Source organism: Aquarana catesbeiana, linkage group LG04 (assembly GCF_042186555.1).
Source record: "Aquarana catesbeiana isolate 2022-GZ linkage group LG04, ASM4218655v1, whole genome shotgun sequence".
NCBI classification, from domain to species: Eukaryota; Metazoa; Chordata; class Amphibia; order Anura; family Ranidae; genus Aquarana; species Aquarana catesbeiana.
The window spans coordinates 157,887,282-157,959,370 of NC_133327.1; the positions used below are offsets into that span (position 1 = coordinate 157,887,282).

Genomic DNA, 72,089 nt, shown 5'->3' on the forward strand with positions numbered 1-72,089 from the left:
TGTGATAGGACCTTGTTGTCGGAAATTCCGACCGTGAGTAGGCTCCATCACACATTTTCCATCGGATTTTCCGACACACAAAGTTTGAGAGCAGGCTATAAAATTTTCCGACAACAAAATCCGTTGTCGGAAATTCTGATCGTGTATACACAAATCCGACGGACAAAGTGCCACGCATGCTCAGAATAAATAAAGAGATGAAAGCTATTGGCCACTGCCCCGTTTATAGTCCCGACGTACGTGTTTTACGTCACCGTGTTCAGAACGATCGGATTTTCCGACAACTTTGTGTGAGCGTGTGTATGAAAGACAAGTTTGAGCCAACATCCGTCGGAATAAATCCTAGGATTTTGTTGTCGGAATGTCCGAACAAAGTCCGACCGTGTGTACGGGGCATTAGAAAGCTATTAGAGGAGCAGGTAGGGAAGGGCTGTCTGGGAAGTAGAAGATGGTAATCATTGGAAGGAAGTGACAAAGAAGTTTGCCTTTGCTTTACTTAACCACTTGCCGACCGCCTCACGCATATATACGTGAGCAGAGCAGCACGGGCAGGCAAAATCACGTACCTGGTACGTGATTGCCTTCCCGCGGGCGGGGGGTCCGATCGGACCCCCCCCCGGTGCCATCGGCGGTCGGCGTTTGGCTGGGAGAGTTGAGAGACGAGGGGGAGACCATCCGATCGTGGCCCCCCCCTCGCGATCGCTCCCAGCCAATGAGAAACATCCCCTGCCTCTGTATAGTACACAGAGGCAGAGGATGTGATGTCATCTCTCCTCGGCTGGCCAGTTTCCGTTCCAGCACCGAGGAGAGAAGACATGTAAGTGCACCAACACACACACAACACAGTAGAACATGCCAGGCACACTAAACACCCCCGATCCCCCCCCGATCGCCCCCCGATCCCCCCCCAATCACCCCCCCCCAGTCACAAACTGACACCAAGCAGGTTTTTTTGTTTTGTTTTGTTTTTTTCCTGATTACTGCATGGTGTCAGTTTGTGACAGTTAGCAGTGGTAGGACAGTTAGTATTAGCCCCCTGTAGGTCTAGGGTACCCCCCTAACCCCCCCTAATAAAGTTTTAACCCCTTGATCACCCCCTGTCACCAGTGTCGCTAAGCGATCATTTTTCTGATCGCTGTATTAGTGTCGCTGGTGACGCTAGTTAGGAACGTAAATATTTAGGTTCGCTGTCAGCGTTTTATAGCGACAGGGAGCCCCATATACTACCTAATAAATGTTTTAACCCCTTGATTGCCCCCTAGTTAACCCTTTCACCACTGATCACCGTATAACTGTTACGGGTGACGCTGGTTAGTTCGTTTATTTTTTTTAGTGTCAGGGCACCCGCCGTTTATTACCGAATAAAGGTTTAGCCCCCTGATCGCCCGGCGGTGATATGCGTCGCCCCAGGCAGCGTCAGATTAGCGCCAGTACCGCGAACACCCACGCACGCACCGTACACGCACCGTACACCTCCCTTAGTGGTATAGTATCTGAACACATCAATATCTGATCCGATCAGATCTATACTAGCGTCCCCAGCAGTTTAGGGTTCCCAAAAACGCAGTGTTAGCGGGATCAGCCCAGATACCTGCTAGCACCTGCGTTTTGCCCCTCCGCCCAGCCCACCCAAGTGCAGTATCGATCGATCACTGTCACTTACAAAACACTAAACGCATAACTGCAGCGTTCGCAGAGTCAGGCCTGATCCCTGCGATCGCTAACAGTTTTTTTGGTAGCATTTTGGTGAACTGGCAAGCACCAGCCCCAGGCAGCGTCAGGTTAGCGCCAGTACCACTAACACCCACGCACGCAGCATACACCTCCCTTAGTGGTATAGTATCTGATTGGATCAATATCTGATCCGATCAGATCTATACTAGCGTCCCCAGCAGTTTAGGGTTCCCAAAAACGCAGTGTTAGTGGGATCAGCCCAGATACCTGCTAGCACCTGCGTTTTGCCCCTCCGCCCGGCCCAGCCCAGCCCACCCAAGTGCAGTATCGATCGATCACTGTCACTTTTTTTTGTAGCGTTTTGGTGAACTGGCAAGCGCCAGCGGCCTAGTACACCCCAGTCGTAGTCATACCAGCACTGCAGTAACACTTGGTGACGTGGCGAGTCCCATAAGTGCAGTTCAAGCTGGCGAGGTGGCAAGCACAAGTAGTGTCCCGCTGCCACCAAGAAGACAAACACAGGCCCGTCGTGCCCATAATGCCCTTCCTGCTGCATTCGCCAATCCTAATTGGGAACCCACCACTTCTGCAGCGCCCGTATTTCCCCCATTCACATCCCCAACCAAATGCAGTCGGCTGCATGAGAGGCATTTATATGTCCTCCCGAGTACCCCTACCCAACGAACCCCCCCAAAAAAGATGTGTCTGCAGCAAGCGCGTATATAGACGTGACACCCGCTATTATTGTCCCTCCTGTCCTGATAATCCTGGTCTTTGCATTGGTGAATGTTTTGAACGCTACCATACACTAGTTGAGTATTAGCGTAGGGTACAGCATTGCACAGACTAGGCACACTTTCACAGGGTCTCCCAAGATGCCATCGCATTTTGAGAGACCCGAACCTGGAACCGGTTACAGTTATAAAAGTTACAGTTACAAAAAAAAAGTGTAAAAAAAAAAAAAAAAAACACAAACAAAAATAAAAAAAAATAGTTGTCGTTTTATTGTTCTCTCTCTCTCTATTCTCTCTCTGGTGTTCTGCTCTTTTTTACTGTATTCTATTCTGCAATGTTTTATTGTTATTATGTTTTATCATGTTTGCTTTTCAGGTATGCAATTTTTTATACTTTACCGTTTACTGTGCTTTATTGTTAACCATTTTTTTGTCTTCAGGTACGCCATTCACGACTTTGAGTGGTTATACCAGAATGATGCCTGCAGGTTTAGGTATCATCTTGGTATCATTCTTTTCAGCCAGCGGTCGGCTTTCATGTAAAAGCAATCCTAGTGGCTAATTAGCCTCTAGACTGCTTTTACAAGCAGTGGGAGGGAATGCCCCCCCCCCCCCACCGTCTTCCGTGTTTTTCTCTGGCTCTCCTGTCTCAACAGGGAACCTGAGAATGCAGCCGGTGATTCAGCCAGCTGACCATAGAGCTGATCAGAGACCAGAGTGGCTCCAAACATCTCTATGGCCTAAGAAACCGGAAGCTACAAGCATTTTAGGACTTAGATTTCGCCGGATGTAAACAGCGCCATTGGGAAATTGGGAAAGCATTTTATCACACCGATCTTGGTGTGGTCAGATGCTTTGAGGGCAGAGGAGAAATCTAGGGTCTAATAGACCCCAATTTTTTCAAAAAAGAGTACCTGTCACTACCTATTGCTATCATAGGGGATATTTACATTCCCTGAGATAACAATAAAAATGATTTAAAAAAAAATATGAAAGGAACAGTTTAAAAATAAGATAAAAAAGCAAAAAAATAATAAAGAAAAAAAAAAAAAAAAAAAAAAAGCACCCCTGTCCCCCCTGCTCTCGCGCTAAGGCGAACGCAAGCGTCGGTCTGGCGTCAAATGTAAACAGCAATTGCACCATGCATGTGAGGTATCACCGCGAAGGTCAGATCGAGGGCAGTAATTTTAGCAGTAGACCTCCTCTGTAAATCTAAAGTGGTAACCTGTAAAGGCTTTTAAAGGCTTTTAAAAATGTATTAATTTTGTTGCCACTGTACGTTTGTGCGCAATTGTAAAGCATGTCATGTTTGGTATCCATGTACTCGGCCTAAGATCATCTTTTTTATTTCATCAAACATTTGGGCAATATAGTGTGTTTTAGTGCATTAAAATTTAAAAAAGTGTGTTTTTTCCACAAAAAATGCGTTTGAAAAATCGCTGCGCAATTACTGTGTGAAAAAAAAAAATGAAACACCCACCATTTTAATCTGTAGGGCATTTGCTTTAAAATAATATATAATGTTTGGGGGTTCAAAGTAATTTTCTTGCAAAAAAAAATAATTTTTTCATGTAATCAAAAAGTGTCAGAAAGGGCTTTGTCTTCAAGTGGTTAGAAGAGTGGGTGATGTGTGACGTAAGCTTCTAAATGTTGTGCATAAAATGCCAGGACAGTTCAAACCCCCCCAAATGACCCCATTTTGGAAAGTAGACACCCCAAGCTATTTGCTGAGAGGCATGTCGAGTCCATGGAATATTTTATATTGTGACACAAGTTGCGGGAAAGAGACAAATTTTTTTTTTTTTTTTTTTTTTTTGCACAAAGTTGTCACTAAATGTTATATTGCTCAAACATGCCATGGGGATTTGTGAAATTACACCCCAAAATAAATTCTGTTGCTTCTCCTGAGTACGGGGATACCACATGTGTGGGACTTTTTGGGAGCCTAGCCGCGTACGGGACCCCGAAAACCAAGAACCGCCTTCAGGCTTTCTAAGGCCGTAAATTTTTGATTTCACTCTTCACTGCCTATCACAGTTTCGGAGGCCATGGAAAGCCCAGGTGGCACAAAACCCCCCCAAATGACCCCATTTTGGAAAGTAGACACCCCAAGCTATTTGCTGAGAGGTATAGTGAGTATTTTGCAGACCTCACTTTTTGTCACAAGGTTTTGAAAATTGAAAAAAGAAAAAAAAAAAATTTTTTTTCTGGTCTTTCTTCATTTTCAAAAACAAATGAGAGCTGCAAAATACTCACCATGCCTCTCAGCAAATAGCTTGGGGTGTCTACTTTCCAAAATGGGGTCATTTGGGGGGGGGTTGTGCCATCTTGGCATTTTATGGCCTTCAAACCTGTGATAGGTAGTGAGGAGTGAAATCAAAAATGTATGCCCTTAGAAATCCTGAAGGTGGTGCTGGGTTTTCGGGGCCCCGTACGCGGCTAGGCTCCCAAAAAGTCCCACACATGTGGTATCCCCATACTCAGGAGAAGCAGCTGAATGTATTTTGGGGTGCAATTCCACATATGCCCATGGCCTATGTGAGCAATATATCATTTAGTGACAACTTTTTGTAAATTTTTTTTTTTTATTTTTTTTTTGTCATTATTCAATCACTTGGGACAAAAAAAATAAATATTCAATGGGCTCAACATGCCTCTCAGCAATTTCCTTGGGGTGTCTACTTTCCAAAATGGGGTCATTTGGGGGGGGTTTGTACTGCCCTGCCATTTTAGCACCTCAAGAAATGACATAGGCAGTCATAAACTAAAAGCTGTGTAAATTCCAGAAAATGTACCCTAGTTTGTAGACGCTATAACTTTTGCGCAAACCAATAAATATACGCTTATTGACATTTTTTTTACCAAAGACATGTGGCCGAATACATTTTGGCCTAAATGTATGACTAAAATTTAGTTTATTGGATTTTTTTTATAACAAAAAGTAGAAAATATCATTTTTTTTCAAAATTTTCAGTCTTTTTCCGTTTATAGCGCAAAAAATAAAAACGGCAGAGGTGATCAAATACCATCAAAAGAAAGCTCTATTTGTGGGAAGAAAAGGACGCAAATTTCGTTTGGGTAGAGCATTGCATGACCGCGCAATTAGCAGTTAAAGCGACACAGTGCCGAATTGTAAAAAGTGCTCTGGTCAGGAAGGGGGTAAATCCTTCCGGGGCTGAAGTGGTTAATATTAACAACCCAAGGAAATTGTTCTGTAATTTTATAAGGCCAACTCCGAGCAAAAAAAAAAAAAAAGAAAAATTGTTCCTTTCAGTGGGACTGAAAGCTGGGCTTTAACTTCATAACTTCAGAAAAAATTGTTTTTTTACTTTTGAATGACATATGGAAAAGTTAAAACTTGTATTGGATTTTTATTTCACTGTGACCCGATTAGGGAAATTGATGATCAACATCGGGACAGCAAAGCAAGGGCAGCAAAGTAAACATTGGGAGTGATTTACTAAGAACACCCCCATTGTCAGAAATTCTAACTCTTCTTTCACTCAGTCCTCACATTTTTGTTTTTATCCAAGTTGCTAAAGTCATATTCAAAACTTTTGGTTGGAATTGAGCTTTAACCACGTTGAGGAAGCCTTAAATCCATAAAAACAATCAAACAGATCAAGATGACCTGACCTACCACCTACAGTTTTTGTTATTTTACAGCTACTATCCATAGTTGCATTGAAATTGATAGAAAATAGCTGTGTGTTTTGCCAGTATAAGTTGGGAACATTGGGATCTTCTCTGCATGTGCAATGACATTAAAGTGGCTAGGTTGCTGACATCCATATGTTATAATTAAAAAAAGCAAGCCTAGTTTTTTTCCCCAGAAAAATGGCTAATCTTAATAGCAATGTGTATTTTACATTAACTCTTCAAAGCTGTCTTTGCTTGTATTATAAATGTACAGCTTCACAATAATTACCTACTAAAACACACATTTCTCTGCAATGCTCCAACTGTAATGGTGAAGAAAACAGATCACATGGACATCATTTTAAACCAATTACCAAATGAATGGCAAGCTTTACTGTTTACACTATTTTTTTTTCTTAGTACAAAGCCCTTTTTGTTTGGGGTCTGGTTTATTAGTTTAGGTAAAATGAATCAGATATTGTCTGCAATGCTGACTTTTTTTTAAAATTAAATCAATAAGAGGCTTTTTGTGTTTTACCTTGTCATACATTGGCTGTTAATCACAGACACATTAAAACTCTCACTTTGTTTGCTGACTTTGGTTTTGTGTGAGGCCTTTAGGACTGACCTCCCTGCCAGTTTCTGTGTACGTGAGGAATTTTGTATAGGGGTTAACAATGTGTGCTCTAGCAAGTCATGAATAGATGAGCGTTACTAGGATACAAGGCCTACATTGTACAGTTCAGTCTCCCTGCATACACTAGAGCACTACTTGTGAACTATATGGTAGACAAGTCACAGTAACAGTCATTTAACTGGGAAGGCTGCCAAAGCCCTGCACAGTGATGTCTTGTATCCCCCAACTCAATCCACACAAGTTTAGGGAGGTTACTGGTATAGATCATTAAAGTGAAAAAGAACAGCTGGATTTAGCCAAACACAACTTCCTCTCTATCGCATCCTATAAAAATGTAAGACATGTGTATTATACGCCTATATACAAATGGTGTTAGACGTACAAATACGATAAATTATTGATAATTATGCAAACATATCAGGGGTTAACTTTGTATACTCTCTGCATACAGTTGAAAAATGTATTTTTTGTTATAGCAATGTTAAAATGAATATATACTTTGCTATAAATTTTGAAAAATAAATACATTCTGCACTACTTGATTGGTTTATAGTCAAATGTACTGTTGCCCTTCGACCTGTGTTATACCATAATTCTTTGATAGGAATAATGAAAAAAACAGTAATAGAGTTATGCACATTTAGAAAAAATATTGAGCTTATAGAAATACACAATAACAAGTGTTTTTGCTGCTAGACAGTTCAGCCAGATCCTTGAGTTTCACTGCAGCACCAGCCCACCAGGTCTAGAATGGGATAGGCAACCTCGGAACTCCAGTTGTTGGGGAACTACAAGTCCGAAGAGGCACTGCAAGACTGACAGCCACAAGCATGACTCCCAAGAGAAGGGGGATGATGGTACTTGTAGTTTTAACACAGCTGGAGTTCCAAGGTTGCCTACCTCTGATCTAAAACATACCCTCTACCATCATAGCAGCTGACTAGGAGTCATTTGCATCATCGCACGGGTTGCCATGCCAGAGAGTCACCATTTATCATGATTGATGAGGGATCTATATCAATGGACAGCGTGATTGACACTGGATTTACATTGTGGGGTATTGTTTATTACATTTCTTTTTTTTAAATAACAACTTGGGACATGCAAGGTGTGGTGTTTTTATTTATGTATTTATATTTTGTGAAAGAGTAACACGGGACACTATATACCCATTACTCATTCATTTAGGGGGATGGCTGGATATCTGAGGGCCTCTTAGGTTAAAGGAAACTTCCAGTTTCCAATAAGTCCCTCACCTGCAGACCCCCACCTCAACATATTCAGGGATGTGGGAATGAGGTCAATTAACATGGGGACAAGGCGACAAGTTGCCTTGCCATTGACTTTGGTCCCTCCTGCAAGGTACCGTCCCAATATTGAGGTTATGTGGCTTGGTATGGTACAGGAGGTAGCACATGCTCACTGTGTCTCCCTTTCTTTGCTAGCCGGGCTGCATGCATGGATAGGTGTCTTGGATGGATTTTAAGGGAGGACACTACACCTTTTTTTTTTTGTGCCTGGGATCCCTCTCAAAATCCATACCAGACCCTTGTCTCATAGGATAAGGGGGAACTGCCATTTAGCAGACATAGTTTATAAATGTAATTTTTGCATGTTTTGTCATGTTACAACTAAAAACGTAAATGTATTTTATTGGGATTTTATGTGATAGACCAACACAAAGTGGCACAGAATTGTGAAGTGGAAGGAAAATGATAAATGTTTTATCAATTTTTTTTACAAATAAATATCTGAAAAGTGTGGCATGCATTTGTATTCAGCCCCCCTGAGTCAATACTTTGTAAAAGCCCCCTTTACTCTGATACCCCTAACTAAACTCTAGTGGAACCAGTTGCTTTCAGAAGTCACCTAATTAGTAAATAGAGTCCACCAGTGTGTAATTCAATCTCAGTATAAATACAGCTGTTCTGTGAAGCCCTCAGGGGTTAGTTAGAGAACCTTAGTGAAAAAATAGCATCATAAAGACCAATGAACACACCATACAGGTCAGGGATAAAGCTGTGAAGAAGTTTAAAGCACTGTTAGGTTTTAAAAAATATCCCAGGCTTTGAACATCTCACGGAACACTGTTCAATCCATCATCCGAACATGGAAAGAGTAAAGCACAACTGCAAACCTACCAAGACATGGCTGTCCACCTAAACTGACAGGCAAGGAGCATTCATCAGAGAAGCAGCCAAGAGGCCCATGGTAACTATGTAGGAGCTGCAGATATTCACAGCTCAGGTAGGGGAATCTGTCCACAGGACAACTATTAGTCGTGCACTCCACAAATCTGGCCTTTGTGTAAGAGTGGCAAGAAGAAAGCCATTGTTGAAATAAAGCCATAAGAAATCCAGTTTGCAGTTTGCGAGAAGCCATGTGGGGGACACAGCAAACATGTGGAAGAAGGTGCTCTGGTCAGATGAGACCAAAATTGAACTTTTTGGCCTAAAAACAAAACGCTATATGTGGAGGAAAAGTAACACCGCACATCACCCTGAACACACCATCCCCACCATGAAACATGGTAGTGGCAGCATCATGTTGTAGGGATGCTTTTCTTCAGCAGGGACAGGGAAGCTGGTCAGAGTTGATGGGAAGATTGATGAAGACAAATACAGGGCAATCAATAAAACCTTTAATGCCCTGTACACAGGAGCGGAATTTGCCTCAGAAAAAGCTTGGATGGTTTTTCCAACGGAATTCAGCTCAAGCTTGCCTTGCATAAACACGGTCACACAAAGGTTCTCTGAACCTTCGACCGCCAAGAACGTGGTGATGTACAACACTACAACAACAGAGAAAATGAAGTTCAATGCTTTCGAGCATGCGTCGAATTGTTTCCGAGCATGCGTGATTTTTTGCATGTCCGAATTGCATACAGACAATCGCATTTTCAGATAGGAACTTTTTCCGACCGAAAAATAGAGGACCTGTTCTCAATATTTTGCTGTCTGGAATTCTGCCAGCAAAAGTCCGATGGAGCATACACATGGTCGCATTTTCCGACCAAAAGCTCACATCGGTCTTTTGCCGGCAGCATTTCCGATGGTGTGTACGTGGCATTAGAGGCTGCAAAAGACTTGAGACTGAGGCGGAGGTTCACTTTCCAGCAGGACAACAACCCTAAACAAACAGCCAGAGCTACAATGGAATGGTTTAGGCCAAAGCATATTCATGTGTTAGAATGGCCCAGTCAAAGTCCAGACCTAAATCCAATTGAGAATCTGTGGCAAGACTTGAAAATTGCTGTTCACAGACACTCTCCATCCAATCTGACAGAGCTTGAGCTAGTTTTCAAAGAAGAATGGGCAAAAATGTCACTCTCTAGAACTGGTAAAGACATACCCAAAAAGACTTGCAGCTGTAATTGCAGTGATAGGTGCTTCTACAAAGTATTGACTTATGGGAGCTGAATACAAATGCATGCCATACTTTTCAGATATTTATTTGTAAAAAGAATTGAAAAGCATTTATCATTTCCCCTTTGACTTCACAATTATGTGCCACTTTGTGTTGGTCTATCACATAAAATCCCAATAAAATACATTTACGTTTTTGGTTGTAACATTACAAAAGGTGGAAAATTTCAAGGGGTGTGAATACTTTTTCAAGGCACTGTATCTACATACAGATAGCCACTGGAACAAATTCTGCAAACTGTACAGAAAATTACTTTGAGAATTTTTTAAACAGGCATGTACAGATTACATAAGAAATACTTTTAGCTGACCTTTACAATATATACTTATAAATGTAATGACTATAAATTCTCTCTAGATAGTAGATTCCCTTAAACACAGGATTGAATATATGTTTGTTATAGAGCACTGCCCCCTGCTGGATCCACTTATAAAGTTACAGTACCTTACCATATAGTAGAGCACTACAAATCCAAGTTTTGCAAGCTCCACAGCATTGACCTGGGCATTTATTTCTTTGCGGATGAAGGTTTTTAATGCACATAACATGGGTTTTTACATTAAACCGTGTTTATTCTGGTGTCTTACTTTTTGCTGTTTTGGTAATCTATTATAAACCTGATCAAGTTGATCTGAATTAGCTTTCACAGGTACTGGATACAGAACATCTTGCATTGTACATTGGGTCATGTTCTGCCTGCGTTTAAAATATATGCCTGGCATAGAGTCCACTTGGGCGAAGCTATGTTTATCAACGGCTAGCTGTGGTCCAAATGAGTTATTAAGAAGCAACACAAGTAATTTTGCATTAAGCTGCAAATGGAATTGTGCATTAAGTTGCTTGGTATGTCAGACCCTGTTTTTGGGGAATCCTTACAGCAGATCCTGCTCCAACATATGGGCAGTGGGATATGCTGTGCGCTCATTTTACAGAACTCCCTTTGACACTGTTCTGTTTGTGTGATGTGAGTTCTTTCTCTAATCAGGATGCAGACTCACAGAAATTGGCAGCCTGTGTCCATGACCACACTGCAAGCTACAGACAAAAAAAACATCCATAACCATAGACTCGGGTTGCAATTTCATAGAAGCCTGCTTTCAGATTTTGAAGCAGGCCTTACTGAATCAGCTTTTTCCCTGTTAGGTCAGAGCAGGTGACTGCACATTAATATAGGCAGCTGTTCTATAAGAGAACCAGTCTGGCATGTGCTCTTCTAACGGCTGGGCCCCAGAGGATACAACCCTCTCTACCTCTGCTCAAACCTCCCAAATTTCTGATATGATAAAGAGAGGCACCTTTTAGCACACTTTATGTAAGCAAAAGACATTTCCCGTTTACACTGACCACAAGACCTAACATGCAGAAAATGACTGGCTAAACCACACCACAATCATAGCTCCCAACCGTCCCTGATTTCGAGGGACTGTCCCTCATTTGGAACAAAGCCTCTCTGTCCCTCCTTCCTCCTCATTTGCTTCTCATTTTGGTCTGATCTATATAGTTGTATATAAAATGCACCACTTATCTATCAAAAAGTGTTTCCCAATGCTAAACCTTTCATCCAAATTCTAAATTGCTGCATTTGCAAGTTTCAAAAGCCAATATAAAGGAATAGTAGTTATAAAAAAAAACACTTGTGGGTCTAACCGATCATTTTTTTTATAATTCTCCTTTAAGAAAGGCGTGGCAGGGGGTGTGTCCCATGCCTACTGTCAGACTTGCACGTACCTGACTGACGAACCCGATATAGCAGGGGAAGGCCTCCCGTACGTATCTGGTTCCCGGCCCCTGGTAGTGTAAACAGAAGGCACAGGAGCGCAGAGTGGTAAGAGAGCCTGGCGGGTGACTTGCGGAGGTAAGGCCCAGGATCCTGATGCGAATGGTCTGGAAGTCCTTAGAAGGCAGGGGCCTAGGCAGCCGGTGCAGAGCAGGAGCAGAGAGGGCAGGTCCGGTCACAGGCAGAGTTGGCAACAAACGGTCAGCAAGGTACAGAGGAACAGGCAGGCTCAAAGTCCGGGTCACAGGCAGGGTTGGCAACAGGCAGGCAACGTGGTACAAAGGAGCAGGCAGATTCGTGGTCAAGGGAAGCCGGGGTCAGGTGCAGGCAGATGACAGAGAGGAGTTCAAAGACAGGCCGGGATCACAAGGAGATCAGACAAGCAAACAGGAAACAAACAGGAAACAGGAACTCAGGATTTGGGAGCTGCAGATCGGACAGCACTGAGCAGAAGGTTCCAGCAAGCTAAATAGGGCGATTGGCGCCAGAGTGCCCAATAGCAGATCCCTTCCGAGACTTTCTCTGACAGTGCCCCCTCCTAAAGGGCAGCCTCCGGATGCCCATCTGGGCCATTCTATCAGCATGGGTACTCCAGAAATCTCTTAAAAGTTCCTTAGTGTGCAGATTGCTTTCTGGTTCCCAGGAATTATCTTCTGGTTCATACCCCCTCCATTTGATCAAGTATTGGACTTGATTGTGTCTCTTCCTGCAGTCCAGGATTGCTTCCACCTCAAATTCTGTCTCGTTGTCCACAATTACAGGTTCAGGTGGGCCGGTATTACGACCCGAAAAGGAATTGGGAATAACGGGTTTCAGCAAGGATACGTGGAAGACTGGGTGAACCTTTAATGTATTGGGTAAGTCCAGCTCATAGGTCACGTCATTAATCTTCCTCTTGATTGGAAAGGGACCCATGAATTTGGGACCTAACTTCTTTGAGGGACAGGTCATCTTTAAGTTAAGGGTAGACAGCCAAACTTGGTTACCAGGCACCAGAATGATTCTCCACGCTTCTTCCTATCAAACATTCTTTTATTATATTCTTGGGTTTTAGCCATGGTTTCATGTAGTAGTTTATTGTTGGTGAAGAAGAAGTCCATTGTTTCAGAAGCTGCGGGAATAGAGCTCTCAGGTAAGGATTCAGGCAGGAATGACGGGTGAAAGCCATAATTGGCGAAGAATGGTGTCTGTTTGATTGCTGAGTGCACAGAGTTGTTATATGCAAACTCAGCAATAGGCAGAAGAGAGACCCAATCGTCCTGTGAGAAGGTGGAAAAGCATCGGAGGTATTGCTCCAGAGTTTGATTAGTTCTCTCTGTCTGCCCATTTGTCTGGGGATGGTAGGCAGATGAGAACGCCAATTCAATTTCAAGTGAGCCACACAGAGCCTTCCAGAACCTGGAAGTAAACTGCACACCTCTGTTGGAGACTATACTTGATGGTACTCCATGTAGTCTCACGATTTCTTTGACGAAAATTTTTGCAGTTTCTACGGCAGAAGGCGTGCCTTTCATGGGTAGAAAATTAGCCATCTTAGACAACCTATCCACAATGATGAAGATGGTGGAAAAACCTTCTGCCAGAGGGAGTTCTACGATAAAGTCCATCACAATCATCTTCCAGGGTCTTTCTGAGACGGATAAGGGTTTTAGTAGACCCCAGGCCTTTGTCCGACTATTCTTGTTCCGAGCACAGGTGGTGCAGGACTCCACATAGCTTTTGCAATCTTTTATCAATTGAGGCCACCAAAATGTACGTTGCGCCAGCTCTGTCATCTTCAGTACGCCAAAATGCCCAGCCAATTTATGGTCATGGCAGAGTTCCAGCACTGCCACTCTTAGACTCTCTGGGACCATGATCTTGTCTTTGTACCGGAACAAACCATTTTGCAAACTTATGTTGACTCCCGTAGGTGGGGACAGGTTCCTGGAGGCTTGTTTAATTTGGGATATGATATCCCCCTGTAGCAGCAGAAAATTTCCAGCAGGAAGGATGGTGTCTGAAGGTAAAAGTTCCTCGGAATCCTGGAACATGCGAGACAATGCGTCCGATTTAATATTCTTGGAGCCAGGCCTGTACGTGATGTGAAACTGGAATCTAGAGAAGAACAGAGCCCATCTTGCCTGCCGAGGTTTCAGTCTCTTGGCTGTTCTCAAGTACTCAAGGTTTTAGTGGTCAGTATAGACCATAATGGGATGTGCAGCCCCCTCTAAAAGATAACGCCACTCTTCCAATGCGGCCTTAATGGCATGAAGCTCTCTATCTCCAACGTCATAGTTCTTTTCAGCAGTGAAGAGTTTCCGAGAGAAAAAGGCCACTGGATACAAAGGGGACTTGGCACCCTGCCGCTGAGAGAGTACTGCCCTTTTTTATCGGAGGGAGCGGGCCAGTCAAGAATAGCTGCCACTTTTTGCGGATCCATTTTAATGCCATCACTAGCAATGATTAGGCCGAGGAACTGGATGCATTGGCGTTCAAATTCACATTTTTCTAATTTGGCATAAAGTCCGTGCTGCCTGAGCCGGGTTAGTACATTTCGGACATGCCTGCGATGTTCAATGACTGAGGAGGAGAAGATCAAAATGTCGTCTAGATATACTATAACGTATAAGTCCAGGAGGTCACGGAAAATATCGTTAACGAAGTGTTGAAACGTTGCAGGCGCATTGCACAGACCAAAGGGCATGACAAGATATTCAAAGTGCCCAAACCGGGTACGGAAGGCAGTTTTCCATTCATCTTCCTCTCTGATGCGGATTAGGTTATAGGCCCCACGGAGATCGAGTTTAGTGAAGATTGTTGCAGAACCTAGTCTTTGGAAGAGTTCGGGTACAAGAGGTAAGGGATAGCAATTCTTGATAGTTATTTTATTCAGTTCTCTATAGTCGATACAAGGCCAAAGAGAGTGGTCAATCTTCTCCATGAAGAAAATGCCGGCCCCGGCCGGTGAGGTGGATGGACGGATGGATCCTCTCTTTAGGTTCTCATCAATATAGGTTTTGAGAGTACCCAGCTCCTGCTCTGATGACAGGGTCCAAAGACAGGCCGGGGTCACAAGGAGATCAGACAAGCAAACGGGAAGCAAACAGGAAACAGGAACTCAGGAACTGGGAGCTGCAGATCGGACAGCACCGAGCAGAAGGTTCCAGCAAGCTAAATAGGGCGATTGGCGCCAGAGTGCCCAATAGCAGATTCCTTCCGAGACCTTCTCTGACACCTACATACTTTTGCTAATAGGCATCCCTCATGTCAGAAAGTTGGGAGGTTTACCACAAGTGCTTTTTGGACCTCTATGTTTTCCTTTATATTGGCCCTTTCAAACCAAAAAATGCAGGAATATAGAGTTTGGATGTAATGTTTAATACAGCATAACACTTTTGGTAACAAAATAGTACATTTTGTTTAGAGATATACACTTCAGATCAAAAAGAGTGACAACTGATGCTGAAGAGACAGAGGGATTTGGTCTCAAAAGAGGGACAGTCCATCCAAATTTCCAAATGAGGGACTGTTGGGAGCTATGTCTGCTCATCGGGCCTGGGAGTGTGCAAGGTAATGTCATTCACAAGAGACACAGTATTTATTCTGCTAAGCAGCCTTCTCAACCTGTGTCACTCTAGCATTTGTGAACGTATCTTCTCACTGTGCTTTGCTAGCTTGTTTATTTGTGTCTGGCAAAGAGTAGTTCCATAACAGTGGCAGAGCAATGGGTTAGGAAATATTACTGCAAAGTGACCCATGGTAAACAACCCAAATGAAAACATACCACAACAATCTGAAGCTCTATAAAGTGGTTTGGAAAGTTGAAGAGCATTTAATATCTTTTAGTTGTCTTTGATTATGTATGATGTGATATACAAACGCAATACCAACATCCCTTAAATGCATTCACATTTTTGTGGTAAGAAAGTATGACTTTTTAGGCATGCCATCGCTTTTTGGGGTCTTAGTCAATTTCCCATATTATGTGAACTGACACCATTATATGTTAAGTGGCTTTTTCAAATTTGCGTGCTTCCTGAGTCCTTGTGGGGTGTCTGTTCTCCGCCCGATTACTAAGGTACATGTGGTGATGGCACCACTGGGGATGTGGTCATAATCATTTTTTTCTTGGCTGATAAATCAGCTGATAAAAGCTAGAAGGAAAAGTCATGGAAGAAAGTAAGAGTCCCTGGTCAAGATGGCATTATCAGATTTTTTTGTAAATTATAGAAGACTGAATGCAGCGATGACATGTGATGCCTATCACTTATCTAGATATTAAGAGTTGTTGGCAGTATTAGGTACTTCCTTTATCATGGGTTTGCTTGATTGCCATTTGGACATACCTGCTACCATTCGATGTGCTATGGATTATTTTCTGGATTACTACATTTTTAAAGATTTATTTATCTATCTGGGTGACATAATACCTTCTAGTCTTCGTTTCAAGAACACCTTCAGCATCTAGAGACAGTCTTCAAGAGATTAGCAAAGTGTGGATTAAAGTTGAAGCCACAAATATGTAATCTGTTGAAAACTTCTTTTGCACATTTGGGACCCATGAAGGGGTATGCCAAATAAAAATAAGATAGAAGCAAATGACAAATGGAAAGCTCCTAGAACTTTGTAGAAAGTATGAGCCTCCCTGGCTTGGTGGACTATTATTGAAGATTCATAAGAGAGTTTGCAAGGGTAGTTTCTCCTATCAAAAAACTTTTGACAAACAGAAAAAAACAATAAAAAATGGGGAAAAGCAAGAGGCCTTTAGGGACTGTCCTGCCTTACATCGTCTTTACTCAGCCTTTCCGTCTTTACACCAATTCAAGCAAGCGGTGCATACTAGCACAATATAACATTAACTTGCAGGTGGACATTTTTTTCTTTACAGACGTTACTACAGCTTTTAAAAAATGCCATTAAATTGGAACTCTTGGCACTGGTACGGGCTGTTACCTGAGAAAGTTTCATAAATTTTACCAGGGACCCCTTTTGAAGTCATTAACAATCCCAACCCTCTGGTTAATCTGTAAACTACAAAGTTGGGAGCATTGGAGTATTGGTGGGTGGCAACTTAGCAAAGTTTCAGGTTACCATAAAATATCATCCAGTCAAATGTAATTGTCTGGCTAATTGTGTGCACATCAGTTTGTAAGCAAGTTTGCGCATGAGCATGGACGTTTTGGCACCTATTTGCCTCTTTAAAGCTGTGCATGAATCCAGAAGATCGCTGAGTGGTTATGTGGTAGGAGGAGCTAGGGGGGCTAATGGCTGTGGGAGAGCAAAATGTAGGCGAAGACAAAATGGAGAATATGTTTTTCTATATTTGTGTAGTTACAGCATATTTCTGAGGTGAGCATCATGTCTCTGAGTTTCCCCCAAACAGTTTTGGGTTTTTAAGTTTTTTTTAAGTTTCTGTGGAAACTTAAACAGGATGTTCTTGGTTTGCAAAACCAGCTAGTAGCTTGCAATTTTATAAGTCAGACAGATAAAGCTAACCACAAAAGTTAAACTTCTGAAACTACAGGAAACCATGCATAGAATAAAGGTCATACTAATGCCGTGTACACACGGGCGGTCTTTTCGGCATCAAAGGTCCGACGGTCTTTCCGACGGACTTTCAACAGACTTTTGATGGACTTCCGAGGAACTCTCTAGCGAACAGACTTGCCTACACACGATCACACCAAAGTCAGACGGATTCGTACGTGATGACGTACGACCGGACTAAAATAAGGAAGTTCATAGCCAGTAGCCAATAGCTGCCCTAGCCTCGGTTTTCATCCGTCGGACTAGCATACAGACATACTGATTTTTCGACCGGACTCGAATCCGTCGGAAAGATTTGCAACATGTTTTAAATCTAAAGTCCGTCTGATTTTCGACCAAAAAAGTCCGCTGCAGGTCCGATGAAGCCCACACACGGTCGGATTGTCAGACGGATTTGTTCCGTCAGACCAGTCTGGTCAAAAAGTCCGCCCCTTGTGTACACGGCATTAGATGTCTTTGTGATAAGAAGTACAAAGAGTTAACTTCTGCTAAATTGATAATGGAAGTGTATAGCTTGTGACGTAATTGCCAATATGTACACACTGAAAAAGCTCATAGGCATCACTTAACTTCCTGACGTTGAGTTGGAGTTAAGTGCCATGCCGGCGTGGAATAAAGGTCTGTTTTCCTGAAAAGTCTGTTGTTCCTGGTTTTCCCAAAAATTGGATTTTTCTTGCTTCAGTTATCAGCTCCTATTATATGTGATCTAATGTTGTGCCCGCTTCTGTGTTTTGACTCGGCTTTGTTTGGTTCTGCTTGCTTCTGAAACCCTATTACTGACTTTGGCTTCTGACCTGACCTTGTCTCCTGCCTGCTGTTCTGGTACCTTCTTTGCTTGCCTGATACTGACCTCGGCTTGGCCCTGATTCTGTTTCCTGATTTGGTACTTCTGTCCAGTGGTTGTTGCTGACTTCTGTCTGCCTGACCATGCATCTGAGATCCTGTATCTGCCAATTTGCCTGCTGCACAGTCTTCAGTTTTGCACCGACTACAGTGTCTCCCAGCCAGGAACTCCTACAGGCACCCATCCCACTCTTTGCTCTGTTATACCCTGTCATCAGCTCAAGGGGAAATGGGACTGGAGGTTTAAGGAAAGCCCTCTTGTCAACTCAGTCTTGACCAGGTACCTGATAGTAATGCTAATGTTGACGCACTATCATGCTATCCTAACAAACCATACCCCCCTACCTGGATGTAAAGTTAGAAATCACAAATTTAATCATTATGGCCCCATCAACTTATAAAATAGATCTAAGCCCTGAGCAGGCAAGCAATATTGCCCTAAAAGAATAAGGGAGTTTTTGGTAAGGACTACAGGGCAAGGACATTACAGGGCAAGACTTGGAAAAGAAAAAGCCTAAATCACTTTGACATTGGCCAAGGCTTCATTGTGCAAGCTGGTTGGCAGAGTCATTTGTGGTTGGCAAAGCTGCGGTACAGTACTACACCAAGGCTGGGCCCTATTCAAAGCACCTGCGTGGGCAACTCTGGGTCTTTTTGACAACTGTGACTGCGAGACAGAGGTGTGGTCGAAGAGGCTCCTGTCAGTGATGCAGATGAAAATTACTTTTATAAAATAAGCATGCTCCTGGCTTAGGAGGTGTAAGACCAAGCTTGGGTAAGGTATTTTCTTCTATATATCTGTAGATATTTTCCATCCACTTTTCCATTTTGCATCCATAAGCATTTTTCTGCCAGCTGAGTCTGCATCAAAGTCACAGTGTAATACAGTGCTTCTGTTGTGTACCCTGGTTTCTTAGGACACTTCAACAGGTCCTGGCAGATCTGTGTAAGTATCACCAGATAAATACACTGTTCGGATAAACAGAAGTGAGAATACTCAACTATCTTCTGGTGGGGTGGCTTAAATCCAGTAAATGTTAGCACTTTTGGTACATCTTTACAATATTCATACTTTTTCTGGAAACAAGTGGAAACCTTAAACTATTTGCCTCCCACCCACAGTAGTTTTATTTGGGGGCGAGCGGCACAGGCAGGCCGGACAACATACCTGTATGTTTGCCACCTGTTTCCTGGGTTCAGGGTGAGCATGAACAGCACAAGTTTGACAGCAGAATATGGCCAATGATTTTGACTGAAATCAGCTGATCGCCTGTGTCCAAACAAAGATAGAGTTCTGTGTTTACAGAAACACAGAACTCTGTGTGCATAGGAACAGCAATCTGGCTGTTTCTTCTCTCTAAAAAGTAGGGAGTGAAAACAGCCAGATCGGAAAGTAAAAGCAGCACATATTATACATTGTTAGGCACACAGTTAACCCCTTAATTGCCCTTAGATGTTAACCCTTTCCCAGCCAGTGTTATTAGTACAGTGTCACTTTACAGTGTTATCACCGATCCCTGTATTAGTGTTACTAGCGATGTCAGTGTCAGTTAGTAATACTCCCAGATAGTGTCTGTTAGTGCCAGATTGCCCGCCACCCTATTACAGTATAGCACTTACAGTTGAAAAAATTCCAGTATATATATACACCATAGTTTTTAGATGCTATAACTTTCCCACAAACCAATTAATATACACTTATTTGGATTTTTTCTTTACCAAAGGCATGTAGCAGAATACATTTTGGCCTAAAATAATGAAGAAATTTGTTTTTTATTTGATATGTTTCATAACAGAAAGTAGAAAATATAATTAAAAAAAAAAATTCAGTCTTTTTTTTGTTTATATAATAAAAAATATATATAAACTCAGTGGTGATCAAATACCACCAAAAGAAATCTCTATATGTGTGAAAAAAATGATATAATTTTAATTTAAGTACAGTGTTGCATGACCGTGCAATTACCAGTTGGCACATTGCTGAATAGCATAAAATGGCCTGGCCATGAAGGGGGTAAAAGCTTCCAGAGGTCAAGTGATAACATTTTCCTATTGAGTTAAAAAATAACCTTTCAACCCTCAATATTGTTCTGTGAAAAATATAAGTTCTTCATCAATACATGTAAAGAAATAGCCAACACAATAATAAAGCCAGTGTGTACCAAAACTTATATTTTCTGCAGGATACTTTGTCTGTTCCAAATAAACCCTCTTTTGAAGTTAGAAAATAGACTTCATTATTTATTGTTATTATACAGGATTTATATAGCGGCAACAGTTTGTGCAGTGTCTTAAACAAATTGAAGCAGACAGTACAGTTACAATACAATTCAAAACAAGAGGAATCAGAAGGCCCTGCTCAATAGAGCCTACAATCTAAAAGGGAAGGTCAAGTGATACAAAAGGTAATAACTGTTTCTCTTAGGGTTGTCCCGATACCGATACTAGTATCAATACCAATGCCGAGCATTTGCCCGAGTACTTGTACTCGGGCAAATGCTCCGATGCTTCACCCGATACCTGGACAGTCAGGGTGATCGGTGCGGAGGGGGAGTTACAAGCACCGATCACCCTGTATAGATTTCAATAAAGCCTGACAGCTGTTTCTCCGCTTCTCCCTCCCCGTCGCTTTCAGCTGTTATAGTGAAATCTACACAGCAGTGATCAGTGCTTGTAACTGCCCCCAAAGCTGCACCGATCACCAGTGACTGTCCCTGTATCCTCCTTCAGTCCCCCTCTGTTCTGCTGCTGTCCCCCTCAATGTCCCCCTCCATGCTGCTGTCCCCCTCCCTTCTCCTCCATGTCCCCCTCCGTTCTGTCCCCCTCCGTTCTCCTCCGTTCTGTCCCCCTTCATTCTCCTCCGTGTCCCCCTCCGTTCTCCTCCTTTCTGTCCCCCTCCGTTCTCCTCCGTGTCCCCCTCCTTTCTTTCCCCCTCTGTTCTCCTCCGTGTTCCCCTCCTTTCTGTCCCCCTCCGTTCTCCTCCGTGTCCCCCTCCTTTTGGTCTCCCTCCGTTCTCCTCCGTGTCCCCCTCCTTTTTGTCCCCCTCCATTCTCCTCTGTGTCCCCCTCAATCTTTCAGGATGGAGAGCGGAGATAGGAGCCAGTAAATCCAGCTTCTTCCTTTTGCGAATGAACAGTCAGTGCTACCTGACTCTGTCCATTCACATAACTGAATCATCGTAACCTGTGATTACGATGTCTCAGTTTATGAATGGATGGGAGCCTCTGTCTCCTCTCCATTCATTTTCAGTGCAGCTGAGGCTGCTGAGAAGAGGACTGGGAAACATGTGTCCTAAGTCCCTTTCCCTGTCTCAAAGGGGAGATGTCTGGGGTCTGTTAAGACCCCTGATATCTTACTAAAGCCCCCCAACAGGGCTAATAATAATAAAAAAAAAAGACTTGCAATAAATAATAAAAAGAAATTAATTGTAAAAAATAATAAAAAATAAAATAAAAAACACACTGACACTGTCCACTCCCAATAATAAAAAAAATAATTGTAAAAAATAAAACTGTAAAAACAAAAACAAAAAACTACAGACACACGTGCCACTGTCACATGACATTAAAAAAAAGTATCAGTAATCGGTATCAGCGAGTACTTGGAAAAAAGTATCGGTACTTGTACTCAGTCTTAAAAAGTGGTATCGGGACAACCCTAGAAGAGAAGGTTTTTCAGGGATCACCCAAAGGTGGATAAAGTACAAGATAGTCAGACATATTGGGGTTAGGAGTTCCAGAAAATGCAAGAAGCTCTGGAGAAGTCTTGGAGGAGAGCATGGGAGGAAGTGACAGGGGAGCTAGAGAGCAAGAGGTCTTAAGAGGAGCAATGAGAATGGTTAGATTGGTATTTTGAGACAGTTTTATTGATGTGGTGGGGACAGAGTTGTGGATGGCTTTGCAATTTGTTGTTAGTTTTCTAAATTGTATTCTTTTGTGAGCAGAAGTCAATGGAATGGATTGGCAAAGGAGGGTATCAGACACTAAACAATTTGTAAGGTGGATGAGTCTGGTGGCATCAGCATTCACGATGGACCGAAGGAAGGATAGCCTATGTACACCAATGAGGAGAGATTTGCAAGAGTCAAGGCAAGAGATAACCAGGGAATAAATTAAAAGTTTTGTGGTGACATTGGTAAGGAAGGAATGTGATTTGGAAATTTTCCGAAGGTTGAGGCGGCAAGATTTGGACAGTGAATGGAAGTGTTGATTTTGTGGGACAGAGGTACGTATAGGGGGTATTACAGGCAGATCATATAATCATTCTGTTCGGTAATAACGTTTCAATTATGTAATCAAGCTCCTGTATTCAAATCCCAATGCAATCAGTTGTGTCCCCCCCGCAGGGCAGCCGGATTTAGAACATGTATTAGAAGTTGGAAACAAGAAATAGAAAATGTCCTGTGTGCTCTGAAAACTACTCTAGGTTTCACCAAACTGTAGATTCATAACTTACTATAAGCAAAGCTCATAAAATATACCAACACACATTGTCCATATTATTTTATTACAGTATCAAAGCACCAGAAAAGTACATGTTATACAAATGTTGATTACAGATAAACTATAGGCAAATATACAATTTGCAAATTAATGCAGCTCTGTAGTCTTTACAACATAATTTAATATATATTATACATATATTTTTAAAAGCTGTGTACTGGATTGTGACATCGTAGAAGTCTCTCGCAGTCCCTGTACAGCAAAGCTTGGAGTGTGAGAAGTAGCAGCACAAGGAGCCAAAAAATGAATGTGCTTATTTATGTGTTGATAGGATAAGAAAATGTGACAGAGATAAGCTCATTGCTTTGCTGCCTCTACTTGTTTATCGAGTCGCAGGCTGGGGCGGGTCTTTTCTTTTATATGAAGTTCTACTTTAAAATAATTTATACAATATATACTGTACATATGGATGTTTTCATTATGTTGAATAATATATAAAATATTATTTTCAAAGGTAACATTTTGTTCCAGTAAATCTAGAAGCTGATTGGTTTCTATGCAGAGATGCACCAGAGTTTGTACGCTCCAGTTTTAGTAAATCTTCCCCAATGAGATATTATAAATGTACAGAATTCCCAGCATGCATGTATCAGTACATGCATGGTTGATTTGACCAGAGTAGCCAAGCTGCATTCTCATCTGTAGAAAAGAAAACATGTTTTTTAAATCAGAATTTGTTCCCAAACATATTTAGCTAATATAATTTTCATTTGAAATCAATTTAAACTCACATATACTGTAGCATAATGTAGAAATTTGCAGGCATCACACGGGGAAGAAAGAAAAGAAAGAAAAGAAAAAAAAAAGAAAAGAAAACCTACCGTGGTGGATCAAGCACTCTTGTCTATATACAGCATGAATTATAGTTCACATGGACTTTCATCTATCACATGGGTGATTTATAGCCACTTCATGCACATGGACTTTTGTTCATTATTATTATTTCACATTAAGCGATGTACATTTGATGGACTGTCACTTTGCCATTATTTTTATAATTTTGCTTATTTTGCTTAATTCACATATTTTAGGAATATTGTGGATTGGTGATCATATGCATGTTTACGAGTCCTTTTTAGCACGATTCCGACTTTTCCAATTCTATTTTTCACTGTGTTCATGTTGCATAGAGGAATTGCAGCTCATTTACTTACAATTTTTTGTATACTTCACCTAAGTGCAGTTCCCCCCCCCCTTTTTATGTTTACAATTGCTCTAAATGAACCACATGAACGAAAATGGAAATACTAAATATAAATTGCCTGATTTGTCTTGTTTACTGTGAGGCTCCCCTTAACTTTCCTTTATTACAGTTTTATACAAAATCTACTGTTACAGCTGATTCTTTTGTATGATTTTTCTCTGCTGATCATGGTATAGATTAAACACTTTAATACCACTTTCACCCTCTTCCTACCCAGGGCAATTTTCAGATTTCAGTGCTGTCGCACTTTGAATGACAATTGCATGGTCATGCAACACTGTACCCAAATTAAATGTTTATAATTTTTTGAGACAGATAGGGTTTTCTTTTGGTGGTATTTTGCCAGCTCTGGTTTTTTTTTTTTTTTTTTTGCTAAACAAACGAAAAAAGACCAAACATTTTGAAAAAGAAACAGTTTTTCTTAGTTTGTCTTATAAAAATTTGCAAACAAGTAATTTTTTTTCTTCAGTGATGTGCGCTGAGGAGGCGGCACTGATGGGCACTGATGAGACTGCAGTGATGGGAACTAATGAGGCTGCACTGATGTGCACTGATGAGGCGGCACTGATGGGCACTGTTAAGCTTCACTGATGGGCACTGATGAGGAGGGACTGATGAGGCGGCACTGATGGGCACTGATAAGCTGCACTGATTATCAGTGTAAACAATGTACTCACGGTGCCCTTTCAGACTTTCCGGTTATCGACTCTCCTTTCCTTACACAGAGACAGAGTGTGAGGAAAGGAATGCCGATAACCAGCAAGTCTGTTTATATGTGACCAGCTGTGATTGGACACAGCTGATCACATGATAAAGGGCTGTTGTTATTGGCCCTTTACTGAAATCTGTAAGGATCTCAAAATGACCAATATCCACAGGACACGGGGGTCACAGAGTGCAGCCGATGGGCGCTGGGTTTAGGCATTTGGACAAATGCCCAAACTTTAACCCATTTGTCCCCCTGTTCGGTGGGAGCCATGCATCATATATGTACCTGGGAAGTTGATTTATTTAACCACTTGCCACACGCCATATAGCAAAATATGATGGCAGCAAAGTGGTTTCAATAACCTGACCGGACGTCATATGACGTCGCCAGGATATTAAGCCGCTGCGCGCCCCCGGGTGCGTGCATCGCAGCAATCGTTATTAGTCAGTTATGTGTCAGTCTGACACACCGCAACTCCAATCTAGGTAAAGAGTCTCTGACGGAGACTCTTTACCACGTGATCAGCCATGTCCAATCATGGCTGATCACGGTGTAAACAGGAAGAGCCGTTGATCGGCTTTTCCTCACTCGCGTCTGTCAGACGAGAGTAGAGAGCTGTTCGGCTGCTCCTCTGACAGGGGGGTCTATGCTGATCGATTATCAGTGCAGTCCCCCCGAGGATGCCCACACTGGACCACCAGGGATGCCACCAGGACCACAAGGGATGTCACCACCAGGTATGCCACCCTGGACCACCAGGGATGCCAATCAGTGCCCACAATGGATGCCAGTGCCCACAATGGATGCCAATCAGTGCCCACAATGGGCATCACTGATTGGCAGGCATTATTGTTTGGCATTGATTGGCATCCATCAATACCATACATTACAGTACATCAGTGCTACCTATCAGTGCCCATCCATGCCCATCCATGCCATCTATCAGTGCCCATCTGTGCCACCTATCAGTGCCCATCCATGCCGCCTATCAGTGTCCATCCGTGCCGCCTATAAGTGCCCATCAGTGCCACCTATGTGTACCCACCAATGCTGCATATCAGTGCCAGCTATCAGTGCCCATCAGTGCCGCCTATCAGTGCCCCATCAGTGCCACATATTAGTGCCCATCATCAGTGCCCATCAATGTCACCTCATCAGTGCCCATCAGTGCCACCTTATCAGTGCCTGTCAGTGCAGCCCCATCAGTGCCCATCAGCGAAGGAGAAAACTTACTTATTTACAAAACAAAAAAAACTTTTTTTTTTTTAAATTTTCGGTCTTTTTTTTATTTGTTTAGCAGAAAATAAAAATACCAGAGGTGATCAAACACCACCAAAAGAAAGCTCTATTTGTGGGAACAAAATGATAAAAATTTAGTTTGGATACAGTGTAGCATGACCGCGCAATTGTCATTGAAAGCGTGACAGCGCTAGAGGCTGAAAATTGGTCTGGGCAGGAAGGTGTATAAGTGCCCAGTATTGAAGTGGTTAATAGAGGGGGATCGTTAGATGCAGATGAGTACTCTAAACAGAAGAGGCACAGTTGCAACACTTAGAGATTAGCATGTGCACAGTTGCAGCAGTTGCATGTTAGGGTGTGCATGGTTGCAACACTCTGAAGAGCAGAACAAGTAACCTGCCTGCATTGGGCTTAGCCTAACACCAATATAAACAGTTAGCACAATGATGGGTGCAGAGTTTATATCTACACCTTCTTGCAAGTGAGGACTGATAACATTAACAAGGGCTCCGCTTAACTGTGGGTCTGCGAGCTGCTTGCTACTCTCTCTGTGTGTAATTCTCCCGTAGCAGTTGATTTGATGGGTGGAGGGGGTCCTCTTTCTTGTCGTTGACCATCACTGATGGTATGCAAGATGGCAAGTACCTTGACAGTTCATTCCTGCAGTTCCCCAGTGGGCCTGGGTGGTGGCGGACTAGGTCACAGATGGGTGTCTCAGGGCAGGCACCAGAGCAGCCAATTGCCCAGTGGACTCAGCTCAGTCCAGCCAGGATGCAACAGTGTCCAGTGAAATCCAGCATAGAACAGCACAGCACTTCTTTTTACTTCTTCTCTCTGGTTGGCGCACTCCCTCCAGGCTTTTCCTTTTATCAGACCCCTCCTGTTCCCCTCCTATACCTCTCAGAATGGCACAGCCTAAAGTCTGTGACAAGCTAAATAAAGCGACTTGCTACTGCTATCTTGTGGGGAAAAAAAAAGAAAAAGAGTTTTGCAGCCAGTAAAATTACCTTCTGTTATACTTGAAACCATGGATGTCACAAGGAACCCTTGCTCCTTTTAAGCAAAGGGGAGAGGATAGCAGTGGCCATATTTGGACAATGATATTGGCCAAATATGACCATGACCCTGTTTGGTCAAAGACATCACCATTTTTCCCGCCCCTTCCCTTATATAGGGGATGACAACTTGGGGAGCTGTCATTGGGCTATTGTTGAAGGGAAAACAAAGTAGATATGGCGCTGTTCTACTGCTAGCAAATAGTGGTTGGAGGTATGATAAATAAATGAAATAATAGAAATGTATGTAAAATATATTACATATATATACTACTCCCTTTGGAAAAATCCTAGAAAATAAGGGGATAATTTACAGCATTCCTGTTAGTAAGTGTTGCCAATGTGTATCAATTGCGTGAAACCAAATGAAAACAAACAATGCATATACTGTGTGGTCTTTACATTAAAAACAAACCAAAGTGTGTGATCCTTGGTGTGAAAAATCAATGTATTTAATATTCGTAGGGTAAAAGTGAACTGAAAAAATTAAACTGAAAAATTTAAAACACTAAATACAATTACTGTGCATACTGGAACAATCTAAGGTGCAATTACAATTACTATGCATGCCGAAATGATCTGAAGGGCAATTACTATTTAGAAAAACAACAGGCAGATCCCCTGTGTGTACAATTCTACAATGTCCATTTCAAATAAAAACTAATAGAAAAAACATCAGATAACTGAAAAAATTATAAATTATAAAGTGCTCTTGTGCCAGTGAAGAAATCTGTTTTCTAATCTGGTGGACAGTGAGTAAACACACCGTGCATGCCTTAATTCGTGCTCCTATTACGGCTGCACTCACCAGATCCTTCTCCCCCTCCTGGGGTCAAAGACATCCACAGTATGTGCCACTGTGTAGCAATGTAGGATAAAAACCGTCCTTAGTACTGGTTATGAGGAGATTCCATTATGTATTGAGCGTCTTGAAAGAGAGAGAGGGAGCCCAAATAGCGTAATACTGTATCAAACTGTTTACTATACAAACGCATAGAAAGGTACTCATATATGGTAGGATTAACAAAAGCATATGTTGCTGACACCAGCGCCCGTGACAGGAAATGATGCAAGGACGTATGCTGACTCTGCCATATGCGTTTCGTCACTCTGACGTAATCTGGAGCGTGCATAGTGCTTGCTACAGTTCCTATTTATAGTATTTAGTGATTTGCATACCTCATTAGTAATTGCGGTTGCCATTTTGCAAGTGATATTGCAGACAGAAGTTCCGCTGGCCATTTTGGGTATGATAATGCAGACCGAAGCCCGCTATGTTGAAACCTATGTGCAAATATGACGGCCCTTTTTGGTATGATCTTTCAGACCCGAAGTCCACACCCTAATGGAATAGATTTTGTGACAATATCATGTCCATATTTCGTTGGAAATACTTGGGTAATCGTGACTGCTCATTGCGGGTATACTGTCCCATCCACCAAAACTGCCCTTCCCCAAATGACTACAAGCAGAAAATATCATTGAAACAGAGTATTGGTAACTGTAAGCGCAAACACACAAGTCCATATATAACAGGAGATATAAAGGGCTGAGCAACTTAGTCCATAGGGGACAGGCTGGAAGTTCAAGGGTTAAGTGGTAAGCGGTAATGTAATGGTAGGCTAGGCGGCTGCTGTCCTCAGAGAGCTGGCTCTGTGAGGGATGAGAGAGGGGTAGAGAAGGAAGCACCACCTGAGTGTAGTATTAACAAATGATGTTTAATGACACCAGGTAAAAACACCAGGTTTTACCTGGTGTCATTAAACATCATTTGTTAATACTACACTCAGGTGGCGCTTCCTTCTCTACCCCTCTCAGAAAATATCATTGGGCTATTGTTACTGTCCGTATCGGTGGAACGTGCCAGGCTTTTTTTTGCAAATCAGAGGGTGGCAGGCATTGTGATTGTTAATGGATTTACAATGAGGGATATTTTTGCGTAATTTGTATTTTTTTACTAAAGTACTTTTCAAATGTTTGGCTATAACATTTATTTGTGAATGAGTAGGGGTACTATGTACCCTATGTGAATAAATAAATAAAGTGACAAGTAATGCGCCAAAAATTGTGAATAGTAGAGAGTGAAGCTGCCCCTTTAAAAGTGAATACACCACTCTGGGTAGGTGAAGAAATTTAAGTGAAAGGTGTGGTGCTAACTCATGTATTAATTAAACCTTAATCATTTAACATAGGTGACAAATTCATAAAAAAAACATATAGTAGTAAAATTCATTATCAATCCATATAATATGTGTATGAAAATAGTCCAAACAGAATTCCTCAATATATCTTCATAAAGAAAAAACAATCACCGTGATTCAAAGGAAAATACAGGAACAAATTGTATTCTTCAAATAGTGCTTCACCACGAATGGTGCAAAAGAAATGCAAACTCAGCAGAACTTTAAAGTAAATAAGCCTTGTAGGGGGGGGCGTGTCCAAGATGGCGACGTGAGCGGTCGCACTCTCCATGAGCTCCACCAGCTTTCTCCTTGTCATCCGATTTCACCAGGCTAACCCCTCGATTCACCTCCTGCTGACACCCGGATGAGGCGCAGATCGTCCCGAACCCAGCCCGGCAGAGGAAAACTGATTAAATTCCCCCTACAAGAGGAGCCCCTGCTGACGAATCCCGCCATCCGAGCGCAGCCACGCGCCAGAAGCTGCTCGCACATGGCCTCACAGACCCCTCGAACATGGAGGAGATGGTGCCCAGGCCTTCCTGGCTGGCGGAGGTGATGGCAGCCATAGCTACCTGCCAGTCGACCCTCACCGCCGAGATTGAGGCGGTGCAGATGGACGTAGGCTTAATTCGTCAGGACCTGGACAAGCTCTGCTCCAGGGTTACTAAGATGGAGCAGAGGATTGGCCTTACAGACGACGAGGTCGTGGAGCATTCGGTGGCCCTCCGCACCCTTCAGACCAGAGTTAAAGCTCTTGAATACCACGCGGAGGATGCCGAAAATCGGAACAGGAGGAACAACCTCCATATCATCGGTCTGCTTGAAGGTACTGAGGGGGGGAGCCTGACCGGATTTGTGGAGGACATGCTTCGCGGCCTACTCCCTGGCGCCCACTTCTCCCCTCAATACACTGTGGAGAGGGCTAACCACGTCCCGCCTAAGCCGAGCCCTCATTAGTAATTGCGGTTGCCATTTTGCAAGTGATATTGCAGACAGAAGTTCCGCTGGCCATTTTGGGTATGATAATGCAGACCGAAGCCCGCTATGTTGAAACCTATGTGCAAATATGACGGCCCTTTTTGGTATGATCTTTCAGACCCGAAGTCCACACCCTAATGGAATAGATTTTGTGACAATATCATGTCCATATTTCGTTGGAAATACTTGGGTAATCGTGACTGCTCATTGCGGGTATACTGTCCCATCCACCAAAACTGCCCTTCCCCAAATGACTACAAGCAGAAAATATCATTGAAACAGAGTATTGGTAACTGTAAGCGCAAACACACAAGTCCATATATAACAGGAGATATAAAGGGCTGAGCAACTTAGTCCATAGGGGACAGGCTGGAAGTTCAAGGGTTAAGTGGTAAGCGGTAATGTAATGGTAGGCTAGGCGGCTGCTGTCCTCAGAGAGCTGGCTCTGTGAGGGATGAGAGAGGGGTAGAGAAGGAAGCACCACCTGAGTGTAGTATTAACAAATGATGTTTAATGACACCAGGTAAAAACACCAGGTTTTACCTGGTGTCATTAAACATCATTTGTTAATACTACACTCAGGTGGCGCTTCCTTCTCTACCCCTCTCAGAAAATATCATTGGGCTATTGTTACTGTCTGTATCGGTGGAACATGCCAGGCTTTTTTTTGCAAATCAGAGGGTGGCAGGCATTGTGATTGTTAATGGATTTACAATGAGGGATATTTTTGCGTAATTTGTATTTTTTTACTAAAGTACTTTTCAAATGTTTGGCTATAACATTTATTTGTGAATGAGTAGGGGTACTATGTACCCTATGTGAATAAATAAATAAAGTGACAAGTAATGCGCCAAAAATTGTGAATAGTAGAGAGTGAAGCTGCCCCTTTAAAAGTGAATACACCACTCTGGGTAGGTGAAGAAATTTAAGTGAAAGGTGTGGTGCTAACTCATGTATTAATTAAACCTTAATCATTTAACATAGGTGACAAATTCATAAAAAAAACAAAATTCATTATCAATCCATATAATATGTGTATGAAAATAGTCCAAACAGAATTCCTCAATATATCTTCATAAAGAAAAAACAATCACCGTGATTCAAAGGAAAATACAGGAACAAATTGTATTCTTCAAATAGTGCTTCACCACGAATGGTGCAAAAGAAATGCAAACTCAGCAGAACTTTAAAGTAAATAAGCCTTGTAGGGGGGGGCGTGTCCAAGATGGCGACGTGAGCGGTCGCACTCTCCATGAGCTCCACCAGCTTTCTCCTTGTCATCCGATTTCACCAGGCTAACCCCTCGATTCACCTCCTGCTGACACCCGGATGAGGCGCAGATCGTCCCGAACCCAGCCCGGCAGAGGAAAACTGATTAAATTCCCCCTACAAGAGGAGCCCCTGCTGACGAATCCCGCCATCCGAGCGCAGCCACGCGCCAGAAGCTGCTCGCACATGGCCTCACAGACCCCTCGAACATGGAGGAGATGGTGCCCAGGCCTCCCTGGCTGGCGGAGGTGATGGCAGCCATAGCTACCTGCCAGTCGACCCTCACCGCCGAGATTGAGGCGGTGCAGATGGACGTAGGCTTAATTCGTCAGGACCTGGACAAGCTCTGCTCCAGGGTTACTAAGATGGAGCAGAGGATTGGCCTTACAGACGACGAGGTCGTGGAGCATTCGGTGGCCCTCCGCACCCTTCAGACCAGAGTTAAAGCTCTTGAATACCACGCGGAGGATGCCGAAAATCGGAACAGGAGGAACAACCTCCATATCATCGGTCTGCTTGAAGGTACTGAGGGGGGGAGCCTGACCGGATTTGTGGAGGACATGCTTCGCGGCCTACTCCCTGGCGCCCACTTCTCCCCTCAATACACTGTGGAGAGGGCTAACCACGTCCCGCCTAAGCCGAGCCCTCCTGGGGCCCCCCCAGAACATTTATGCTCCGTATGCTGAATTTACGCGATTGAGATGAAGTCCTCCGTGCTTCCAGAGTACAGGGAGAATTGCAGCTCCACAATGCTAAACTAGTGATTTTTCCCGACTATTCTGTCGAAACCCAGAAGCAACGAAAATCATTTGATGCAGTGAAAGCAGCCATGAGAGCCCGGAACATTCGCTATAGCGTCCTCTTTCCAGCACGCCTCTGAGTCCAGGACGGGGAATCGTTCCGCTTCTTCCAAACACCGAGCGAGGCCTCCGCTTGGCTGGATTCCTTACCACCACATCGCTGACATGGCACTACGTGAGCAAACCAGTTTCCCCCTTCATTTGCACCGGGATGGGGGCTCCCCGAACTCTGTCAATCCTGCCAGAGGCCCCGGATCTTGATGCTCCCCCCCTTACTTACACTTTCTCCTTGATTGAGGGAGGCCTCCCTGGCTGGACGCTCGTCCCCCTCCCTGATCCTCCTTTGCTCTCTCCCCTGATGACTGCCTTAGTGCACCCCAGCTACCCTCCTCCTGTGTTATGTTAGGCAGACCCAGGGTGCAGTTTATGGGGGTGAGCTCGGGCGCCCTGGTCCTTGACTTATTCATGCCTGGTCCCCTTCCCCCCTTCAGTTGTTTCTATAACACGGTTTCCAGTTTTATGTTGTTCACAGTAACCTAAGATGTGTGCCCCTGCATAGATCAGGAGACTTACTCATGTGCCAGCATTCTACATACCTGTCCCCTGGAGGATTACACTGTACCACTTAAGTTTACGGGGTGGATGTCTATACCGTTGCTATGGGATGAACTACCTGTTTATTCCCCTGGCCTCGGCAAGGAGACCTCTATGAGCCCCAAGCAGTGCTTCAGTCACTGGTGGAGAAGCACCTCGTGGAGCATTGCCACGCACAAGAGGCCCCCCTGCATGAGATCCGGAGGGGTCCAGCTCGCCTCTTGCACGGGCCCCCAATTCACAGCCTGCGAGCTGAGTTGGGATTTGGGGATGGAAGCTCTCCTCAGTTTTAGGGGGACGAGCGGGGAGGGGGGGGTGGGGATGGTTGCCCCTTTTGGGTCGTTTTGTTTTTTCTGTTGTTTTTAAGTTTTAGTTCCTTTTTGAGATGTATTAATGTACTAATACCGCTGGTCTTGATTTTCCTGTCAGCATTGCACATATATTGCTCCTGTCTGTTCTGGGTCCTGATGTCACATCCACAGAGTAGCCCACAGCATAATCCTGTAACCTCACATTTGCTCCCCCCCATGTCTAATCTTAACATTATGTCCTGGAACACGAGGGGACTGAACTCAGCGATCAAAAGGTCACTTGTGTTCCAGTTTATTAAGACATACAACCCCCATATAATCATACTCCAGGAAACCCACCTGGTAGGCAGCAAAACTCTGGCCCTTAAGAAACCATGGGTGGGTAGCCATTACCATTCCACCTACTCCACCTTTGCGAGAGGGGTGAGTGTCCTAGTGAATAAGTCACTGCCCTTTGACAGCTCACTGCTGTCTTTGACAGCTTTGTAAAGGTCTCACAATCTTCTAATGAACCAAATATATTTCTGTATTTCTGCATTGATCTCATCTGAAAAGTTATACTTCATAGAAGTTGTACTATATACTTCATCAGTTATGAGGTTCTGCAGTGTTAAGCTGAGATCTTGTTATATAGGCAAAACATTATCTGCATGAAAAATAGGGCTGCCACCCATCCAGGTTTACCTGGACAGACTGGATTTTGAATCATGTATCCGGGTTTCAGATTATCATAAACCCGGACACCATAGGCGTGCACATGGGTTGTGTACACCCTAATCACCCTGTGCTGTGCAGATTCCACCTGCCCCCCCACCCCCCAAAAGCACTGCTGGATTTCATCCTCTCCTCTCCCACTGGCTGCTGCTGCAGACACATAGGATAATATTCAGAATGGAGAGGGGGGTAAGGTGCTGGCAAATATGTTCTTCCTTTTCTGCATGAAATATAAAGCAAATATACCACGTTGTCTGTAATCAATGTAGAAAAGCAGCTAGCACAGCAATATATCAATTGCAAAAAAATGAAAACATGTGAACAATAAGTGCAGCGCTCAGAATAAATCTCAGAATGAACTGAAAAATATATATATACATAAAGTGCACATAAATGATCCAGGAAGAAACTCAAACAACATATATATGCAGACAATGTGTATAGACACTAAATATACGTGTATGTTAGATCAAAAAAATTGATGTGCTATGTGACAATCAAAATATGAGTGAATGATGTCCAATAAACTGTCACAGAGGACACGACTTCCAACCAGAAGACCAACTCCGACAATGGACCTCAATGGGATAGGTAATAGACAGAGACCCACATAGATAGTTGCTCCAATAGGACAAGTTTATGAAAAGGAAGAAGAAGTAGGCACATAGTGTAATCCCATTTAAATCTGAAGTAATTTAAATCCCATTTAAATCAGAAGTAATTTATTCAATAAAAAAAGGAGGAAATACACTCACATTTTAGTCGATAAAAAAGCTCTTTGGAATAAAACAGTGACTTCAGCAGAGCGTTCCGACACGTTTTGGCTTAAAATGCTCTGCAAAAGAAAATTGACAGGCTTTGTCTTCATAGGAATTTCAAACACAAAAACTCTTCCTAGCAGTATAAGACAGTCTTTTTAAAATATGCTCAATGTCCCCAGCCACAGCATATAACATAGTAAAGTCCCAGTTCAGACAAGCTCACCCAGCAGGATCAACTCAGAGGCAACAGGTGTCCTTCCAGCATCAAGCTCTTTTCAGCTCTGATAGAAATATACCAATCCCTCTCTGACCAGGTGCCTAATAGGCAGGCCTGAAAGGGAAGTACTTGACCTGTTTTATTAAACCTCTCCAGGCTGACTCTCCACAATATACACACGCATGCGTCTTTGAGGTTTGCGGTGCACACCCTAATGCAACAGGCTGTTCACAGCTTTGCCAGACAAATTATTCAGACTAATCTGTGGCTCCCCAAGTAACCGAGAACCAAAACCACCGAGTGGATAGCCATGCACACAGGCTGGGTGCCTGGGCCCACCCTAATCATTAGAGTTGCCAACTGTCCGGAGGGCTGGCAGCAGTTGTCTAAGCCAAGTGTCTTTGACACTCTCTCACACTGCCTGGAGCCAGCACAAATCCCCCTCCCCACATGGACAGGATAGGAGAGAGGGCTCAATCTGCTCCTCCTCCTGCCCCTAACCCTCTGTGTCTGCCCATCCACACTCCAATGCCCGGCATGCTGTGCCTCAGAAAAGGGATGTGTGGGTGGGAAATTTGAAGCCCAGAAACTGCCAGATACTTCATGGATGAAAGGTGCTGATGCCTGAGCCTTCACCTTAGGGTGAATGAGCTCACCAACCCTAATGCCTCAGATACTGAACCCTCACCTAATCTGGCTCAGATCAATCAACTTTTAGACCCAATACGCCTTTCCACGCTCATGTCTGCCCAACTCCTTGAACTTAACAAACCGTTCTCAGAAAAATAAAATTGTAGATGCGATCTGTGATCTCCCATTCCATAAAGCCCCAAGGCCAGATGGTTTCTGTAATGAATACTTTAAAACATTCCCTGCACTCCTAAGTCCAAACCTCTGTAGAACATACTCTCACTTTGCAGACCTAGGTCACATTCCAAAGGAATCCCTAGAACCGTTAATTATCACTATACCCAAACCAGGCAAATCGCACACAGACCCAGCCAACTACAGACCCATCTCACTACTCAAAATGGATATAAAAATGTATGCAAACATTCTCGCTACCCACCTATCCTGCCACATTCCTCACCTGGTACACCCAGACCAAGTCGGATTCGTTCCACACAGGCAGGCCCCGGACGGCACTAGGAGATTCATCAATCTCATCCAGTGGGAGGAACACCACCGAATGCCTTCTCTCTCTCTTCTTTGGACGCAGAGAAGACATTCGATCTAGTGCATTGGCTCTACCTAACAACAGTTTTGCAGAAGTTCGGCCTGCAAGGAACCTTTGCCACGGCTATCCTGAGCTTATATTCCTCTTCCTCAGCTAGGGTACAAACCGTCAGCATCGCCTCCGTGCCTTTCGATATCGCCAACGAAAGCAGACAAGGGTGCCCACTCTTAATGCTAATTTTTGTTTTAGTAATGAAACCTTTGGCGAGGCAATTAGGTCTCATCCCCCTATAGCTTGCATCCAAATTGGTAATACTGCCCACAAAATAGGACTTTAGGCTGAGGACGTGATAGTTGCCATCACCAATCCAACCCAATCCCTACCAGCCAATATAGGGCAAATATCTCTTTATAAAGTCAACTTCCTCAAATCCTGCATGTTAGGTGTTTGCTTGGATCCCCATTTGAAACAGCGACTATCTGACTTGTCACCCTTCTCTTGCGCCCCTGTTTCTTCTTTAAACCTACACGAAAGAAAAAACTAGCAGGTGCGTGATTGCTCACCTGGAGTGGATTTTCCTTCTTTGAACTGTACACATTAAGGAAACCGCAATCGGCTACTCCCCTAAGCATCTACTAGCACCTCTGTGGCTACAGTTAACCCCGCCACACTCCTATCTCGATACAGTTTCCGCAGCTATCAAAGTATGGAAGTAAGTGCTGCAAACGTCCCTAGGGATACCCAAAGCGCACCTTACATCGCTACCTTGGGATCGACTCATGGATCGCTGCTGGTCTTCAATCCATTGGAGACTTATTTGAGGATGGGGAGTTATCTTCCTTTCACACACTACAAGTCAAAGCCAACATCAGCCACAGAGACTTCTATAAATATCTGCGTATCAGACATGCCCAGCAAACCTCTCTGTGGTCGACCTCCACCCTACGTCAGGATTTACTCCAAGCTTATGAGCACCCTTCTAGATTTCGCAAAGGGATTTACAATATTTACAAACTCTTAGCACCAAGTGTGAAGCATCAAAAGCTTCCATCCATGGAGCACTGGGAACACTGCCTTCACTTCACAGCAGAGGTTCAGGCATGGCATCAAGCGTCGAACTGGCCGCTAAAATACTCCAAATGCCTGTCACACTGGAAATCAGGCCTAAAAATACTTCATCTCTGGTATTACATAACAATGAATCTCCCCCGTCTGTACCCAATGCACTCTTACTTGTGCTGGAGGAACTGTGGCTTACCAGGCACAATGCCTCATGTATGGTGGTACTGCCCTGTACACACCCCATTTAGGAAGGACAAAAATGCTTTAATATCATTACTCACTAAGACACACTTTCTCTTCACTCCTCAACTTGCTTTGCTGGGATTAGGGCTAGAGGCATGGCATATTCACTTCTACCCCATAATTACACATGTTCTAATAGCCGCACAACTTATCATTGCCTGCAATTGGAAGAACACCCATGCTCCCACTTCTCAGCAATTAAAGTCCATTTTAATCAGCACATTCACATGGAATATATGTATGCTAAAGCCCACTTTACAATGCAAAAGTTTTGTACTCACTGGGCCCCCTGGCTAAGTGACCCTAGGTGCAAGCTTGACGCCCTGTAGAGATAAACTCGTGTATCCTCAACCACCAGAATGTGTGCCATACTCTCAGCAAAGCCTATTGCTATTACTATTATTCTTGGGTCTTGTAATATTACTATGTGACTTATTATAGCAGTTGCTGCCAGACATAATTAGGACCATGAATAACTGTGGCCCCCACAGAAACTTTCCCTTATTCTAATGAAAATAGGTCTGAGAGTTGATAAACGCCTTTACTTAGTACCTGGCTCTTTCTCCACCCTTTGGGTGCTGACCTGCACACATTTGTAACTCATTTTTATAACTAAGCTTCACCCATTAGCAGTTGGGTTATATATTTTGTTCTAGTCCTTAAGGTATGTGATGCTATCAATCATACTTGAAGTGCCATATGCATTCTTACCAGGGTGCACTAATGTTTAGGGTGGTCCATACCACCCAGTTCCTAGAACTACTATAGAAAGGTATCTGCCCAGGGCTGGCCCAAGACATTGTGCTGCCTGGGTCCAAGGATGAATTGCTGCCCCCCCCAAAAAAAAATAAAAAAATCACGCCCACCAAAAGGCCCCCGCATCCATTATAATCCATTATAATTAAAACTAAAATTAGGTTTATCAGGAAGTCAAATTTACATGCAACAGCACCTTGTCTATATGCAAAATGATATGACATACTATTATGTTCAATTCCAAGGGGCAGACTTGGGTAGTACATAGACAGGCTAGGGTAGTATATAGACTTAAGCATTGGTTGGGGTAAAGGACCCCCGAAAGAAAGTTACAGGCCGACCATGCAGCTTAAACACGGGATCTTTATTACAAAACTTTTCGGTAAAAAAAAAACAGGTAAAAATTACCCCACCACCTGCACCTTAGTTGCATTGTAAAAAAGACAACATTGTCTTAGGTAGCGCAGCTGCATTGCACGTAGCACATACATACACACATCACACACATAACCAGAGATGTCCAGCTACATAGCCAGTATTGGGAATTGGGAATTGAGAATACTGCAATCACTGAGCAGCAAATGATATCACCTGTGATGTATTTAAGTTATCTTGCAAACCTGGCCTGTTATTGGGTCCTGAGGACAGGAGTTGAGAACCACTGCTGTACAGTGATCTGCAATAAAATGCAGCTTGTCTGCATTTCATTGCAAATCACTACAGTGCAGCTCTGGGCTGCGTAGCAGTGTGAAAAGGACATCTAGAAAACAATATTTTCTTTGTGCCCTAGCAGTGACCTGCGTTCTACCATGTGGTAAAATGCCTATCACCACATTAATGTGAATTGGCCCTAAAATATTTATTCCTAATGAATGTTTAATCACCAACTCAATTGGAAACAATAAATATACATATAAATAAGTAAATGCCTTCGGGTGTCTCTGTGCTGCCCCACTGCCGTGGCTATTTTGGGTAAGCAATGCATATATTTCTTTCTCAGAACCCATATCAATTTTGCATGATATTAAAGAAATCTGTTTTGAAATATGTACCAATATTATAAACAATGGCTTAAATATGAAATTAAGATCATGATTTATTTCAATAGATGCTTATGACTGGCTCCTTCTGAAGAAGCAGCAATTCCTGTGAAACTAGTAAAGGACAATCGCCAAGACGCATCATATCTGATACCCAATTACAACACTGGGGGTCATCTCCAGCTCTTCTACAAAGTTTAACCGGTTCCCGACCGGCTCACTTCTTTTTACTGCTGCAGAATGGCTCTCCTGGGCGAAATCCTAGTACAGGTACGGCTTTGCCCAGGCGAGCCGCTGGAGGCACCCGCTGTACAGCTGGGGACCTGATGCGCGTGGCCGGCGGGCACTATCACCGCCGGCCACGCGCGATCGCGTGCACGAGGGCCAGCACAGGGATTTGTGTGTGTAAACACACAAATCCTTGTGCTGTCAGGGGAGAGGAGACAGATCGTGTGTTCCTACTAAGTAGGAACAACGATATGTCTTCTCCCCTAGTCAGTCCTATCTCCATACAGTTAGAACACACTGAGGGAACACACATTTAACCCCTTGATCGCCCCCTAGTGTTAACCCCTTCCCTGCCAGTGACATTTGCATATTTATAGCACTGATCGCTGTATAAATGTCAATGGTCCCAAAAATGTGTCAAAAGTGTCCGATCTGTCCGTCGCAATGTCGCAATACTGCTAAAAAATTGTAGATCACCGCCATTACTAGTAAAAAAATATAAATTATAAAAATGCCAAAAAATGCCATAAATCTTTCCCATAGTTTGTAGACGCTATAACTTTTGCGCAAACCAATCAATATACGTTTATCGTGTTTTCTTTTACCAAAAATATGTAGAAGAATACATATTGGCCTAAACTGATGAAGAAATTTGTTTTTGTTTTTTTTAAATTGGGGGATATGTATTTTAGCAAAAAGTGAAAGATAATGTTTTTTTTTTCAAAAAAAAAATCCGCAGAGGTGATCAAATACCACCAAAAGAAAGCTCTATTTGTGTGGAAAAAAAGGAGGCATATTTCGTTTGGGTACAGCATTGCATGACCGTGCAAAATAGCAAAGAACTAGTGCGCAAAACCACACTCCCAGAGACCATGGATAATGGTACCAAAATAGATCAGCTGCCAACATAAGAGGTGTCCTCACCCACCCTGATGAATAACGTAATAATGGTAAAAAAGTATGTGGCGCTAATCTAAGTGTACCACTCACAAGGATGGAAAAAATCTCAAAGTAGCATGAATCTCAATACTTCCTTAATACACAATGCACGTATTGCCTATAGTTGATGTAGTAACCAATAAGTACCTCCAAAAGATAAATATGAACCAGTGTGCATGTTATGCTAACATGAACACTGAACTTCAGTAAACACTAATATCTTCTCCCGTTGAGGAGCAGCCAAACTATACTAAAGTGTTAAATGCTGGTTGCCATTCCTAATAAAAATATATAAATAAATCATCCAGTGTGCATATTATTCCTAAACCACACCATGTGAAAATGTGACCAGAAATTAAAATAGGTATTAATGGTGAATAAAAATATTATGGAATAAATATATCATACAATGTGCATAATATTCCTCAACACAATATGTGAAAATATAAACAGAAAATAAAAGGAATAAATATTACTGGTGGATGAATGATGCATAAAAAACTGCAATGCAATACTAAATTAAAAGATGCGACTCTGCACCCCACATCTAAACATAAGTGATCAAGTGCAAAATAAAGTGACAATTGTGCAAATACACGCATATATGAATGAGACTCTGAAAATGACTCCAAAAATCAATACCCCTCCCACCTGAAAAAAATCCTTAAAAATAAAAAACAGTGACATATAATGTAATCAAGTCCAAATAAATGTTGCTTCATGCAGTGTGACTCTTAATGTCCATTCAAATAGTCAATAGTAACGTGCCAGTAAAAGTGACTTTGTGCTGAATTCATTCACTTAAAAACTGGTGCGGCACACAGGTGTTTCCCCCAGCGTCTCTCCTCAATTGGCGGCCCCCAATGGGCCAAGTCAAGCAGATGGTTAATGCTTCTATGCAAAGGATGAAGGTCCAGAAGCTGTCCGCCTCCTCCAGAGGGTGTGCGTGGGTCAGGCTTTCTAAAGTAGTCACCACCGCTGACACAGACCCCAGAATGATAATAAGGAAGAAGGAGATGCTCCCATAGTCACGGGAGAAGATATTAGTGTTTACTGAAGTTCAGTGTTCATGTTAGCATAACATGCACACTGGTTCATATTTATCTTTTGGAGGTACTTATTGGTTGCTACATCAACTATAGGCAATACGTGCATTGTGTATTAGATTCATGCTACTTTGAGATTTTTTCCATCATTGTGAGTGGTACACTTAGATTAGCGCCACATACTTTTTTACCATTATTGCATGACCGTGCAATTGTCAGTTAAAATGAAGCAGTGCCAAATTGTAAAAAAAGCTCTGGTCAGGGAGGGGGTAAAATCTTCCGGGGCTGAACAGTTAAGCAGTACACATGGCTATAACTATTGACTGTATTTAACAATTATTGTCAATGTTTTTATTTTCTATATATTATTAAATCTTATTTAAAAAAAAATATATATACATATTCTTGTTTATGTCCTTGAGGTACCGAGATAGTCCAAACTTTTCTCCTCCTTGCTAGGGGCACTTCTGAGGTGACCCCAGGCTCCTTTCTCTAAATGTAGCCATGCAGTGTTTTGAAATAAAAATCAGCTTTTACTGCAATACTTACATCCTCTCTGGGGCTGTCCCCCTAAAAACTTCCAGGGTGAATAGTGTCCAGCATCATTTAGCTCATCATTTTTTGTGAGCCAAGGTTATCATGGACCCGCACCCTGAGACCCTGTGTCATTACTGCTATACTAAATGGGACTGTTTACTGCAAGAGGGAAGAAAAGGGTTTTAGACTATTAGTCAGCTTTGTGGACAAACTTTAGTTGGGCATTAATAAGGCACCCCAGAGTGCAGTAGCAATGTAAGAAATGCAGACACCCATCACAGCCAACTGCAAGTCATGTTTTATGTATTAACTAAATAGAACTGAAACCAGACTGGTGCTGTAGGTACTGATGCATTACCTTTGGAAAGCATTCTTCTAACAGGATGCCTGAAAAGGAAATAGTGACATGTTAAAGTTACTCTTTAGAAAACACTAAAGAACATAATTATTTCCTCTTGTAAAATAAATACTGTAGATATAATAAACTGCAGTATTGTAATATAATATTGAATTAATTTCTGTCTTTATGTCATTGCCAAGTCATAAAAAGTCATAAAATTTCTGGTCTATTGACATCTATATATACACATAGTTTCTTTATCTAGATCGACAATATGGCAGTATTCACACTTGTTTTACAATATTTCATTATTTTGTTTCGTTCATCCCTTTGCCACCATTTAGGCACATTACTATCTTCTTTGCAGCGTGTGGAGTGAGACTTTTGTCTCACCCCGCACTTTGCCTGCTGTCAATCTAGCAAAGTTATTGCCTCGCATTGCAACATGTGGATTGACACTTCAGCTTCGCTCCACACTTTGTCTGCGGTGTATCTAGTGAAGTTGGTGCCTTACATTGCAGCATGTGGAGTGAGACTCCACACATCACTTGCAGTTAATTTAGTAAGGCTATTGCCTCGCATCGTCAGCAGGTGGAGTTATACTATGCCTTTATGTTCTTCGTTATTTCGTTATTTTGTCTGCTTTAAACTTAAACTCACACTTTTATTGCTATGTCTCTCCTTTTCAATGTAGCCTGGGTCCTTCTCATTTTTACCCTCACGGCATTGTATGTTTTTTTACGTTCATGCTCGTGAGGGTAATATTGGAAAAATAATTATATTTCAATAGTTAGTTTTAACTTTTCATATAAAAATATTTTATACTCGTGAATTGGCATATAGTTTATATGCCTTTTTTGACTCTTTGTATAACGATGGATATCAAATCTTTTACAGATTTTTATGATGATCAATTTGACTTTGTCTATAATCCTTTTGAGATTTTGTATATCTGTATTTAGATTTGTATCACGATCTATAATACATTCTTCTTTATTATTTCTGATTCTTTTGCCTTCAATTGCACCATGTGGGGAAGTTGCATTAAAGTGGCACTAAAGTTTCATTTTCATTTTTTTAAAATTAACAAACATATCATACTTACCTCCACTGTGCAGCACGTTTTGCACAGAGTGGCCCTGAGCCTGCTCTTCTGGGGTCCCTCGGTGGCTCTCTTGGCTTCTCCCTGCATCAGATAACCCCCTAGGAGAAGCGCTCTCCCTGGGGGTTACCTTGTGGGCGCACTCCTGAGTCCAGCATTCGGCGTCCACAGACGCCGAATGCAGGACTTGCCCCCGGCGGCTGCATCATTGGATTTGATTGACAGCAGCGGGAGCCAATGGCTGCACTGCTATCAATCTATCCAATCAACAGCCGAGAACCCCCTGCAGAGAGAGAGCACGTCCCTGTGGGACAAGTTTGAGGGTTCAGGTAAGTAAAACGGGGGGGCTGGGGGGGCCGGTCACTGACAGGTGTTTTTTCACCTTAATGCATAGGATGCATTAAGGTGAAAAAACACGAACCTTTACAACCCCTTTAAGCTTATAACCATACATATTTTTGTTTCATCCATCTATATTGTTTAATTCCATTTAATTCACTACACATTAGTATGCTTTTTTTGTCTGATCAGTCTGATCATATGGGGAGGTTTTTCCAACACAACTTTGCATTTGATTGGCTGTTTATTTTTCATTACCACTATGTATAAATATGATCAGACTTTGTCTATTTAGCTATGACTAAGCATAAATACATGATGTGAAACGCGTTAGCTGTTTTTCCCTGTTTTCTATGCACAAGATATGACTGTTTTGGATTTTAATCTTTCAATAAAGATGCCTCCAGCGGTGTGCGGCCGTCCAGGATTTATTCCTTTCTTCTAAATTTGAGCAGAGCCAGCACCCACAAGTTTCTAATAGGGCGGGTGTCTTCAACAGGTCTGGAGCTTTTTGAGCGGCAGTTTTTCTTCTGGTATTTTTTAATAACCTAACTGTCAGGAGACTGCGAGTGTCTCCGCTCGCCGGGCTCCAGGGCGCATGCGTGGTGGACTGGTGCTTCGCCGCACACCCGTCCGCGGCCTGATGGTGCGGCGCGTGCACGGCGGTCCCCGTGTGCGCGCCGTCGCCCATGCGGGTACCCGGTAGCGCGTCACGCTGACACACTCGCCAGGGGGGAGACTATTTCTGACGACTCCAGCGGCCAGTCGGGTTGCTGGTTCGTCGTCAGCTCCTCCTGTTCCCTGTGTCTTAGTTGATCCTGTAAAACCTGTCTGCTGCTCTGTGTACCGAATCCCTGGCTTGTGAAACACTGATACCGCTGTCTGCCTGATACCCCTCTGACCTCTGCCTGCTAAACGGACTTGCTCCTGCCTGATACCCGGTTCTGACCTTTTGCCTGCTAAACGGAGTTGCTCCTACCCGATACCCGGTTCTGACCTTTTGCCTGCTAAACGGACTTGCTCCTGCCTGATACCCGGTTCTGACCTTTTGCCTGCTAAACGGACTTGCTCCTGCCTGATACCCGGTTCTGACCTTTTGCCTGCTAAACGGACTTGCTCCTGCCTGATACCCAGTTCTGACCTTTTGCCTGCTAAACGGACTTGCTCCTGCCTGATACCCGGTTCTGACCTTTTGTCTGTTATACAGACTCCCAGTGCCTCAGTTTCCATCTACAGATCTCCTGCATACCGGAAGCCCGTGCCTCCGCGTACCCCCAGCTCCCTGTATCAACTCCGGGGGTCTGGGTGCGCGTGGTCGTAAGGGCGAGCCGCTCTCGGCATCTTGGCCTCGGTGAGTACTAGTCGTGACAGTACGAACCAGCCAGATGTCCAAGGCCGACAGAGCGCGCTCTCCTTTGGAGATCCTGTGTCAACAGGTATCCACTCTTGCTGACTCAGTGCAAAAGCTACAGGAAGGATATACCCAAATTGATAATCGCCTTCAGCAGATTACAGGGTCACTGCCCTCTGCAGCCGCAGCTCCTGCACCCAGCAGTGGGGGTTCGCTCCCTCAGGCTTCCGCCAATCCCACAGTCGTCATGGCGCTCCCGGAACCCAGGGTCCCCACACCGGAACGGTTCTCAGGGGACTGTGAGAAGTTCAGGGCCTTCAAAAACGCATGCTCCCTCTACTTCGCCCTCCAGCCTAGAACCTTTTCATCAGAAATTGTTAAGGTGGGATTTGCGATTTCTTTATTGTCCGAGGAACCTCAAGCCTGGGCCCACGGCTTGATGGAACAGAGCAGTCCAGTTCTAAATACAATTGATGCCTTCTTTGAGAGTATGTCCCAGCTCTATGACGACCCGCAGCATATGGCTACAGCTGAGGCCATCTTGCATCACCTGTCCCAAGGAAGAAGACCTATTGAGGACTATACGGTGGAATTTTGTAAGTGGGCGGCCGACACAAATTGGAACGAGCCGGCCCTGCGCTATCAGTACCGCCAAGGCTTGTCCGAGTTACTCAAAGATGAATTAGCCAGGATGGAAACCCCCGCTTCCTTGGAAGAATTAATTGAAGCAGCCACGAAATTGGACAGGCGACTGCGTGAGCGACGCTCAGAGCGCTTCCAAGGCCCGCGCCCCACCTGGGCGCTACCCAGACCCCATTCGGCTCAGACCCCAACCTCAATGACAGCTGCTGCTACACCAGTTCCTGAGGTCGAACCTATGCAGCTCGGCCTGGTCCGGGCTCCGCTGACCTCTGAAGAGAGGCAACGCAGACGGCAGTCCAACCTGTGCCTCTTATTGCGGAGGAGCCGGACACTTCCTGCGCAACTGTCCAATCAGGCCTAGTAAGTCCCCTCAGCAAAATGTGTTTAACTGTCCAAACAACAGTATCCCAAAGACTTACGTGATGTTGTTTGTTTCCCTACAGCTTCCGGAAGGGTAGACCCGCTTGCAGGCCATCATTGATTCCGGAGCATGCTGCCTTGGCCCACAGTCTGAATATTCCTCTGCAAACCAAAACTCAAGGTCTACGGGTACATCTGGCCGACGGATCCCTTCCTCGCTCAGGACCCATCACCCAGGAGACCCAACCTATTCTGGTAACCACCAATTCCTGCCACCAGGAATTTCTACGGCTCGACCTTATTCATTCACCCATCTTCCCTGTTATACTGGGCTTGCCCTGGTTACAGGCTCATGACCCACAGATCAAGTGGAGCACCAAGGCGGTATCTTTCCCCTCTCAGTATTGCTCTAAAAATTGTCTCCCCACAGCTCCTAAAGTTTGTGCTACGATTACAGCTCCGTCAGGCAGCCTCCAACATGTCCCCTCCGAGTACCTTGAGTTTCAAGAAGTCTTCAGTAAACAAATGGCTGACCGCCTACCACCTCATCGGCCTTACGACTGTCCGATCGAGATCCCGTTCGGCCGTATATTTCCTCTCTCGGAAACTGAGCTAGAGGCTCTCAAACAATATATCGATGAGAATCTCAAAAAGGGCTTCTTCCATCCCTCGTCCTCACCTGCTGGAGCCGGTATCTTTTTTGTTGGGAAGAAGGATGGTTCTTTGAGACCTTGTGTAGATTATCGGCAGCTCAACAACATCACTATTAAAAACCGGTATCCACTGCCACTCATTCCCGAGCTATTTCAACGGTTCCAATCAGCTAAAGTGTTCTCTAAACTCGACCTCCGGGGGGGCCTACAATCTCGTCAGGATCAGGGCTGGTAATGAGTGGAAGACAGCTTTTAGGTCCAGGTTCGGGCATTTCGAGTACCTAGTGATGCCATTCGGACTCTGTAATGCCCCGTCCTTTCAACCAATGGGGTCGCAATGGACCCACAGAAGATTCAGGCAATTCAAGAGTGGCCGGCCCCATCTGACAAAAAAGGGGTACAGCGGTTTATAGGGTTCGCCAACTTCTATCGAAAATTTATTGTTGGATTCTCTGCTATTGTGGCACCTATCACTCAACTAACCCGTCAGCACGGCTCTTTTCAGTGGTCCCCAGCCGCTCAAGAAGCTTTTCTGAAATTGAAGAAGTTGTTCAGTTCCACCCCGATTCTTCGTCATCCTGACCCGACTCAACCATTTGTGCTGGAGGTAGATGCTTTGGAAATCGCAACTGGAGCGATTCTCTCCCAGAGACAGGGACCCTAAAGCCATTCTACACCCTGTAGCTTTCGCATCCAGGAGACTCAGTCCGCCGGAACTCAATTATGATGTGGGTGACAGGGAGCTGCTGGCCATAAAGTTCGTTTTGGAGGAATGGAGGTATTTGCTGGAAGGTGCAGTACACCCGGTCATGATCTTTACGGATCACAAAAATCTAGAATACCTCCGAACAGCAAAACGACTAAAACCTCGACAAGCCCGTTGGGCTCTCTTCTTTTCCCGTTTCAACTTCCATACATCCTACAGACCTGGGGCAAAGAACGGAAAGGCAGACGCACTCTCTCGAATGTTCTCCGCAGATTTTCAAACATCAGAACCAAGCACTATCCTCTCTCCACAAAACTTTCTTGGACTGACTCAGACGGACCTAATGTCATCCATCAGATCCTCATCTAGCTTGTGTACTGAACCAGAAGTACATTCCTTGAAGAAATATGAGGATCTTTTTTGGATTAGAGGGAAAATTTTCGTACCGCAAGAGACACGGCCTTTAACCCTTAAAATGTGGCATGACCATAAAATGGCGGGACATTTCGGGATAAAGAAGACGTCTGAGCTGATTTCTCGCTCCTTCTGGTGGCCTGGATGGAGACGGGATTGTAAGGAGTACGTGGCGTCCTGCCCTCTGTGCCAACGGAACAAGGGCCAAAACGCTAAGTCCTGGGGCTTGCTCAAACCTTTGCCCATCCTGGAACGGCCATGGGCCGATGTGTCCATGGATTTTATTGTTGATTTGCCAGCCTCAGAAAATGTTACCACCATATTTGTCGTTATCGACCGTCTCTCCAAGAAGGCCCATTTTTTACCTATGAGGGGCACTCCTTCTGCCGTAGACACAGCCAATATCTTTTTGAAAGAGATCGTTAGGCTCCATGGTGTACCGAAGAGCATTGTGTCGGATAGGGGCGTGCAATTTACGTCCAAATTCTGGAGGGAACTCTGCAAGACCCTTGATATCAAAGTCTGTCTCTCCTCAGCGTATCATCCTCAAAGCAACGGCCAAACGGAGAGAACAAATCAAACTTTGGAACAATACCTCCGTTGCTTCTGCTCAGGTTCCCAGGACGATTGGGCAAGTCTTCTCCCGTATGCTGAATTTGCCTATAATAATTCAGTTCATGCCTCTACCAACCAAACACCCTTCTGGGCAAATTGTTGGTTCCACCCTACGTTCCTTTCTAATGACATTCCTGAAATGACAGTTCCTGCAGTCCAGGACAGGATAACCTTGTTGCAATCCAACTTTCAGAAGATCCAAGACATGTTACACAAAGCGCAAGAGGATTACAAAAAACAATACGATCGGGGCAGGAGGGTGAACCCAAAGTTTGACTTAGGAGAGGAGGTCTGGCTATCCACCACTAACCTTAAATTACCTTTGCCATCTCGAAAACTTGGACCCAAGTTCATCGGTCCTTTCCAAGTCAAGAGAATCATTAACCCTGTGGCTGTTGAGCTAGCACTACCCAAGACATACCGGATTCATCCTGTTTTCCATGTATCCTTGTTGAAGCCTGTTGTGCCCAGCCCTTTTTCAGGAAGAGGAGAACCTCCTCCTCCGCCAATCAGGGTGGATGGCGAAAATGAGTTTGAGGTGGAGTCCATCCTGAACTGTAGAAAGAAGGGCAGGCAGCTACAGTACCTGATCCAGTGGAAGGGTTACCCACCTGAAGACAATTCTTGGGAACTCGCTAGGAACCTGCATGCTCCACGTCTAATCCAAGCCTTCCACCAAGATCATCCAGAATTGATGGCTAGCCTGGGCGTCCAGTGTCCGCCCTTAGGAGGGGGGCACTGTCAGAAGACTGTGATTGTCTCCGCTCGCCGGGCTCCGGGGCGCATGCGCGGTGGACTGGCGCTTCCCTGCACACCTGTCCGCGGCCTGATGGTGCGGCACGTGCGGGTGCACAGCGGTCCCCGTGTACGCGCCGTCGCCCATGCGGGTACCCGGTAGCGCGTCACGCTGACACGCTCGCCAGGGGGGAGACTATTTCTGACGACTCCAGCGCCCAGTCGGGTTGCTGGTTCGTCGTCAGCTCCTCCTGTTCCCTGTGTCTTAGTTGATCCTGTAAGACCTGTCTGCTGCTCTGTGTACCGAATCCCTGGCTTGTGAAACACTGATACCGCTGTCTGCCTGATACCCCTCTGACCTCTGCCTGCTAAACGGACTTGCTCCTGCCTGATGCCCGGTTCTGACCTTTTGCCTGCTAAACGGACTTTCTCCTACCTGATACGTGGTTCTGACCTTTTGCCTGCTAAACGGACTTGCTCCTGCCTGATACCCGGTTCTGACCTTTTGCCCGCTAAACGGACTTGCTCCTGCCTGATACCCGGTTCTGACCTTTTGCCTGCTAAACGGACTTGCTCCTGCCTGATACCCGGTTCTGACCTTTTGCCTGCTAAACGGAGTTGCTCCTGCCTGATACCCGGTTCTGACCTTTTGCCTGTTATAGGGACTCCCAGTGCTTCAGTTTCTATCTACGGATCTCCTGCATACCGGAAGCCCGTGCCTCCATGTGCCCCCAGCTCCCTGTATCAACTCCGGGGGTCTGCGTGCGTGTGGTCGTAAGGGCGAGCCGCTCTCGGCATCTTGGCCTCGGTGAGTATTAGTCGTGACACTAACCCTGCTTTAAATTTCTCCACAACTTTATTCTTGACCTCTCTGGTGTGTTCCTTGCAATTATGATGCTTTTTGTTCACTAAGGTTCTCTAACAAACCTCAGAAGGCTTCACAGAACAGCTGTATTTATACAGAGATTAAAGTACACACAGGTGGACTCTATTTACTAATTAGGTGACTTCTGAAGGCAATTGGTTCCACTAGATTTTAGTTAAGGGGGCTGAATATAAATGCAGGCCACACATTTCAGATATTTATTTGTAATGAATTTAAATACCATTTATCAATTTCCTTCCACTTTATAATTATGTGTCACTTTGTGTTTGTTTATCACATAAAATCCCAATAAAATACATTTACATTTTTGGTTGAAACATGACAAAATGTGGAAAGTTTCAAGGGGTATGAATACTTTGTCAAAGTACTGTATCCAATACAAGAATACATGTTTGCTTTTGAGTGTACTAATTCCTGAGTGGAAAGTCAGCCCTAATCCTACAATTATTCTCCAATCAAACTTCCAGATCGGTGAAGGAAGGGCTGACAAAGGCACAGTAATTCACTACACATCCCCTTCTGTCATGCTGGTGAAAGGTGGGCTTACAAGTGGTTTAAAATACTCGCATTGAATTTGTAAACCACAAACGATGCCCTTATTTACCAGCATGATGTTAAGCCAACCAAAATCATCTGTATTCATTTCAAACATCCAGCCATACAAATAAGTAGTTCTTTTTCTGTATAACTCCCCTGCACATGATTGAATGTTTGAAGTGCACACGGGTGCATTCTTCTCACACAACTTTGCTTCATGCCTTCATAATTAAGTCTCAAAGCCTTGATTATACCTGTTACCCGTAGTGTTTGTATGATTGTATGTTCACCCACTGCTACTGGAGCAAAATGTCCATGCTTACAATTACTTAGTGCACACTATGAGACAGCTCACATCTAGGACCATGCTGCAGCTTGCATCCTCTGAACCTGGGGAGACCAGAAAACATTCTGTGCGGCTCTTAAATACGTGATCAATACTTGTCACAGTAATACTTGTGATATGATACTATCTCATCAATTTTACTTACCTTCTACAGGATACAGACAAGAATTGAATGTCTCCAACAACAGCAGAATGTGAAATGTATATGATAGAAGGAAATAAACCAAGTCAGTTTATATAGCAGGGAAACAATGTAGACATGGCAACTTTAGTTGTATTTTTATATAATGTGGTTCACCACAATAATTCAAACAGTAATCATTGAACACTGGCACCTAGTAACTGAACACTGTCAACAAAAACAACAGTTAAATTGTAAATCATGGATTATGACATTGCTGGTGTGCAGCTTACGCAAGATGTGAAAGTGATAGACTTACAATGCATACCCATTACTCAGTTACCACATAGTCCTTCCACATGAAACCTCATATAAAAGGGAAAGAGATGAACATCATATCAAGGATTAACCACAACTAAAAGTGTGAAACATTTGGAGGTATAGCCATAGCATCAAGTCAGCCTGCCCACACTTTAGTGAATTTTTTGGGGCAACCTCTATTATTGTAGGTGGCTTGATAGAAAAGTAAAGCAGAATTCACCAAGTGCTTCCAAAAATGAATAGAGAGGAGAGGGTTTTTTCCAAAGTAGCGTGATGGCTTTCCTGGCGTAAAACATTAGAAGACAGGAGTGTCCATTCTGTGCACCTCACCCTTCATCTGCATCAACATAGAATCCCAAGCGTTCTCCTATCTCTCGATATACACAAGGCCTTTGACTCCCTATCGTGAGATTATTTTTGCCACGTCTTGCAGAAATGGAGATTTGGGAATTCAATACTCTCATGAATATCTGCCCTATGCTACACCCCTTCAGGCTCAGTCAGATATGCAGGACATCATTTCCACCCTTTTAACATTTCTAGAGGAACACATCAAGGTTGACCCTTTTCTCTGATCCCCTTTATCTTGGCAATAGAACTCCTGGCTATAGCAATTAGGAATAACCCAAATATCACTTGAATTTCTTACACAGGGCTCCATTTTAAGATATAAATCATGGGGACCTGTACAGCTTAGCTGACAGGAATAGTGACCCAAGCCTAATATGCGGCTCCAGCCAAATGAAAAAACCCTCATTCATGCAACCAGAGTACCTGTGTGAATGAGCCCTTTATTATGGTTTTGTTATTTTTCACATTTTTTTTTCACATTTTTTAACAGTCCTGTGGGGGTTGGGGAAATATCAGAGGTCTAAACAGACACTCAACATCTCACTTTTGAGACAAGAGAAAGAGATTGTGGACAGATATTCCTCAATCCTTTCTCTGCAGAGTAAATGAACAGGAACCGTTCTGAACAGAGGCTCCCTGTTCATTCACTAACTGAAGCATTGCAAATACAGGGAGGGCAGCTGAAGAATTGGTTCCAGCAATTGCACCCACTCCTGCTGCTCTGGGCCCCCCTGTTGAACTTATAAGGTCTGAGCCCTGTACAGGAGGGCAGGTGCCACCCCCTTATCAGCAGCCCTGCTCAAAACAGTTTGTATTTTACCACTTATGGTACCAATACCACCTGGAACTTCAAGTGGAGTACAGTAAACCTGGAGTGGTCATCACTGAACATGAGAAAATACCTTTTCTTGCCTGATTTCTGAGCTTTAATAGGAGAACATACTGTAGATCTGAGTGAATTAAGTCTAGGAGCTGTCTAGCTCTGCTTTTGCCACTTGGGTAGTTTTCCCTTTATGAAGCTGGTACATGTCATTATTTGATTGCAGTGGTCTTTTGTTTTTTCTTTTTTTTTGCCACTGGCATGCTGATCTTTAGTTCATTTTTTTGGGATTCAGGATTCCTGTGTCCAAGATGACAGTACCAGGTGCGAATAAAATTCAAATTTGTTCCTCTTTGACAGTGTTAAACAATTCACTACACTGCAGCTGATACAGTTTACCTGTGATTTTCCTTTAGTCGGTATTTGGCTTTCTTTTGTGACAATACAGCTGTTGCTTCATAATGTCACTACATTTCCTAACGGTAAGCTTTTCCTCTGACACAAGGGGACTTTCAAAAGTAGGATAATATATAACATCTTCGATAAGTATGATTCTGGTGACTCTGGCAGAGTGAAGTGTGGGTAGCCTTCCCATATTCTTTCTGAGATTATAAGCTGTCCATTTGATGTAATTACATACAGTATTTACATAGGGGTTGATGTCCAAAAACTGGAGAGTTCAAAATCTGGTGCAGTTCTAACTTCAGCTTGTTAAATTAACCTTTGACAAAAACCTGAAAGCTGATTGGTATCTTTGCAGAATAATGCAGGTTGAATAAAGGAATCGTTCCATCCAGTTCAATCTGAGTGTGTGTGTGTTTATGGCACTACCAATTTCAATATCTATGTACAATGTGTTCACTAAGAAACTCATCTAAAAGTTTTTAAATGTACCAATACTTCCACCAACTGTGGAAGGGAGTTCCACATTCTTACCACTCTAACATTAAAGAACCAGTTATGCATTTAAGATCGAACCACTTCTTGTCCAGCTTCTTTATGTGTCCCTGTCTTCTTTAGTGACCTTAGAATAAATAGTTTTCTCCTAATGATTTTCAATCACCATTTGAAGATTTCTTATATTGCCAGTATATCTCCTCTTAAGAGTCTCTTCTCCAGGATGAATACATTTAATGCTTGTAGTCATTCTTCATAACACATGCCCTCCAGCCCCCTTATTAGCTTTGTTGCCCTTCAGAGACATCCTTCCTGAGGTTCGATGACCAAAACTGGACCACATACTAAAGATGTGGCCAGACCAGGGTTTTGTAAAGTGGTAGCAATATAGTTTATCTCTTGAGTAAATACACCTTTTTAATGTATGCTAATAGTCTGCTAGCCTTGCTTGCTACCGCTTGGCATTGCATGCTATTGCTGGGTCTGATCCACTAGGACCCCCAAATTCTTTTCCATTGACTTGGTTAAATTGATGATAGGCAACTCCTATCCTCATATTGATTAGTGGTTCCAAATTAATAACTACTGCAGTAGGGAACAGACACAAAAGATACGCTCAGCATATTTCCAAATAATTGTTCTGCTTTATTATGACACAATTGAAGGTTTTTATACACATGATTAGGTAGGTTTCACATTAATATTACATTTGTACTTGTATGGTAACAAGGGGTGTTACATAGGCAGGCTAATTCTAATCAGGACTCAAAAGAATGTAAACATGTACTGAAAACATTATTAGTGCCGTGTGCACAGTGAGGGCAGTGTGCAATATATACATAATAGAATACAATTATATACAGAACTTACAAATTTCCAATACACCATCCTCTAATTCCCCAGAGATCTTCCTCTTAGCAAGTAATTTGCATGCATCTTTTAGCTTCCCTGCTGACTGCTGTCTTTTTGCTTTGACAGCTGTTATATAGGTAAGGGCGGGGCCACCCAGTGACGTAAATGGGTGACCCCGTCCCCTCTTATGTCACATGATGTCAGAAGGGGCGGGGTCACCCGGTTACATCACCAGGTGGCCCCGCCCTTGCCTTTATAACAATTGTCACCGCAAACAGACAGCAGTCGGCGAGACTCCTCCCATCTAGGCGAAGCTTTTTTTTCCTTCTATTTTTCGGGTCTGTCGGTGTCGTGATTGAAGATGGATAGACATCTCAGGACACTTTTTATTTTTTAGGAATTGTCAAAAACTGTCTCCTGTCATTTTTACTTTTTTGACACTTTTTTTGGTGAATGGGTAGGGGTACAATGTATCCGATACTCATTCACCAGGGGGGGAGGGGGGGGCGGGATCTGGGGGCCCCCTTGTTAAAGGCGGCTCCAAAGATTCCAGTAAGCCCCCAGCCCTCAGACCCCCACAACCACTGGGCAAGGGTTGCGGGGATGAGGCCCTTGTCCCCATCAACATGGGGACAAGGTGCTTTGGGGGGGGGTTCCCTATATATATATATATATATATATATATATTTATTAAATACACTGCCTTCACGCCGTTAACTAACCTGCCTGCCTAATCAGCTCAATCTATCTCTGTCCACACACTATACAGGGCCGGTTGGTAAGCAGCCTTATATAGTGTAGGGCATAGACTTAGTCCCCCTGATCCATGATTTGCCAAAAGCACCCTGCCTTTGGCCTCTCTCAGCAGAGCGCGCTGTGATTGGCCAAAGAATGCAGGTCAGGTGCATGCTTTGGCCAATTATCATACAGCAATGCACTTCAATCTCACAGTGCAATATGGGGAGTTCTGCGGCGCTCAAATTTCCCGCGAACGCCCCATAATATTTACTGTTCGGCGACCGGGCGAACACTTTGAGCTCATCCCTAATCATCAATATCAAAAGACCTCAATTTGTAAATTAAGCATTTGTGAGGTGCTGTCCCTAAGGGCCCTTTCACACGGGCTGTCCGATCAAGTCCACCTGTCAGTTTTTCAGGTGGACCTGGTCGAACCTTGCAGTCTCCCCTATGAAGCGGTGGATGTCCGCTGACATCCGCTGCTATCCGATCCTGCCTGCAAAATCCAGATGGATGGTGGTCCTATTTTTCATCCGTCTGGCAAATCAGATCAGATGAAAATGGACAGGCGGTCCGTTTCCATCCAATTTCCCCATAGAGAAGAGCAGAACTGTGTCCGTCTCTGCTCTGCACAGCGAGGATCAGCGTAACGATACCCAGCTGAGCAAGCGGAATCCGTTACACAGAGGCGCCCGTGTGAAAGGGGCCTTAGTGAACTCTAACTATACTACATCCACAGGCCTTCCTCTATTCAAATTACAACTTACCTCCTCATAGCAGGTCAAAAGGTTGGCCTGCCAAGAACGGTCTTTCATAAATCCATGTTGATTACTACTAACCATGCTACTTTCACTTACAAACTCCTGGAAATGATCCCTTATCATTCCTTCCAATAGCTACATTCTTAAGCCTCGTACACATGATCACATTGTTGGCCAACAAAACCGTGGACGTTTGTCCGAAGGGCATTGGCCCAAACTTGTCTTGCATGCAAACGGCAAGGAATTGTCGGCCAACAAACACGAACATACTGACATACTACGTGGTTTTTCAGCTCTTTAGCGCCACCCTTTGGGCTCCCTCTGCTAATTTCGTGTTAGTAGAAGTTTGGTGAGTGTTGATTCGCGCTTTTCATTTCGCACTTTTTAGTTAGTTTCTGAACGGCCGTTCGTCAGCCAGACATGTTGCAGAATTGGAGGAGATAACGTGTTATTTATTATTGGCCTTGGAGTTATTGCTTTGACCCAAGTCCAGTCCAGGAACAGGAGGAGGAGGATTTCTTGGACCAAAAATTGGTTGCTTTATTAATCATGACCAATTATGTCATATGCCTTTGCTGCGGGAGCTCCAGGAGAATAATCCAGATGTTTTTCGGAATTATCTCCGGATGATGGACCCCTGCTTTCACCAACTCTTGGCATTGTTGACCCCCTATATTAAGAAGCAGGACACATGCATGAAGCTTTTATTTTATTTTTTGGTTGAATAATAATGATTTGATTTGTTATATTTTCTATATTTTTGGATGCATAGAATGCACTTTTTGGTTAACTTCTATTGGCAGATAGCATGTATAATTTTTGAATGCACAATAAAAAAAAATTGTGTAGAATAATACTTGGCTATGTGTTTTACTTCCAATGACAGTTTGGGAGTAGGCAATTACATTTAAAAAATACAATGTTTCAATATCAAAAACAAAACATACAAATGTGCAGCATGACGCTGACGATTTATTATTTTTCATATCCCAACCACACATCACCATGCCCAACCTATGTAACGTATTCTCCCAATATAGCTATATGTCAAACTTCAAAATTAATTACAAAAAATCTGAGGCATTGAATCTGACACTTCCAGAAACCACTTTAAACAACACAAAAAACAACTGCAATTTTAAATGGGAAACAACATCTCTCACATACTTAGGAATACAATTAACTCCAAAACTAGATTTGATGTATAAAGCCAATTTTCAATCACTCTTACAAAAGATTACCAAGGACCTAGAGAAATGGACATTGAAATATTTTTCATGGTTCGGTAGGGCAGCCATAATTAAAATGACAGTCTTACCCAGAATACTATAATTTTTCCAAACAATACCCATATTACTACCTTCAAGCTTCTTTAAATCCTTACACACTCTGTTAAGAAAATTCCTTTGGGCCACAAAAAAACCCAGAATTAGTCTAAACCTACTGACTATGATTAAACAAAACGGAGGCATGGGTTTTCCTAATTTTATAAATTATTATCTAGCCACACACCTAACTAGAATCATAGATTGGACATGCCACAAAGAAAATAAAGATTGGAGAATAACATGGGACCTATTCCGACATCACATACACCATGGATACCCTGGAACCTGTGCCCCAAACAACTGAAACAACATCCTCTCATAGGGGCCACCTTAAAACATTTACAAACAATCAAAGGCATTCCCTCACCTGATCACTAGGACCACTAACCCCCTTGACAACAAATCCCGATTTCTTACCGGGAATGGATGGTTCTATCCAATCGCTTTACAACAGAAACACACCACTTCTAGTAGCACACTGTTCAAAGAATAATACAATTAAACCCCTATCAGAATTACAAAAAGAATTAGGACAAACTCCTCTACAACTCAGGGAATACCAACAAATACATGAATTCATTATGAATACTGAAAAACAAAAACATTTTCTTAGGCCATTAACACCTTTCGAAACTATATGCCTTTCAGCCACTACAACCACTAAGAATATCTCCTTAACATATACTTGGTTGCAGTCCAGCGATTTACAAGAACCTAATAGACACAAAACCTTCTGGGAATCAACTCTAAACAAATCCTTTACAAAAGATCAATGGATACAAGCATGTGTGTTCGCACACAAATGTGCACTCAGTGTAAGATTGCAAGAAACATCATTTAAAATCTTAACAAATTGGTACATCACACCAAATAAAATACACAAATGGCTTTCAACAATACCTGGGGATTTTTGGCGCTGCAATCGGGAAGAAGGCACTAAGGACACCTCTCGGGGGTCCACAAATTTACTGTCCTTTCTAGAATAAATAACAGATTTTTCTATACAAAGCTAGAGTATTTCCAAATAAATCATTATTGTAACAATAGGCCGGTTACGAAACCACCCTGGTGGTCTTACCAGTTAATATTCTACCATTGAAGTCAATTATTCATTGTCATATGAAACCTATGTACAAATGTTAATATGATTGTACTAATGTTATCTTTAAGCACTAATAAAAGCTTATTGTTTAAAAAAAAAAAATACAATGTAAAATTAACAAGGGACACCAACATAGTTGTATCTTTGATCTTAAAAACTACGGGATAATGGTGTTGTGGTAACTTGTCCAAATAATAAAAAAAAAAAAAAGAATAATAATATTATTCTTGATATCACTAGAAAAAAAAAGCCTTTGAAAATTTGTTTGCAATAACTCCATCAGTATCACCAGCAAAGCAGCTTCATTATTATCCCATTAAAGAAGAAGAGAATGTGCGCTGCGTTTCAAGATTTCATAATTTTCCACGTCACAAATGTTGATTCTCCATTACAAACGCTAGTTTACAAGACCGACCGCTTCTGGGTCGTCCTTGCTTCCGAGTATGCGTGTTTGTACTTTGGACTTTTGTCTGACGGACTTGTGTACATACGAATGGAAAATCCGACAACAGACATTTGTCCGCGGAAAATTTTAAAACCTGCTATTCAACATTTGTCCGCGGAAAATCTGCCAACAATTGTCCGATGAAGCGTACACAGGGTCAGACTTTCCACCAACAACCTTTCACCACACATTTCCCGTCGGAAAATCCGATCGTGTGCACGAGGCTTTAGACTGACTGGTCTGTAGTTTCTGGGTATTTATCTCGACCCTTTTTTTATTGCTACCACAATTGCTTATCACTAATCTGCTGGTTCCATTTCGGTCAGTAAGCTGTCCTTAAATATTATAAATAATATGCTCTGGCTATGACATGGCTAAGCTCTTTGAGAATTCTCAGGTGTAAGCCATCTGGTCCTGGTGATTTATTCACATTAAGTTTTTGTAGCCTTTTTTGGACACAGTTTTCTGGCAGCCACAAGGGTATTACATATACTGTTGTTAGCATTACTGTCTTGATTATACCCTGCCTTTTCATTCTTATAAATTGAGAAGATTATATTTAACTACTTAAATAGGTTGTAAACCTTATGTGTTTTTCACCTTAATGCATTCTATGCATTAAGGTGAAAAACCTTCTTTAGTGCAGCTGACTCCCAGAGTCCCCGTTTTACTTACCTGAACCCGATCGTTCCTGTGCCAGGGCCGGTGTCTTGGGTCATTATTGGATAGATTGATAGCAGCACAACCATTGGCTCCCGCTGCTGTCAATCAAATCCAATGACGTGGGAGCCGGGGGGCGGAGCCGAGTCCTGCTGTCTGTGTCAATGGACGCAGCAGCAGGACATGGGAGCGTGTCCGCATGGGTGCCCCAAAGGGATAGTGCTTCTTCGACGGGGCACTCGAGAAGAGGAGAGCCAGGAGCGCCGCTGAGGTACCCCAGAAGAGAAGTATCGGGGCCACTGTGCAAAACCAACTGCACAGAGGAGGTAAGTATGACATGTTTTGTTTTTTTGCTGTTTGTTTTTAAAAGGAAGGTTTAGTTATCCTTTAACCTCCCTGGTGGTATGTTTATTCCGGATTTTAGGTGCTGAAAGCGGTACAATTATTTTGCATGGAAATTTGGCGTTTTATATTGTAGGCCTGTAATTCTTAACAATAACACACCTAAATCTGTCCAAACAAGAGTCTAGTAGATATCCCGGGTATGATAAAGTTTGAAACACAAAAACATAAATTATAATATAATAAATAAATATAAATAATTTAAAAAAATAATTATATAAACATAATAAAATTAATTTCTCCATAAATCACTATCGCTCAATTCTGCAAGTGTTCTAATTTACTATCGCTGTTTTCTAGCTGGTCTAAAGCCACTTTTAACGTAAAGGGACACTTTTTGGTTGCTATGGACAATCTCCAGTTTCCAGGCAGAAAGAACAGTATATATAACATAAAACTGCATGCAGGGCATGGGCCAAAGCACTGGGGACAAAAGGGATGTGAAATAATTTCATACAGTACTGTAATCTGTAAGATTACAGTACTGTATGTGTTATGATTTTTACAATGTTTTGAATTTGCCGCCAGGCTCCACACCGTGCGTCGCGACGCTCACAGGGAACAGAGCCTGGCACGGAGAGGCTTCGGAGGAGACAGAGCCCACAGACACTGCAGGGGACATCGCAGGATCCTGGGGACAAGGTAAGTAACGCGGCACCAGCATCCTGCAATGTAATCCCGAGTGTGGCTCGGGGTTACCGCTAATGAGACTGAATTTTAACCCCGAGCCACACTCGGGAAAACCGTCAGGGAGGTTAAGGAACGGGCATATTTTTCAGACTTGGTGTTTACAAGTTAAAATAATTTTTTTTTGCTAGAAAATTACTTAGAACCCCCAAACATTATATATTTTTTTTCAGACATCCTAAAGAATAAAATGGTGGTTGTTGCCATACTTTATGTCACACTGTATTTGCGCAGTGGTCTTACAAGCGCAATTTTTTGGGAAAAAATGCACTTTTTTAAATTAAAAAATAAGACAACAGTAAAATTAGCCCAATTTTTTATATTGTGAAAGATAAAGTTACGCCGATTAAACTGATACCCAACATGTCATGGTTCAAAATTGGGCCCGCTCGTGGAATCGCGACAAACTTCAACCCTTAAAAATCTCCATAGGCTATGTTTAAAAATTTCTACAGGTTACCAGTTTTGAGTTACAGAGGAGGTCTAGTGCTAGAATTATTCACAGCAATACCTCACATGCGTGGTTTGAACACCGTTTTCATATGCGGGTCCGACTTACGTATGCATTCGCTTCTGCGGGCACTTTAAATTTATTTATTTTTTTATTATTTATTTTATTTTTTATTTTGACACTGTCCTTTTAAAAAAAAAAATTGTCACTTTTATTCCTATTAGAAGGAATGTAAACATCCCTTGTAATAGAAAAAAAGCATGACAGGACCTCTTAAATGTGAGATGTGGGGTCAAAAAGACCTCAGATCCCACATTTACACAAAAATGCAATAAAATAAAAAAGTATTTTTTTTTTTACAAAAAAAAAAATTATTTCCCCTTTAAGACCTTTGGGCAGAAGTGACGTTTGACGTCGCTTCCGCCATCCAATGATATGGACCCGAGTGGGGGCCATCTTTCCCTCACTTGCCTCCAGGCTGTTGAGGGGTGAGGACCCAATCGTCTCCGCCGCTACCGACAGCTCCGGTAAGTGGCGGGGCAGAAGGGGGCCCTCTCTCCACCCGATAAAAGTGATCTCGAACTGAATCCGTCGCAGAGACCACTTTTATCTGAAAGCGGACCGCCCGCTGTTGAAGACAATACCGGGGTTATGGCAGCTATCTGCTGCCATAACCCCGGGATTCCACTTCAAACAGCCTACGTATAACTGCGGTGAGCAGTCCACAAGTAGTTAAAGCAAGTCTGTTGTTTTTTAAAAGCTCAAGCTCTCCAGCAAAATGTATCAATTTACATGGATAAGACAAACCATTTAACTCTGGTAATGGTGATTAAAATGGTTTATCTCAAAGGAATAAAACAATTTGCTGTACCTGATTATAAAGTGTTAGCTGGAGTTTGGCTTCAGTTACTTTGTGTATTGCATGTCTCTTCTACAAATAAATCCTGCTCGCTTTAAGCACAGTTTATTGCTAAAGTTTGCTCTCTTGTGTACTTTCTGAAGCTCATCCCATATTTCATTTGCATTTCCACTTCCACATAGGCACAATTTGATCATTATCTATGCTCTATCTATGCTCAGGGATATAGTACTTTGATCTTTCGCTGTGTACTCAACTGTATGTGGGTTTAGTCTCTTGTGTACACTTCCATGAATACTTTCTTATCAGTAGCATCTTCATTCTGTAACTTCCAGGACTGGTAGTTCTGGCTTGTCAAGTAAGCAACTGAAACTTTAAAGTAATATTTAAGTCTCGTTTTTTTTAGTTAAAAATATCAAACATGTTATACTTACCTGCGCTATGCAGTTGGTTTTGCACAGAGCAGCCCGGATCCTCCGCTTCTCGGGTCCCTCTTTGGTGCTTCTGGCCCCTCCCTCCTGTTGAGTGCCTCCAGAGCAAGCAGCTTGCTAGGGGGACACCCGAGCCGAGCCGCAGCTCCGTGTACCCATTCAAACATGGAGCTGCGACCCGGCCCCGTCCCCTTTCTATCCTCATTGGCTGACTGACTTTGATTGACGGCAGCAGGAGCCAATGGCCCCATGCTGCTGTCTCAGCCAATGAGAAGGGGAGTCCCAGGCAGCCAAGACACTCCTGCAACATCGCTGGATCTAGATAGGGCTCAGGTAAGTATTAGGGGGGGATGGGGGGTGGGCTGCTGCACACACAAGGCTTTTTATCTGAATGCATGCAAAAAACCTTCTGCCTTTACAACCACTTTAACCAGTTGCCGACCAGCCGCCGTCATTATATTGCGGCAGGTCGGCTCTCCTGGGCAAATCGCTGTAGGTGTACGTCGGGCACGCGGCCACCTAGCGGGGGTGCGCGTGCGCTCCCGGAGTCCCCGCATTGATTGGATTTGTTCCAGAACCGATCAGTCTCCAGGCCCAGGCCAATGATTTCTGGACCTGGTGATCGGTTCTGGCGAATGGCAGACTGTCCTCTGCCTGTGTATTATAAACATAGGCAGAGGAAGTGATGTCAGCTCCCCTCGTGGAGCCCTTTTCAGTTCCAGTGCGAGAGGAGAGGACATCTTACTGTGAGTACACAACACTACACTAACACCAGTACACATAGGCACACTTGTCACCCCCGATTCACTCCCTGTCAGTGTATCACCAAGCGCAGTTTTCAGATTTTTCACTGATCATTGTACTTAGGGTTGCCACCTCATCCCTTTAAACCCGAACACATATTAATTACACAGGTTCTGTGGCTGATTAAGGTGGTAAATAAACTCACTTAAATTAGCCTCAGAACCTGTGTAATTCATGTGTTTGGGTTTAACCACTTCCTGCCTGGCCTATAGCAGATTGATGGACGGGAAGTGGTTCAGTTATCCTGACTGGGCGTCATATGACGTCCACAGCAGGATAACATGCCGGCGTGCGCCCGCAGTGGTGCACAGCGCGGCGATCGGAGATGCTGTGTGTCAGTCTGACAACACTGCATCTCCGATCATGGTATGGAGCCTTACCACATGATCAGCTGTGACCAATCACAGCTGATCATCGCATAAACCAGGAAGTGCCGGTAAATGGCATTTCGCGTTTCACGCTGACAGGGAGAGCCAATCGGCGGCTCTCCCTGTCAGAGGGGGGGTCTGTGCTGATAATAAGCACAACTCCATTAGATGTGCCACCACAGCTGCCAAAAAGTGCCCATAAGCTGCCAGTCAGTGCCCCCTCAGGATTGCCTGTCAGTGCCCAATAAAGTGCCAATCAGTGCCCATATCAGTGCCAATTAGTGCCTACCACAGTGCCAGCCAGTGCCCATCACAGTGCCCAGCAGTAGAACCTGTCAGTACCTCATCAGTACCTCATCATCACTGCTGCCCATCAGTACCACCTATCAGTGCCACCTGTCAATGCCAATCAGTACCGCCTATCAGTGCTGCCTGTTAGTACCCATCACAGCCGCCTATTAGTGCCCATCAGTGCCACCTATCAGAGCTGCATATCAGTGCTGCCTATTGGTGCCCATCAGTGCTACATATCAGTGCCGCCTATCAGTGCCCATCAATTCTACATATCAGTGCCACCTTATCAGTGCCAACTCATCAGTGCCCATCAGTGAAGGAGAAGACAAAATTTTATAACCGAAACGAAGAAAAACTTTTTTTTTTCAAAATTTTGGTCTTTTTTAGTTTGTTTAGCAAAGAATAAAAACCCTAGAGGTGATCAAATACCACCAAAAGAAAGCTCTATTTGTGGGAAGAAAATTATAAAATTTGTTTGGGTACAGTGTAGCATGACCGCACAATTGTCATTCAAAATGCGATAGCTGAAAATTGTCCTGGGCAGGAAGGGGCGAAAGTGCCTGATATTGAAGTGGTTGAAGGGATGAGGTGGCAACCCTAACTGTACTGGTGTCATTAGGGAAGTTATTAGTGGGCCCAGGTAGGTTTGGAGTACCCCCCATTAACCTCCTAATAAAGGTTTAATCCCTTGATCACCCCCCCAGTTAACCCTTTCACCCCCGGTCACCGCGTCACTAGTATAGTGTATAGATCTCTTTTCTGATCACTGTATTTGTGTCACTTGTGACTCTAAACAGCGTTAGGCAGTTAGCGGCAGTCGCATATAGGTTTAGGGTACCAGCTATATAGTCCCTAATAAAGGTTTAACCCCTTGATCACCCCCATTTAACCATTTCACTCCCTGTCATAGTGGCATTAGTATAGTGTACAGATCTTTTTTTCTGAACACTGTATTAGTGTCACGAGTTAGCTAGTTAGCGTCAGTTAGGTGTCAGCATCAGTTAGCGACAATCCCAGACAGCGTCAATTGTTTGATTGCCAGTAGCGCCAACACACATGCACATACTATACACCTCCCTTACTAGAATAGTGTTTAGGCTGGGTTCACACTGGTGCGACACGACAGCCGTCCTACTTTGGATCCGACTTTGCCCTGCGACATGAAGCCGGCATGTGTCCGACTTTCAATGAACGGGGATCCGACTTGGATCCCCGCCAATGCCCGGCACTGTGTTTGGTATGAATCTTTAGGGGGAACTCCGCGCCAAATTTTAAATAAAAAACCGGCATGGGTTCCCCCTCCAAGAGCATACCAGGCCCTTGGGTCTGGTATGGACCTTGAGGGGAACCCCCTACGCCGATAAAAACGGCGTGGGGGTCCCCCCCAATCCATACCAGACCCTTATCCGAGCACGCAGCCCGGCCGGACAGGAATGGGGGTGGGGACGAGCGAGCGCCCCCCCCCCCTCCTGACCCGTACCAGGCCGCATGCCCTCAACATGGGGGGTTGGTGCTTTGGGGGAGGGGGCGCGCTGCGGCCCCCCACCCCAAAGCACCTTGTCCCCATGTTGATGAGGACAAGGGCCTCTTCCCGACAACCCTGGCCGTTGGTTGTCGGGGTCTGCGGGCGGAGGGCTTATCGGAATCCAGGAGCCCCCTTTAATAAGGGGGGCCCCAGATCCCGGCCCCCCACCCTACGTGAATGAGTATGGGGTACATGGTACCCCTACCCATTCACCTAGGGAAGTGTCAATAAAAAAAAAACCACAGTACACAGGTTTCAAAATTAATTTATTGGGCAGCTCCGGTATCTTCTTCCGACTTCTCCCGGTGTTCCGCCTCTTCTCCCGGGCCCCGCCGCTATCTTCTTCCAGCTCTATTGCCAGCGAGGGGCCCGGTCTGCTGCCGCTGTCTTGTCACCGCTGTCTCGCCGCTTCTTCTCTTCATCTCTTCTTCCGATGTTGACACGACGCTCTCCCCGGCTGGAATGCTCTCTGTGCGCTCTGCTCTGACTTATATAGGCGGTGACCCCGCCCCCTTATGCCGTCACAGTCCCTGGGCATGCTGGGACTGTGACGTTTTAGGGGGCGTGGTCATCACCCGATGACCACGCCCCCTTATGCCGTCACAGTCCCAGCATGCCCAGGGACTGTGACGGCATAAGGGGGCGGGGTCACCGCCTATATAAGTCAGAGCAGAGCGCACAGAGAGCATTCCAGCCGGGGAGAGCGTCGTGTCAACATCGGAAGAAGAGATGAAGAGAAGAAGCGGCGAGACAGCGGCGACAAGACAGCGGCAGCAGACCGGGCCCCTCGCTGGCAATAGAGCTGGAAGAAGATAGCGGCGGGGCCCGGGAGAAGAGGCGGAACACCGGGAGAAGTCGGAAGAAGATACCGGAGCTGCCCAATAAATTCATTTTGAAACCTGTGTACTGTGGTTTTTTTATTGACACTTCCCTAGGTGAATGGGTAGGGGTACCATGTACCCCATACTCATTCACTTAGGGTGGGGGGCCGGGATCTGGGGGCCCCCTTATTAAAGGGGGCTCCTGGATTCCGATAAGCCCTCCGCCCGCAGACCCCGACAACCAACGGCCAGGGTTGTCGGGAAGAGGCCCTTGTCCTCATCAACATGGGGACAAGGTGCTTTGGGGTGGGGGGCCGCAGCGCGCCCCCTCCCCCAAAGCACCAACCCCCCATGTTGAGGGCATGCGGCCTGGTACGGTTCAGGAGGGGGGGGCGCTCATTCGTCCCCACCCCCATTCCTGTCCGGCCGGGCTGCGTGCTCGGATAAGGGTCTGGTATGGATTGGGGGCGACCCCCCACGCCGTTTTTTCGGCGTAGGGGGTTCCCCTCAAGGTCCATACCAGACCCAAGGGCCTGGTATGCTCTTGGAGGGGGAACCCATGCCGGTTTTTTATTTAAAATTTGGCGCGGAGTTCCCCCTCAAGAACATCTGAGCACAGGTCGCGTGCCGAAGTCGGATCATGCAAGACGGCAATCCGACTTTGATCCGACTTCAATGATAGTCAATAGGCTGAAGTAGGATCAAAGTCGGACCAAAGTAGTACAGGGAGCATTTCTAAAGTCGGAACGACTTGTGTCGGACCAGTTAGGACGGCTCCCATAGGGAAACATTAAATTTCACACGTCATGCGACATGAGCTCTCAATGTCGGAGCGTTTGTCGGACCAGTGTGAACCCAGCCTTAAACAGATCAAAGTCTTTGAACTGATCAGATCTATACTAGCGTCCCCAATAGTTTAGTGTTCCCAAAAACGCAGCGTTAGCAGGATAAGCCCAGACACCTGCGTTTAGCCCCTCTGCCCTGCCCAGCCCACCCAAGTGCAGTATCAATAGATCACTATCACTTACAAAACACATCACACAAAACTGCAGCGTTAGTAGAGTTAGGCCTGATCCCTGCTAGTGCTAACAGTTAATTTTTAATGTAGCCATTCAAGCAGTCTCTGACAACCAGTTGCTCTTTTGCCTGTAAGTCGCACTAGCTGTACCTATAAATTCAGTGGCCAAAATGTCCAGAGGTACACTAGTGAAAAGGCCTACACGTTGCTGAGCATGATGGATGAGAGTGAAGGAGAAGCCTCACTGTAATATTCAGGCTCAGTATATGAACCCGTAGAGAGCAGCAGCACCCTGACAGATAGCTTTGACGACGGAGTAGTGGCCCCTGCTAAGGTCAGGCATGCCTGACCCCATTCTTCTGTTGTTGAGGTTCAACAACCGTAGGGATCTCGTATGGAGCAGAGAGCCAGTAATAGTGCCGCTCAGCCTTCTGGTGAACTGGCAAGCATCAGCAACCTAGTATATCCTGGTCGTAGACAAACCAGCACTGCGGTATCACTTGGTGATCTACAGATCTGTTGTGGACCAAAGCAATTTATACGCTGGTCAATTTATTGCCACAAACCGAAATTCACCCCTTGCCAGAGAATTTGGCTGGAAACCTATAACGGTTCCCCATTTTAGGACCTTTCTCGGCCTATCCCTCCTCATGGGCCTTACTAAAAAGACTGAATTGCGGTCATATTGGTCCACTGACCCAATTCACCATATGCCCGTGTTCTCTGCTTCCACGACCAATACTAGATACAAGCAAATCTTGTGGTTTACGCATTTCAATGATAATAAACTCTGTTGTCCTTGGGGTGACCCTGGATATGACCAGCTCCATAAAATTCGGTCCCACGTAAACCACTTCAACCAACAGTTTGCAGCCTTGTTTACTCCCGATCAAGTTGTCTGCGTTGATGAGTCCCTGATTACGTTTTCTGGCTGCCTTTCAAACAGTTTCTCCCCAACAAGCGTGCCAGATATGGGGTCAAGTTGTATAAGCGCTGTGACAGGGCAACTGACTATACATATAGTTTTCTGGTTTAAGAGGGAAAAGATAGCACTGTGGAGCCCCCCAACTGCCCAGCCTACATGGGGAGCAGCAGTAAGATTGTTTGGGACTTGGTGTCACCCTTATTTGGAAAGGGGTACCACTTGTATGTGGACAATTATTACACAAGCGTGCCATTTTTTAGTCACCTTTTTGATTATAGAGATGGCACAAGTGGCACCATGCGATCTAATAGTCGGGTCTTCCCCCAATGGCTTTTAGATTTCTGACTTAGACAGGGGGAGAGAGTCTGCTTGAAGTGTAATAAATTGCTCACAGTGAAGTGGAGGGACACACGGAATGTTTTCGTTCTGTCCTCCATTCATGCAGATACGGCGAAATTCCAACGGTGACTGGTGTTGATGTCCATGAATGCACCTTAATATGGGAGGGGTGGACTTCAATGACCAGATGACAGCACCATACTTAATTGCCCGTAAGGCCAGACGCTGGTATAAAAGTGTCTGTATACTTATTTAAATTGGCTCTGCTGAACGCTTATGTGCTATACAAAGTGTCAGGACAAACTGGATCCTTCCTAAAATTACAGGAAGAGACCATCACAGCCTATCTGTTTCCAGACAGTGCTGTGCCCCAACTTCCCAATGCAAATGCAGTGAGCCAGCTGCATGAGAGGCACTTTCCATAAGTCCTCCGTGGTACCTCTACCCAAAGAACACCCCAAAGAAGATGCTGTGTCTGCAGAAAACGTGGCTATAGGCGTGACACCTGATTTTATTGTACCTCCTGTTCTGACCAACCTGGTCTCTGCATTGGTAACTGTTTCCATTGCTACCATACACTAGTTGAGTATTAGCATAGGGTACAGCACGGCCCCAGTCCTAGGACACACATACACAGGGTCTTGAAAGATGTTAGTTGGACATCGCATTTTGAGAGACCCGACCCTCGAACGTTCAAAGTTATAATAAAAGTGTTGAAAAAGAAAGCAAATCATAAAAACAAAAATATTTGTCGTTTTATTGTTCTTCTTTCTCTATTGTTCTCCTCTGTTTTACGCTTCACTGTAATTTTTTATTGTTACTGTGTTTTACCGTGTTTTCTTTGCAGGTATGCTATGTCCTACTGTAATGTTACTTTGTTTTATTGTTAACCATTATTTGCTTTGTAGGTACGCCTTTCAGCTTGCAGCACGGGTTTATTTATTTTGACAGCAACAGTGTTTGTTCTCACGATACGTAAATCAGCAACTCCAGTGCTGTAGGAGGTGATTTCACCACCTGAAATGTCAAGATAGCACAACCCCCCCCCCCCCCCCCCCCCCCCCCCCCCCCCCCCCCCCCCCCACCCACCACCACCACACCAAAATGACACCATTTTGGAAAGTAGACACAAGTAGACACTCCAAGCTATTTGCTGAAAGGCACGTTGAGTCTATGGAATATTTTATATTTTGCCACGAGTGTAGGGAAAATTACAATTTTTTTTTTTTTTTTTCAATCACTTGCGACAAAAAAAATTAAATATCCAATGTGCTCAATATGTCTCTCAGCAATTTCCTTGGGGTGTCTAATTTCCAAAATGGGGTCATGGGGGGGCCCTTGTACTGTCCTGCCATTTTACCACCTCAAGAAAGGAGAGGCAGTCAAACAAAAAGCTGCGTAAATTCCAGAAAATGTACCCTAGTTTGTAGAAGCTATAACTTTTGCGCAAACCAATAAATATAAACTTTTTTTTTACCCAAGACATGTGACTGAATACATTTTGGCCTAAATGTATGACTAAAAATTGAGTTGGAAAATTAGATAAAAAAAAAATAGAAAATAACATTTTCTTTCAAAATTTTCAGTCTTTTTTCGTTTATATCGCAAAAAATAAAAATCCCAGGAGGTGATCAAATACCACCAAAAGAAAGCTCTATTGTGGGAAAACAAGGACGCACATTTCATTTGGGTACAGCATTGCACAATTACCAGTTATTGTAGCACAGTGCCAAATTGCAAAAGGTGCTCTGGTCAATAAGGGGGCAAATCCTTCTGGGGCTGAAGTAGTTAATGAAACACTGTTACCAACCATTGTGTATGCTTCCTGACCCTTTCCTTTTTCAGACTGTTTTGCTGTAATCTGAAGCAGTGTTTAGCACTTTGGTTGCAGCTGGACCCATAACCCGTTGGAAAACTGCTGCAGGTATCTGTTCTTACTAGTCTGATGCTGCTGGACACAAGGCTGCAGCCCTTCTTGCTTCATTGGAAAACAACAGGAACACACAATATATATCAGTATCAATAAAGTTGATTTACTAAAGGCAAATAGGCCATTCACTTTGCAAGGGAAGTTGCACACTGCAAGCAAAGTTTCCACAGAGCTTAGTAAATGGTGATATTTCACTTTGCCAGAAATATCCAATCATGTGCATTGGGGGGTGGGGAGACAGTGGGACTCCTCCACTCAACAGCACCCCGATAGTTCATTGATAATTTTTTAAATCATGACAGCAAGTGGGGGGGGGATTCTCTACTTGTCACTAGATGCAGCAGATCAGGGGCATGCTCCACCCCAAAAACATGTTCCCAAAGGTTCGCTTTCAATACTACATGAATTTTTGTGTTAATATAAAAAATGTGATATTGGTATGCCATTGGCTCCCTTTACTGTCAATCACAGCTGGTGAGCCCAGGAGGAGTGTGAGTGAGGTTATAAGGGTGGGGACTCTGTGGGGTGCACTTCACAAAGGAGCCCTCTGTGGCTGAGTGTTAGTTCACATTAGTATTACCCCTCTGAAGAGTGATCAATTTGACAGGCATCGAGGAGGTATTATGTCATCTGCTCACGTTTTAACCCCCGAAAAGGCTGCACTACTGATTGCAGCCACAGTTGCACTATTGAGTTGAATGGGTTGCATTCAGTAGGTGGTACTGGAGAAACACACAATGGACAGGGATAGGGACTCTAAAAAAGTAGATACCAATGGTGTACACACTCTTAGATCACATTATTATTATTATACAGGTCTTATATAGCACCGACAGTTTACGCAGCGCTTTACAACATTAGGGCAGACAGTACAAGTACAATACAATTCAATACAGGAGGAATCAGAGGGCCCTGCTCGTTAGAGCTTACAATCTAGGAGGGAGGGTCATTAAGCATCTCTGGATCCTTGTTGGGGCCATACTCGAGCTACAGAAGAGTGACTTGTTTAAGCAAACTTATTTCTCATTTTTGATTTTTATCCTTTTATTTTTCAATAAAAAATATGTGTGATAATTCACTAGACTGGTGCGCCCTCTGTCTTATTGTCTAGAGAGATTTACACCGTTGTCTGCTGCCTTTGCAGCTTAAACCTTTCCCACCCACCTAGGCATCTCAAAGTTATGAACGCCAGATTTGGGAAAGATCGGCTTATCATGTGAAACTGATAGCTGCCAAAATGGTCACGTGATTGGGAATCAGTCCTGTAAACCATCACTAGCAGAGATCAAGAGCTGGGAGCATACAGGGAGTGTGCTCTCAGGATAGGAATTCGCCACTCAGCTACCACACATATGTGTTACATAGAGGTTAAGAGGGGGAGTAAAAACACGGCTCATCTGTATTTCTGCCTCCCAACCACAAGTGTAAATGAGCCCAGGATGTAGGGTGGTTATACGATAGAGGGGGATCTCTGGGGCTAAATTTACTCCCCTCACCCTCTGTGCACTAACAGTTCAGTGTAATGTACTGTGTTCAGCTGCACCTACCCAGGAATGAAGGCATGTTTGTCTCCCCCCCCCCCTCTCCCAGTCATGGGATATGTTACACAAGGGGAGGTAGGAAGAAGAGCAGTCTGCCATTACCAACAGGTTGAGGATTAAAATGGCATAAGAATGTCTGGACAAGCCAACTGCTACAGAGTATAGTGCAGGGAACAGTACTTGCCATGTCTGGAAAAGTAAGAAACAAAACATTCTATAAATCTATGCATACCATATAAAAAAACACCAGGACAGCATTGAAAAAGGATCTTGTGATCGCATTCTGGTTTCCCCATAGCTCTGTTTGCATATGAAAAATAGAGCTGGGCCTAGGGTGGCCATTTGCAGAGCCCTAAAGTTCTTGCCGTATGCAAAAATCATATTTAGCAGTGGTGTTACTACTGTGGCTATGAAAACTTTCACCTGGTTGTTAGGAAGCTAGTACTGGA

General features: G+C 43.8%; 1 long non-coding RNA gene across 1 annotated transcript; it reads right to left on the reverse strand.

Moving 5' to 3' along the window:
* Nucleotides 1–21,287: 21,287 nt before the first annotated feature.
* On the reverse strand, nucleotides 21,288–51,101 carry LOC141141433 (uncharacterized). Its single transcript, XR_012244075.1, has 4 exons — nucleotides 50,995–51,101; nucleotides 42,182–42,210; nucleotides 34,573–34,652; nucleotides 21,288–23,400 (listed from the first exon to the last, which is right to left on the reverse strand). It is a non-coding gene; the product is annotated as an uncharacterized lncRNA (long non-coding RNA).
* Between the last annotated feature and the right edge of the window lie 20,988 nt (nucleotides 51,102–72,089).